This window comes from Amblyomma maculatum, chromosome 2 (genome assembly GCF_055883805.1).
Source record: "Amblyomma maculatum isolate TAMU_Amacu chromosome 2, ASM5588380v1, whole genome shotgun sequence".
NCBI lineage: Eukaryota > Metazoa > Arthropoda > Arachnida > Ixodida > Ixodidae > Amblyomma > Amblyomma maculatum.
The window spans coordinates 180,783,953-180,856,041 of NC_139345.1; the positions used below are offsets into that span (position 1 = coordinate 180,783,953).

The 72,089-nt window shown below is 49.0% G+C and overlaps 1 long non-coding RNA gene across 1 annotated transcript; it reads right to left on the reverse strand.

Annotated features, from left to right (window-relative positions):
• Positions 1-5,358: 5,358 nt before the first annotated feature.
• On the reverse strand, positions 5,359-9,160 carry LOC146200541 (uncharacterized). The gene is made up of 3 exons (XR_014704833.1): positions 8,947-9,160; positions 7,056-7,194; positions 5,359-5,449 (listed from the first exon to the last, which is right to left on the reverse strand). It is a non-coding gene; the product is annotated as an uncharacterized LOC146200541 (long non-coding RNA).
• Between the last annotated feature and the right edge of the window lie 62,929 nt (positions 9,161-72,089).

Genomic DNA, 72,089 nt, shown 5'->3' on the forward strand with positions numbered 1-72,089 from the left:
ATAAAATAATATCCGCCGAGCATTGAAGCGTGCAGTAGCCCGAGTCCAGCGAATCTGTGAAACGGATCTATGAAATTTACGTTCGGGGTACCACCCCAATCGGAGTCGCATTGCCGGTTATTCAAATGTAAAATAATATCCGCGGAGCAGTGAAGCGTGCAGTAATATCCCGAGACCAACGGATCTATGAAATTTACGTTCGGGGTACCGCCCCAATTGGAGTGGCATTGCCGGTTATTCAAATATAAAATAATATCCGCCGAGCATTGAAGCGTGCAGTAGCCCGAGTCCAGCGAATCTGTGAAACGGATCTATGAAATTTACGTTCAGGGTACCACCCCAATCGGAGTCGCATTGCCGGTTATTCAAATGTAAAATAATATCCGCAGAGCAGTGAAGCGTGCAGTAGCCCGAGTCCAGCGGTTCTGTGAAATTGACGTTCGGGGTACCGCCCCAATCTAAAGTCTCATTCCTGACAATGTTGGAAAATAAATTCAAAAATAAAGCGGAATGAGAAATAGCCTGCACCAGCTAAGCTATATCAGGCTTAAACCAATCAAAAATAAATGAAAAGGGCCCAGTCGGCCAAAGTGTTTAATTTAGTGGAAAAAGCCAATTGAAAAAATAAAAAGTGGGCACGGTAGCACATCTGTATCCTAAGTGTATCCTAAGGGCTCAGCGAGCACAGAGGTGGGCGTACCTCACAGAGCTGGTTTATTTCAATATAATCAATCGTTTCTTTTCTTTTTCGATAGAAGTGCCCAGGAAGCGACAGACAAAAATTAAAACACACACACACACTCAAAAAAAAAGAACACCAAAATAACATTTTATTGGTTCTTAAATGATGAGTAAAATTATTTCAAAGAATAAAAAGGACAATGAAACCGGATATATGGAATTTTATTTTTGTGTGTGTGTTTAAATGAAGAGTAAAATTATTTAAAAGAATAAAAAGGATAATGAAAGAGGAAATATAGAAATGATGTAAAGGAAAGAAGACAGAACGAATTTAAAGATGAGTAGATAATAGGCGGAGTAGAATGGAAATAGGATGTAAAAATGAAAATTAGGTAGGTAAGAGGAATGTTTGTTTAGGTTGAGTAAAAGAGAAGAGAGAATGAGGCTTTTGGGAAACTAGAAAGAAGTTGGAAAGGCAAAGAAAGTTGGATGAGATGTAGTAATGAAAAGTCATCTGGAAATTGGAAAATGAATAAAAGAGGACGAATTATCACATTGATATGCAGTGGAAGAGGGACATGAAAAATAAAATGCGTATAAAATTATTTGTTTAGGTGAGGTTAGGTGACTGTGTGATTTAAGTGCTGGGACGCTAGCGCCATTTAATCTTTTAATCTTTAAGAGTGATGAAAAGTATGTTACATTGTAATGAATAATATGTAGACTATATAATAAATTATAAATATGTACATATTTACAAATAATTTACAAATATTTACAAGCGCCATTTAATCTTTAAGACTGGTGAGAAGTGTTGTAAATTGTAATGTATAATATGCACACTATGTAATAAATTATAAATATGTACATATTTACAAATAATTTACTGAGCTCCCCTCCTCTACCTCGGATCAGAGAGGGCGGACCAATTTCGGTCCACCTCTATGGCCTGACAGGCCCTCTCGTAGTCCAGATGAGTGACAGGGGTTGTGTCTAGTGTAATTGAGTATACTAATTTCTTCCATAATTTGGTAAATTGTTGCTGACGGTGGAAACAATTTGTAATAGCAAAGCACACGACTTTTTGTTTCCAAGCCAATGTATGTAGTTTAAATTTTGATTATTTCCCAATTTAGGCAATTTATCGACAATAGATTTTGTTAGTGGACACATGGTCAAACAATGCGTTACGTTGCCTTCAGGATGTCCACAAGGGCAAGAACATGTACTACTTAAACCGAATCTTTTGAAGTACGCAGGGAATCTGCCGTGTCCGGTCAGCAACGTGACCAGTGGCTTTGGCTGAGGGAAATGATTGGGAATTTGTAATACACTTGGTATCCAAGAATAAATTTCGGTGCCTTCATTGTTATTTTGCCACCAAACAGCCCAGTTGGCAAGAACCACCCTGCGCATAAGAGCTCGGACTGCAATCTTTGACTGCACCGAGACTCTCACACGCGGCGATCGGCTCGCTCTGGATGCAACTATATCTGCCAATTCGTTGCCCAGTATTCCCTGGTGAGCGGGAACATGAAATAACCGGACTTGCCTACGGGAGGAGACCGCCGCTAATATTTGCTTTATCAAGACAATTCTGGGGTCAGTCGTGGTATAAACAGAGAGCGCAGTGAGGAGCGAAAGCGAATCCGTGTAAAAATACACCGGATGCGACTCGCGTGCGCTCTCCACACTCCTGACCGCCTCCTCGAATGCAATTCTGTGCCGTACGCACCTGATGCACCCTCAACACGGAAGCGGCCGACCGATGATATGCGGCCGCGGGGCGAAAAGGTGACGTACGCTGCGCCGGCAAATGCAGAAGTATACGAACCGTCGTTGTAGACGTGCGACGCAGGCGACGACGCCACAGCCGCCGCGGTCGCCACGTCTAGACGGACGTGTTCGAAAGAACAAACTTCTGCAGGATGCTGAAGACTGTCGTCATACGGCCGCTCTACCTCTGAAGCCCTGAACGAATGTGTGCCGAATGATGTATCCAATTTAAGTGCAAATAATGCAAACTCGGCGTTTAGCCGATCCAGCTCGAACTGGATAGGCGGCGCGCGGAGTAAAATTCGGAGCGCCCTCGTGCTAGTTGTGCAGTAGGCTCCCGTCAACGCCAATAACGGGGCCCTCTGCACAGTTGTTAGCCTAGCACGGAGTCCCGAATGGGGACACTCAGTCCACCAAACGGGAGACGCGTATGTAATTGCGGGCAGTACAACCTGATTGTAAAGTGCTCTGACCTGTTTAGGCGCCGGACTACCGCTTAGCCGCAAAAAGGTGCTAAGGCGGGAGGAAAGCAACTCAGCGCGCTCCTTGAGATGGTCGCCGTGCGCTATAAAGGAGAGAGTGCGGTGAAAGAAAACGCCGAGGACCCTGGCGGAAGGCTTGAATTGCAAGCGCACACCGTCAAGGCGAACGGTCGGAGGTGTGCGACCCATGCCTCCCCCAACAGGAGAGACCAGGACGCACACCGTTTTCTCCGCGCTGATGGTAACTCTCGCCCCTTTCGCCCACGTCGCCACTCGGCTGAGAGCATCCTCCGCCAAGCTTTGCAGCTCCCCCCTCTTGGGGCCAGGCACAAGGACGACGACGTCGTCCGCATAGGCCTGGAGCGATACCCCCTCTGGAATCGGCAGGTCGAGCAATCCACGCACCACAATATTCCATAGGAGCGGTGACAGCGGAGAACTCTGCGGGCTGCCCAAGGTGGGACGCGCTACCGCGTCTCCCGCTTTGCAGCGGTAAACCACCTCGCGGTCTGATAGAAATGACCGCAGCAGCGCGCAGAGATTTCTCGGGCATCCCCAGTCGCGGAGCGAGCCGACAACCAGCGGATGCCAGACGCTGTCAAAGGCGCCTCTGAAATCTATTGATATTAGTAGTGCGTGGAGGCCGGCTGTCCGCAGTTCTCGAATTTTGGTAACCAGGGCATGCAGAGCGTGCACTGCGCCACGCTGTCGTGTGAAGCCGAATTGATTCTCGTGTAGTAGTAGTGGATGAAAATTGACAACATTCCGATGAAACCCCCTGGGCTTCCATTCTTGGTCGTCCCTTGTAAAACATTTCCAGTTACCTCGCTATATGTTACTCGTATAGATTGCTGCTTATTGGCGGGCAGTTGATTTTTCACGCAATGAGCAATAAACTTCACTGCGCTCATTTGACTTAGTTTCTGGTTCAAATATTTTTGTCTCGGATACCTCCTTTTTTATTACACTACCAATAGAAACCAGCAGTAAAAATAAAAACTAAAGGGACACTTAAGCTCCGCCTTTAAGGGTATGATGCGACCAGTGTAGGCTACCACCCAACATATAAAGCCCTGCTTTAACCAAGCTGTATCAACATGTCTGCGTAGCCTAGGTGTAGCAAGCCTGACTCAGCATTGAAGAGCACTGGAATGTTGATTCGTATTTCACCTTCCCACCTCAAATGAACGACCGGAGTTAGCAGCTCCTCCTAACTTTTGGATATCATGTGGTCTCGTTAAGCCACACAAATCATCGAAGAATGTGTGTTCGGGCATGCCACTTGCCAGCGCCATGCTCTTGATGTTTCACTCACAACACAGACAACAAATTTTCATGTAATGGGGCCTTTAACGATATCGTAATTTTAAGCAATTTTAGCTAGAAATCTCGAACTAGTGCTCAAGGGGTTAAAGTGAAATTGAACTATTGTTGGATCAGCTTAAGAAGCCACAGCTCCTTCTCAAAGGAGACCCTCCTGGCAATACCATGGTGGTTAATTGCCTTTGACTTGCCAGAGTGACATTGCAGGTGGCTGTCAGGTGCAAGTGGATTATCTGCACATTAGCTTGAATACCATGATGACTGGCCCAAGTCGCTAAAATGACTGATTAGAGGAGCACGAGCTGCGTCATTCGAGTTGTAGTGCAAAAAGATGGCCTTCCGAGATCGATAACCTAAGAAATTGCTGAATATTAAACAAGCTAATGGATATCTCTTTTCTGATGAAAAGGGCTTTGCTATAGCCCAAGCGAAGTATGCTCAACATGAAGCATAAACAAAAGTAACCTTGCACTTCCGATCACTACAGCCTTCACAAAAACGCTTCCAAATCAATATACACACGAATGAAGTAACAGTCACTAAAATGAAAGGAAGCAGTTGGGATTTTTTTTCATGGTTGTTTTGACGAATTTAAGAAAATCGCACTGTCTGTATTTGGTCGTTTCTATTGAATTGACATTCATTTCAAAATATCATTATGCTACTAATTATGCAGTCTGTGAGCCCAGCCTCATAAACAGCATCCCAGCCACGGCAGCCGCTTTTCAGTGGAGCCGAAACGCAAGGGCTGTGTTGTCGGTGCACGCTAAAGCAGCCCAGGTGGTCGAAATTTCCAGAGCCTTGCACTACAGTATCTCTCATAGCCTGAGTCGCTTTGGACATTAAACCCTAACAGCCAACCAATCATAAAGAGCATTGCTTCTTGCCTATCTCTGAATTCAGTGACTGCTTACTTCATTCCCATGGATAATGAGCTCCTTGTTTCCCTGTCCCTGCACACTTCTCGATGGAAGTACATGACTTGTGGCAGTGCTATCATAAAGCTAGAACCAAGTTCTTGTGTGACCCTTAAAAAAGTTTCATCGAGAAAGGCAGTAAAGAGGACAACCATGCAGACACTAGACTAAAGCAACTAACCTGAGCCTCGATTGGCAGCGCAACTGCTTGTGTTGTACACGCAGCATTATTAACGGATTCCGTCAGCTGATTGACCAGCTCAGCAACATCTGAAAAAAACAAAAAAGGAAAGCTGGAACAAAACATACTATTTCATCACTAGCAGCAGCAGCCCATGTAACATTCACCACAGGAGAAAAGCCTTTTCTTTGCCCTTGACTGCATGACCAACCCTTTTCTGTCACCAAATGCGCCATTCAAAATTTAGCTGCTAGACACTGGCATCACTCACGCACTCAAGGCACCCTATCAGCGGTACATAATCTAGGGGATGCTGATAGCAATTGATGAAGCCAATGCTGACATCCCACTTCTGATCTCTTTGTTCGCTGTGGAAATGCCTGGATTGAATTAACTGCGGAGGACGTTGTAACTACAGTGCAACTGACGGGTGCTGCTATTGCTTAGAATGAATTCTTGGGTGCGAATGATGATGCCGAGATAGCTGTGAGCGCTTTAACAGAAGTTAGTCAGATCACATCCCTGAAACAGTTTGTCGGTAGCAAGGGCCTTGAAGAGGTCAGCATGCAATATACATGTATGGCGGCAGCAATACGCCATACATTTGGACAAAGGCTGACACTCGAGTGTGTAGCTGATACTCGATAGCCTATGCTTCACCTATCTCGTGTCTGTCTTTCGTGTCTACATTTGCTAACATGGTGTAGTGACCGAGTTAAGTTAGGCAGATTGCTGAGCCAGGTGCCGAGCTTGGACAAGCATAAATTTCCTGTTGTGAAAAAAAAAAAATACCACCTAAGTGATCAAAATGGCACAGGAAAATGAAGCGCATGCCATAAGGACTCCAAGGTCCAAGACAGGACGAGGCCACATATGATAATTTCATACAAATTTAGATTTCTTGGTGTCCCTCCTGCGCTCATTCTAGATGCACCTCATCATTTGCAGGAGACTCTGAGGTTAAAATCTGAGGGAATCAAGGGTTCCATTCAGATACGCCGTCCACAGTAATGCAAGAGCACCACAGACCTGCCGCAGCCATCTGGCTACAACTTATACCCCGTGAATGTGTTTGAACCTAATGCAGCTCTCCGGGTTCACTGGCGCGTTGTTGTCACCGGCCACTCCAGAACAGAAAGGAACCCGATCCCGCGCCTGTTTTTCGGCCTCGGCTTGAGCAGCGCAAACCAGCACAGGTGCTCACCTTGAGTGGCATTTGTTTACCATGCATTTTCATGCAGCTATCACCTACGACAACAGGCTCAATCTCAGATTCATGCCGATCCCAAGCAATGACATGTGACACGCAAGTCACTGTAACACAAACAAAGCATGCTTGCAGAGCAGGAGTGGCAGCAGTTCATCTGCTACGTGCACTGCAAGCATGGTGGTTGGTGGCGTCATGCAGCAGCGCCACGGTGTAGCTGAGCACTACTGTACACCACCTATAATGTGTCACAAAGACAACTACAGGAAGAACACCAATCCAAGTGTAGGGGCAACCTTATTGCAGCAACATAATCTTACTGGTGCTTTTACTAGGACGTGCTACAGACCAAGATATCTTATTCATTTAAGAGTTAGCACTTGAATTTGTTATGCTTTACGTAGCATCTGGTGACACAGCAAATAATTTCAGTCTCATGGCAATGGAGATCAGCATTCCAATGGCTTCAGAAAAAAGCGATCACATACCAAGCATCTGACGTGCTTCATCTCTTGCGGCCTTATATTTCTTCATTCTTTTTTTTTGCAGACTCCACTTCATTCTCAAGCTCCAGGACTCTCTTTTTTGCATCTGTTGGCTTAGACTTTTGTCACAGCTGCAGCTTTCCTGCAAAACGACATGTGGCAAGGTCTATTCACTAAATTGTATTTGCACTCAAATGCAGCATACAAAAATTATTCAGTATAACGCATTGTGCAGATATCTAGTTCCACACATGAGATTAGCAAAATAGTGATCAAATGAAGACCACTGACAAGAGAAACATAGCATGGACACTGTTTAGGGTTCAAAGCAACACTTCTTAAGGAGGAACATTAGCCCTTGAGCAAACCTTGGCACATAAAAGGACATGGTAATGTTTAACTGCGAGCTGACACCATCCAGCATCACTATTGCTCAAGTGGGCAGATCAGTAGTGGACAAAACAAAGGATGCATTTCCAGAAAAACAGTTTGAGCTCCCACGCATACCGTAAAACAGCCACTCTGCTTTATGGTAGGTTCATGGTGTTTTATGTCCCAAAGCGACTTAAGCTATAGCGATGAGGGATGCCATAGTGGTGGGCTCACCTGGGGTTTTTTAATGTGCAAATGACATACAGTACACAGTCAACTTGCATTTCACCTCCACTGAAATGCGGCCATGAATGCTGGGATTGTACCCATGTACAGTAGTGAGCTTTATGAAAGGGAGCACGCGATCCCGTGGCAGACAACCTCGTCCTGAACTAGTGGCAAAGCGCAACGGCAGCATTGAAAATGAAGTGGAGAGAGCGGTGCTCTTCCACCTGTTGGCCGTACCCCATGCACTGGGAGCAACTTTTAGATCGGCAGCTAAAAATCATTGCAGCATTATGCTTTGAAGTAGGATGGACAGTTGGGTGAGCTGGTACAATTGCATAGTCGGTGGAACAGCACGAAAAGACGAAACACACTCTCTTCTTGTGTGCTTCGTCTTTTCGTGCTGTTCCACCCACTAAGCATTATGCTGTTGGTAACTGATATCACTGTTTGCCTTGCTACGCTCTGACCTAGCGACCCAGCATAGTCTGGTAACTCAGGCAAAAGCGGCAGCCCAGGCCACTGCGGTCTTGGAATGGCGACTCCATGCACTGCACCCCCCCCCCCCCCCACACACACACACACTTCTTTTGTTTTCCATTTTTTTTAATTTTTGAAATAGTTTTCTCTCTCTGCGCAAAATCTGGAGAAAGGCTGGTAGCGAAGAAAGGAAGCATGTTTGATGCTTCAATAAAAAGAAACAAAGAAATGAACATGAAAATAAATGAATGCGACAAAACGTTGGGCGCTTTTATCTGCTTAAACTTCAGTCGCCTGCAGCTGTGAAAGCGTCCGTTTCGCTGCTACACTACCAGTTGTCTCAGAACGAACACCCTGGGCATCTTTAAAACTTGTTCTAAATCAGCTTCAATAATCAAGGAGCTGCCATTCTCTATGCCGCACCGTACCGAGACAACGGTAAGAACAGAATCTTTTTTTTACGGAGCCCAAATTGGAAGCCTACTCCTGTTATCACGAAACACCTAGTAATGCCATTTGCTGTGTAAACAGGGAGAATCAGGTCCTCGTAACGACAGCAGGCGCGTTTATTCTACTTCTTATTTCCACAAATTCTGTTCATTAGGCTTTTTTTTTTACGTAATTCCCGGAATCAACTGTCTGTCTACCCCGTGCACCATGTGCACTACTGTCACCTGCCGGTTAACACAATGCGGTCGTAATGCGGGCATGTAAACGACTTCGCGACACGACTCGCCGCGAGTAGCAAAGGAAGGTGTTTTCACCGGTGAACATTATTACGAAAACGAAAAGTGACAAGAGACGTTTGACTACTTACCCACTCCGAAGCTGAACGCAAGAGAGTACGACCCCTCCTTCCATTGGACATGTAGCACTCCTTGGTTCAGAATAATCTTCCAGTATATTGGATTATCGACCAGTTTCGCCTGCAGTTCTTTTGATTGTAGGTTTCTTACGGGGTATGCGTACCACTTCTGAGCAGTCGTCCATTTTACCAAGACGTGGTCGGCCATTTGCACTACTCACGCTGTGAAAACACGACGAACACAGCGAACGCGAACAATCAACTTCCTACAGTCATGAAATACATAGTGAAGTATGCCGCCGGCTGTTCTCACGAAAACGATAGCGCTAGAGTTTCAAGCGCCATTCCGAACGAATCAAAATTTTAAATTCACTTTTGTAAATTTAACAAACTTTTAAAATAAAAACTATGATTAAAAACAATCTTAAGAGTTTGTTTTTTTACTAATGATATGAGATGCGTAACAAACGCAAATAATTTAAGCAAATTGCTGTCACTAGCAACTGCAGCGCTCTTTTTTTTGAAGCGGAATTCTTGTGGTGCGTGTCAATCTTAATTGGTTTTACTCAACGTGAGAACGTTGGTTTTACTGGCAGTACTTGGCAACCTCGGCTGCGTGGGCTTCTTGTGCACGATGGTACCGACGTCGCCGACGTATTAATTGCTGGTCTTTAAACTGTGATAGGAGGTAAACGAGCTTGACTTTCGTGAATAGCGTGACATCCGGCACTAGGCATATCGTGAAGTGCATTTAACCGCAGGCTTTTGAAGCCGTTATCGGTGGTGCTGCGATAACCGCCTACCCGCCGCCTACCTCTCGCACGCACTGGAAGTGCCACCATGGTAAAAGCGTACTTGCGCGACGTCAACGTCGCGCCGTACCGAGGTGCACTAAATCACGACGAAAGCAGGCCGCGCTTGCTAACAGCTTCGCTGCGAGCCAAGCGTTGCCAGGCTGCAGTGCCGACCCAAATACTGAAGAACCCTGCCAGCCCTACGCCGAGCTTCGTTGCGTACCGTGTCAGAGTGCTGAAGCAGCGGTCACAGATGTAGACGCCGTTTCGCGCATGCATCGCCATCGAAGCAGCGGGCTGCGAAAGCGATGAATTTGAACCACCTGGCATTCTTTAACATGTACGAAAATTCTTGAATGTGTTATATTTTATGTAAAAAAAATTCATAGGGGCAAGACATAGACCAAGTAATGCCACACACACAAAAATAAGCACAAGAATTGCATGAAAAAAAAGTTATCTTTACACTTAAGAACAACGGGAGGAAGGGGTGAATATTCTTGGTCCTTGTGTGGTGACTAAGAAACAACTCGTGCTAAAAATAAGATCTAGCGCATGAAAAAAAAAAGCATGGATTCAAAATAAAATGAAAAAAATAAATAAAAATGTTTACTTGCACAGCAAAGAAACGACTGCGATTGTGTATATTTTGATAAATGTATGATTGGTTTATTCTAAAAAGTTCAGAAGTTAAAAAAGTGCAAGGGATACTCATGAAAGAAAAAAACGAGAAGTAGAGCTGAAAAGAATGAGCTTCGTATGTTTTCACTTAAGAACAAAAAAAGAAGGTTATGATGCATAAAGAGTAAAGGGAACTTACTTCCTCTTTACTTGAGGACAAACGAAGGAAGGTCATTATTGGTATTGGCAAAAAGAGCCAGTTTAAAAATGAGCTTCCTTCTGTCAAAAGAAAGGAAAGTCTCAACAAGGTGAGTTCAAAGGAAACTTTTAGTCAAAAGAAAGGAAAAGTCTATAGGAAGGCTGTTCAGGAAGCAAAAAGGAAAAACAAAGGAAGTAAAAAGGCAAATTCCATTTTCATAAGGGATGGACACCAATTTTGACGGTTATATATTTATGTTCAGATAATGTGCTGGTATCCGACACCTCCCACTCAAGCCCCGCCCGCACCAATGACGGCGAAGCGAGGGTGATGTCGATCCAGCTATCTGTATATGGTGTCGAATAAGTTGCATTGGACGCCGGATCGTTTAAAATAAGGAGTCCGGAAGACATCGCGGAGCGAAGGAACTCACCTCCCCTCGCATCACAAGTCTCCGGTCCCCACGCGGTGTGCTTGGCATTAAAATCGCCAGCTACAACCGCGGGTGTGCCTTCTGTTAAAATAAGCGAATTTGTGATGTCGTCCAGCGTGGGTGACATAGGGAAATGGGGCGGCGCGTAGGCCGCCACCAGAAGAAAGGATCGTGTGGTAGACGCGCAAAGAACGGAGATTACGCGCTGCGATAATTTTACTGGAAAAGAATCAAAATTTTTAGTTCGCGCAAATATTGCGCAGCGCGGCTGCGATGGCGCACGGAATACCACCCAATCGGGAGGGACTCCTGGAATCGCATCCGCTCTGGTGTACGGGTCGCACACCAGAGCGAAATCGAAATTCCCGGAACTCATGTGTTCCACCAAAACAGGTGTGGCCGCTCTGCAGTGGTCCAAATTGCTTGTATAAATTTAAATGACGTATTAAATGTCACTGCAATTTAAAATTTGTGAAAGGAGAAGAGAGAAAGAAAAAAAAATGCAATGAATGTAACCAATTTTTTGGACCACTGACTGGAGAAAAACCTTGCGGACCACATCTGGGAAAAAAAAAAAAAAATTTGGTGGGACATGGAACGCCGTCCGGGAAAATAAAAAAAATACCAATTGGCGAATGACCAAAAAAAAAAAAAAAACCAATGTGGAATAGAAGTGGCCTTCGGATTTGAAGAGCCTTATTTTTGGAGAATAAATAAGTGAATTCCGGACGGCGTTCTTCGGGAAACGATTGCGAAAAATCCGCCGCAACCGCCGCGAACAGAATACATGGCTTGGAAAGCGCCGCCTTAGAAAGGAGAGAAATGTTCTGAAATTGCCAATTATAAAGCGAGCTTGCAATTTGTTTGAAGAAAGAAGAAAAGGAGGTGAAAAAGCGCACCTAGAGCGGTCGTCGAAAGATTTTTGAAAAAAGAAGTAGTTGGGAAGAAAATGAGTAAATAAGTAAAGAAGGAACATGGGATTTCTAGGAAGATCCGCAGGGTGGGCGTGATGAAATATTAATGTTAAAATAAAAGAGAACGATTTAGAAAATATGTGTCAAATTTGTTAAAAGCTAAAAGAAACATGGCTCTCCTTTGCCGTGGCAGCGCATGGCCTGTAGATGGGAAATGCACGTCGAGGGAAGCAGAGAACCATGTCGCGGAAATGTGAATAGTAGAGCGAGTTTTGAATTTTTTAGAAGAAAGTAAAAGATGTGATAGAGCAGTCGTATTTGTGTATTGCGGAAAAATCTGAATGGTAGAATTGTTAGAATTGTTTCACTCGCTCGTCTAATAAAGTAGTTTGAAAGAAGAAGAATGAGAGTGGGCCACTTGGGGCCGTTTACAATTTTAGATAGAAGAAAAAAGAAGCACGGCTCTCTGCTCCCTCGACCGCGGCGGCCCTTTGTCATCACGTGCCATAGTCGGTTCTTTGGCGCAATCGCGCCAACCTTGTGGCCAGCACCGGGCACTCGCTCGAGCCGGCGCTGTGCGGCGGACCTTCGCGACCAGCGCGGCGGCACAAAGCCCACGCAACCGAGGCGCCGCCCTCAGCGATGGCGCAGTCTGTCGCCGCATGCGGCCCCGCGCAACGCGTACAGGTTGCCCTGCTCGCATCCGTTGCCGCGCGGCAGTTACGACGCGAGTGCCCGTAGGCGGCGCAAAACGTGCACATGGGCACGTGCAGGTCTTCCGCCACCCGTGCAGAGGACCATCCGATGTTTAATTTACCTTTGCCTATAATCTTTTTGTAGGCGCTAGCGTCTACAGTTAGCACGTGTGTTTTCGTACCGTTTCGAGCCTTAAAAGTGTATTTTCTGGAAATTTCTCGTTCGTTCAAGTTTCATTCTCTGTTTTTGGAAACGATGTTTGATATGAGGTCGTCATCGGCCACGTCGGGGTCCACACCCCAGACCCTAATATGTGGCCGACGGCGCTCAGCTATTCTTATCGTAATTAGCGTACGAGTAGTTTCATTTCTTTCCACCGCCGTTTTTAGGTTGTTTATGGATGTTCTATCGGTGGCGAGGAGCGTCGCACCCGCACTCGTAGGCCTGAGGGTGACGGGCCCTATTCCCTCTTCCTCTGGTGTGATATTACTTTTTAAAGTCTGAATTACTTGTGCCGCAGTTATTGTTGGCGAGGTCGGTGTAAGGAAAGCGACATGATTTTGAACCTGCCTGTCGAGTTCCCGAGGGCGCTGGTCGGTCGCAGATGGACGCGCGACCGACAACGACTCCGGGAGCCGTCCGGGCGACGCCCTCAGGATGTCCGCAAAGGATGGCGGCGCAGCCTCCCGAAGGCGCTCCTCCGCCTTGGAGAGGCGGTCGCGGAGATCCGACGACTGCCTCCTCTCAGCCGCCCACATCTCGCGGAGCACCTCGGCGCGACCGCCGGCATCGGACGCCAGCGCCTGGTACTGGGCGCAGCGCGCCACGACGCCGCCGAACAGTCGTGTGATGGACTAGCGGAGACTTGCTCTCAGGCGCGTTGACGAGGCGCGTTAGCTCGTCCTGGAGCTTTGCGACTTCTTCAAAAGCGGGCATCGCCGTAAAACCGAGCTCGAGCCGCTCGGTGAGCGGCGGCTCGTCCGCCGATGTTTGTTTGTCGAGCGCCTCGGCCTGAGGAGGCGGATCATTCGAGGCGGCAGTCCTAGCGGGCGACCGCTCAGCGACGGCGTCCGACGCGACATCGGGCCGCTCACCTGATTCGCGGGACTCGGCGCCGGCCCGCGGCGAAGCGGGCGGCTGCCGCTCCGCGACCGCGGCGATGACCGCATCGACGCCGTCCGAGAACGCCGAGCCAGGACTCCGGGCAGGCGTAGCGGGCCCCCGCGACGGAGGAGAATTCGAAGGCGACACGGAATGCGTCGCCCTCGTCTCCTCCGATGATTGCGAGGCGGACGTCGTGGGTTTCTTCGCCGGCATCACCTTGGCGAGGGTGAAATATGACCAGAGGCTGCGCACGGCTGAGCCCGAAAAGGCCTAGCGGCAGCCGGCGCACCACAAGTAAAAATGTCTCTGGATGCGGCGAAAATTCCGCCAGCGGACCGTGAGGGCCGCTGGCGGAATTTTGCCGCTTCAACAAGTTGCCGCTTCAACAGTAAAGTGCACCAGTCAGGCGCACTAACAGCGCGACCGACCGGCGATGAAGTCTTGTCAGTCAAGTGCCGGCGATGGCCAGCGCAGTCTAAGTCCGGCGTTGTCAAAAAGCGGCCCAAAAAACCGCCGGGCGACCGTGCAGAGCGCCGGCGGGAACCGCCGCCGGGACTGTGAGCGCAGCCAAAAAACCAGGCAGGTAGCTGCGTCTGCAAGAAGATGGGAAGAAGATTAGGCCTCGCAGCCTGGAAATAGGCTGCGGGCAAGCGCCGATCGAACGGCAGCACGAGCTCGGTTCGCGTGGCTCGGGAGCACAGACCAAGCACGTCTGCACTCTTTCAAAGCTGCGAAAGAGGGGTACCGCCCCAATCGGAGTCGCATTGCAGGTTTTACAAATGTCAAATAGTATGCGCCGAGCATTGAAGCATGCAGTAGCCCGAGTCCAACGGATCTATGAAATTTACTTTCGGGGTACCGCCCCAATCTGAGTCGCATTGCAGGTTTTACAAATGTCAAATAATATCCACCGAGGACTGAAGCGTGCAGTGGCCCGAGTCCAACGGATCTATGAAATTTACGTTCGGGGTACCGCACCAATCGGAGTCGCATTGCCGGTTTTACAAATGTCAAATAATATCCACCGGGCACTGAAGCATGCAGTGGCCCGAGTCCAACGGACCTATGAAATTTACTTTCGGGGTACCACCCCAATCGGAGTCGCATTGCAGGTTTTACGAATGTGAATTAATATCCACCGAGGGTTGAAGCATGCAATGGCCCGAGTCCAACGAATCTAGGAAATTTAAGTTCGGGTTACCACCCCATCGGAGTCGCATTGCAGGTTTTACAAATGTCACATAACCACCGAGGACTGAAGCGTGCAGTGGCCCGAGTCCAACGGATTTATGAAATTTAGTTTCGAGGCACCGCCCCAATCGGAGTCGCATTGCCGGTTTTACAAATGTCAAATAATAACCACCGAGGACTGAAGTGTGCAGTGGCCCGAGTCCAACGGATGTATGAAATTTAGGTTCGGGGTACCGCCCCAATCCAAAGTATCATTCCTGACAATGTTGGAAAATAAATTTAAAAATAAAGAGGAATGAGAAAAAGCCTGCACCAGCTAAGCTATATTGGGGTACCGGCCCAATCGTAGTCGCATTGCCGGTTTTACAAATGTCGAATAATATTCACCGAGCACTGAAGCATGCAGTTGCCCGAGTCCAACGGATCTATGAAATTTACTTTCGGGGTACCGCCCCAATCCAAGGTCTCATTCCTGACAATGTTGGAAAATAAAGTCAAAAATAAAGCGGAATGAGAAAAAGCCTGCACCAGCTAAGCTATATCAGGCTTAAACCAATCAAAAATAAATGAATAGGGCCCAGTCGGCCAAAGTGTTTAATTTGGTGGAAAAAGCCAATAGGAAAAATAAAAGTGGCACGGTAACACATGTGCATCCTAAGGGCTCAACGAGCACAGAGGGTGGGCTATCCTCGCAGAGCTGTTTTATTTCATTTTTCGTTGGATAATAAACAATAAATGTGCCCAGGGACACATATATACATATTAACGTATTAACATAGCACTAACAAGAAAGCACAGACACACACAAAAAAAAAACACCACAACCAATTTATTTATACAAAAAGGTTAGGAAAATAAATAAGCAAAAGACAAGGAAATGGTTTGCACGATAGATCAGGTGGATCAGGAGATTAGTAGAGGACATGGCCATGATGAGTCTGGAACGAGGAAAAGCAAAAGACAGCAACAGGAAACAAGGAGTAGTGGTGTTCGAAAGGCTTTTAGGAGATTGAATTAAGAATTGAAAGGTGTGTGAAAGTGATGGTAAAAAGAATGATGACAGACTATATACAGAAGTTATGTACAGTATATACATACTATATACACTATATACAGAAATTATGTACAGTATATACACAGAATGGTCGCAAATTCGATGCGTTGGTTTAGGGCGAGCACAGGATTGTGCCCACCTCATTGGGCCTGAGTGGCCCTAACCGACGTCTCAAATTTTGCGACAACTAATTTTGAGGTCTAATCTGCACTTAAATTTGGTCGTTTGTAATTTGGCAAAGAATTGCTTATAAAATTAACTATCCTAATCAACCACGCATAGTTCTTTTTATTGTCTAACCAATTACGCCAAATAAAGGCGTCGTAAGATTGCGGAGCTGGCGGGTTTAAATTGTGACGATGGTGAACATGAGGTGAGGTAATGTGTAACAGTGCCTTCTGATGCGCCGCAGGGGCAGTTTGATGATGGTGAAAGGCCGGAACGATGCAAATAATGAGGGAATCGGCCATGGCCGGTGACAAGATGGATGATTGACTTCACAGGAGGGAACGAGATGGGTATTTTTGTTGCATCGGGAACAAAATCAAAGGTTCCCGCGCCTTCGTTGTTATTTCGCCACCATGTGGCCCATCTCGCGACAACAACCCGACGGAAATCAGCACGGACCACAAATTTAGATGCTACTAATGCCAATCTGGTCCGGCTCGACATATGGGCTCGAGACGCGACTATGTCTGCGAGCTCGTTGCCCAAGACACCTGCGTGTGCAGGTACGTGAAATAATTTAATCGGCCTTCGTATGATTATGGATTTAAGCAATTGCTTGATATCAAAGATTTTGAAATCAACTGTTTTAGTTGTGGCTAGGGCAGAAAGAGTCGACAAAGAGTCTGTGTAGATGTACACAGGCGTCGACCCTTGCAATCCCTGTATATAGCGGAGACATTCCTCAAACGCTATCTGCTCTACGGCGTATGCACCAGTTGCTCCTTCTACTCTGAAGCGGCCGACTGATGTTATGCGGCCTGCTGGTGACATGACGACGTAGGCCGCCCCGGCAGAGACGGAGGTATATGCACCGTCCGTGTAAACATGGTAGACCGGTGACAGCGCCATTGCCTCCGCGCCATCCCTGTCCAGACGGACGTGCGCAAATGAAACTACCTCCGCCGGGTGTATGAGCGTATCGTCAAACGGTTTCGCCACTTCCGATGTGCGGTATGTTTTCTGACCAAAAGTGACATCCAATCGCTTCGTGACTATATACAGAAGTTATGTACAGTATATACATACTATATACACTATATACTGAAATTATGTACAGTATATACACAGAATGGTCGCAAATTCGATGCGTTGGTTTAGGGCAAGCACAGCGCGAACTCAGCGTTGAACCGTTCAAGGTCCAGCTCGAGTGGCGGCGCATGCAGCAAAATTTGTAATGCCCTTGTGCTCGTGGTGGAATACGCTCCCGTCAGCGCTAGCAACGGGGCGCGCTGCACTGAAAGCAGCCGAGCACGCAGTCCCGAATGGGCTGTCTCCGTCCACCAAACGGGTGAGGCATATGCGAGAGACGGAAGGACGACCTGATTGTATAAGGCTCTGCGCTGCGACGGTGCCGGTGTGCCGCTGAGCCGCATGAAGGTGCTGAGGCGCGCGGCAAGCATCTCGGCTTTCTCCTTAAGCAGGTCGCCATGGGGTATGAAAGATAGAGTGCGGTCGAAAACTACATCGAGGATTCTGACGGAGGGCCTGAACTGAAGGCGAACTCCGCCGAGCCGCACGGGGGGTAGAGTGCGCCCCATTCCACTCCTTGGGGGCGAAATAAGGACGCACACCGTTTTCTCCCTTGAGATGGTAACTCTAGCTTTCTCCGCCCATGTCGCCACTCTACCGAGAGCATTCTCCGCCAGATCCGTCAGCTCCTTCCTGCCGGATGCAGGCACAAGGATGACAACGTCATCCGCATAAGCCTGCACCGACACACCCTCTGGCATCGTGAGCTCGAGCAATCCACTCACCACTATATTCCACAGGAGAGGTGACAGCGGAGAACCCTGTGGGCTGCCTAAGGTGGGACGCGCTACCGCGTCTCCCGCTTGGGAGCAGAAAACCACCTCTCGCTCAGATAGAAATGACCGGAGCAGTGCACAGAGATTTCTCGGGCAACCCCAGTTACCGAGCGAACTCAGAACCAGAGGATGCCAGACGCTGTTAAACGCTCCCCGGAAATCAATGGATATGAGCAGTGCGTGGAGGCCGTTGTTCCGCATTTCTCGTAATTTGGAAACTAACGCGTGTAAAGCCTGGACGGCTCCGCGTTGTCTTGCCGAATTGGGTCGATTGGAGTAATTTTCGTCGCGATAGGCGTATAATAAACGCTCTAACACTTTGCCGAAAGTTGAATTCATGACTATTGGCCTCTATGAAGTGGGCATCTCCGGAGGCCGACCTGGCTTGGGCAAAAATATGATGCGCCCCTTCCGCCAGGCCACTGGGAAGTGACCCAGAGGTAAAAATTAGGATGACGCCCCTAGAGTTCGCGTACTATGCGAGGCGTCATTCCGTCTAGACCCGACGCCGTCCCCAACTTGACGCGGGACACCGCCATGTCCACCTCGTCAGCGGTGAACGGCACATCGTCGGGCCCTCCTAGAGATGGGGACGCCGCAAGTTGACGCATCGCCCTGTGGGCATCCGTATCCATTTCGTTCGTGTCGGACGCGACCTGACTATCTAAAAGCGTCTGTGCTGTTTCCAGCACAGAGGACGTCATTGTTCCATCCGGCCGCTCCACTGATGTTAACAAAACGGGTGCAGAAAGCTTTTGGAACGAAATTTTGTACGGACGCCCGAAGACACCTGATCTGATTGTCTTGCCAATTCTCTTAAATATGAGTCGCGGGCTTCCGAAACATTAGAACGATATGTAGCCAATGCGGTGTAGTAAATATCACCGTAGTATTTTCTAATTAAAATTTCAGTAGCTCTTTGGTAGCGCCTACGCATGGCGCGCACCCTGGAGCGCTCGATAGTCAGCTCGGTCGTCCACCATTGGTTCGAATTATTGAATTGAAGTCGAGAAGTCGGACGGGTTCTTGTTTGATTTCGTTTCCTAAAGTGATCGAATAGGTGTTGAAATTTTTGAAGAATTAAATCCAATGCTGCCGGTGAAGTCAAGTGAGCTTTAGCAACGGCATCCATGTAACCTGAAGAGGAGAGTGAATTTAGTAAACGTGTAGTGCCCCTGTATGTAAGTCTGCGGACGTTTGTTTGCGTAGGTGGCCCAAACCGTATTTCTATGTGTTTGTGTTCAGAAAATGTTATGTTATCTGTCACTGTCCATGTGTAACCTGCCCTAGCGAGTGATGGTGTACCTAATGAGATATCTATCCAACTGTTTGTGTAACTTGTTGTGTAGGTTGGAGGGGATGACGGATCATTGAGGATGACGAGGCCGGAACCCATAGCGAAGCCGAGGAATATCCCTCCCCGCGCATCGCAGAGTTCAGGTCCCCAAGCAGTGTGTTTGGCATTTAAATCACCAACAAGCACTGCTGGTGTGTCCTCCATGTGTATGAGTGTTTGGCGTATATCGTCGAGTGTAGGTGTCATGGGGTAGTGTGGTGGTGCGTATGCTGAAATAAGTGTGAACGATGCCGTTGCTAATGAGCAAGAAATGGAAGTGACGCGTGATGAATTGAACAATGGAAAAATGTCAAATCGAGTGGTGCAAATGATTATCGCAGTGCGAGGATTGCACGGCGCCTTGAAAACTGTCCAATTGTGCTTAATATTCGGTATTTCGTTCTCTCTGGTATAAGGATCTGAAATTAAAGCGAAATCAAAATTTGCTTCTTTAATTCTATCTACTAATGCTGTAGTGGCATTTTTGCAGTGTTCCAAGTTGGCCTGGATGACTGAGAAAGCTAATTGAGATGTCATTTTAAAAAGTTAGAAGCCGATTGAAAATTTGGAATAAAATGGGGAATAGATCTGCAAGAATGCCAATGTAGTACGAGAGGGAACGAAACATCGATAGTGGCGACGCGTAGGAAAAAAAAAAAGAAAAAAAAATACCTACGCTGCACGTCTTAATTGCCTTGTTATTTGTTAGTGCTTCTGATTTGACAGTATTTTCAAAGCGCCGTCCGCGTGCGTGGTTGATCAGGGCTGTGGGCGAGAGGGACGACCGAGCAATGGGAGAAACAATAGGGAGAGCTAGTTGTTGCAATATAGAAAATTGTTGGAAATTAATAAAGCATAACAATTTTAACAGAAAGGATGCGTTACTGTGAATTAAGGTATGTAAGCTCTTTAAGCGGGTTATTGAAAGAAGTAGAGCAGAAGTATTCTGTCGTGATGACGTACAGTGTACGTCAGTTAAAAAACCGGTATGCTCGGTCTCCCTCTCGCCCAGTCCCAGACCACTGCAGCTACGGCGGGCCATAATCGGTTCGGTGGCGTATCCGAACCACTCTTTCTAGTAGTACCGGGCAACTCCTGTCCCCGGCTCTGTGCGGCGGACCCTGCCGTCCTGCACGCCTGCAAACTGCGCACGCGACCGGCGCGTCAGCCGCCGTCTGCGTACAGGAAGCCGCAGTGTGGTCACCCGCACAGCGCGTGTATACGGCGCGAGTAGCGTCCGATGCCGCCCGGCAGTTTCGTCTTGAATGGCCATACTGTGCACAGTATGTGCACGTCGGGACGTGCAGGTCCTCGGCCACCTGCGCCGAGGACCAGCCGATGTTCTAACGCCCCTTTGCCATGATTTTTCTGAAATCGCCGGGCGACACCGAGACCACGTGAGTTTTGGTCCCGTCGCGCGCCTTAAATGTGTACCGCCGAGTCGCAGAGGTCTGGTCTAGTTCTAAGTCGGGGTTTTTGCTAGCTATATTTACTATGAGTGAGTCGTCAGCTACGTCTGGGTCGACGCCCCATATTCGAATATGAGGTCGTCGCCTCTCCGCTATCCGGACGCTAAACGCGTTTGAGGTTACGGCGTTTGCTCTAACCGCCGCCTGAAGGTTTTCAATGCTTGTTCTTTCCTGTGCCACAATGGTTACTCCGTTTGAATTTGTCCGAATTTGTACAGGGCCGATGCCCGCGTCTTCTGGGTTTATGTTAGCCTTTAAAGCTTGGATAACTTGCGCGGGTGTGAATGCGTCGGGGTTGGTGGGTTTAAGAAAGGCCAAGTGGCCCTGCACTTGCCGAACCGCAGGCGGAGGTGGTTGATTGAGTTCCGCTGGGAGCCCGGAGGAGGAGGCGACGACCTATGCGAACGTCGCTGGTTGCTGATGAGCCGGCGGAGACGTAAGGCTCGTTTGTAGCCGGACCTCCGCAGACGTAGCCCTGGCTCGCGCATCGACCGCGTCTTTTCTTTCGGTGCTCCACATTTCGCGGAGCAGTTCCGCGCGAGCCCTCGCGTCCGACGCCAGGGAGTGGTACTCCGCGGAGCGGAGGATGATGACGTTTATCATCTGGGCGAGGGCCTGGCGAGCGTTGACGCCGATCTTGTTCTCGGGCGCCGCCAGGAACGCAGTGATCTTCTCTTGTTGTTTAGTTACGTCCGCAAATTGCGGCATCGCCGCAAAGTTAAGGTCGACTCGAGCCCGGTCCCGCTCCGGGCCAGCACACGGCGGGACATCCGCATCGGGCGTGCGTACGGGCTCAGGCATCGCAGGAACGGACCCCGTCGCCGGAGGGGTCGTCGCAAGATCAGTCACCGGCCCTGCGACTGGTTGATCGGGTTGTCGCCCCATAGGGGCGGCAGAAACCGCAGAAGTGGTCCCCTCAGTTGATGGGGACCTCGAACGGGCCAGATCCGAGTCCGGCACAGCCGCCACAGTCGCGTCGCCCCCATCCGAGAACGGAGACCGCGGCGTGTGGCCGCCACCGGGAGCGGGCGCAGAGCGGCCAGAGCCGGAGTCGGGAGACAGCGGGTGTGCCTCGGCAGCGCCGGTGCCAGAGGCAGTCACCCGGCGGGCATCCGGCGAGCTCGATGTTGACGCCGCCGGTTGTTGAGGCTGCCCGGTGGGCGACGCCGACCTCGAGGACCTCGTGGTTGGCATGGGAGCGGTCGCGGGGGACCGCCTACCCGGCCACCACAAGGGCAGGACTGGACCGAGCCCTAAGCCTCGCTAGGGCAAGCGAGGCTATGTTCCTAGCCCGCAAAAAGCGGGCGGGGGGAACCGTGCCGATCCGCGCAGGTCGCGGACGAGGTCCGAGAACCCGCGTAGCGCGATGGAAGTAGCGGTCCTACCCTGTGGCCGAAGCGCTGGCAGGCGGTCGCAGGATGTTGGCAGCCGAAGCAGGGCCGCCGCCGGAACCAAGTCGCAGATGTTCGGAGCCGCAAAATGCGGCTGAAAATACCGCCCGCGGGTCCGCAGGCCCGCAAGCGGAAGTCGCGGCGCCGTCCGCGACCACTGCCGAAGGCCCGGGCAGCTCCGCAGGCAGGCAAAAGGCAGGCGCGCCTGGAAAAAAGATAGGCCTCGGAGCTCGGAGCGAGGCTGCGGGGCAGATCGAACAGGGGCGCGAGCCTGGTTTGCGCGAGCAGCGGGAGCTCCGCGAAAACACGTCTGTTCGCTTCGAGCTGCTCGAAGCGAACAAGCTGCGCTTTTTCCAAGTGCAGCTACATTCCTCGTGTTCTTGTTCGTGTATATTCAGGTAGATTGGCACTGATAATTGAAACTATGCGCATCAGTAATGCACAACATCTCTTGCTGTCGAGCCAACGTCTCCAATTGGCCGTTGGTTGGTCATTTGGCATAATATCTGGTAGTTGTGAAACTACGTTTGATGTAATTGGGCACGATGTTAGATAGTGGGAGACGTCCCCTTCCGCATAACCGCATGGGCAGGCTGCCGAGGCAGCGAGTCCAAATCGGTTAAAATATGCCGGGAATCGACCGTGTCCCGTTAACAGTGTAACTAAAGGTTTTGCCGGAGGGAAATTTTGGGGTATGTTAAACACATTAGGGATCCAATTGTAAATTAAAGTATGGTCATTGTTTTCCCGCCACCAGGCCTGCCATTTCGCTTTCACTGATCTTTTGAAATTTGTGCGTACTGAATTTTTGGATATAGCAGAATGCCGAATTCGAATTGATTTATAGGCGTTTGACGCAATTATATCCGCTATTTCATTCCCTTCGATGCCCGAGTGGGCTGGGACATGAAATAGTTTTATTATGCGAACAGTGGCGACCGTTTTCAAAAGTTGCTTAATAGTATTAATTTGTGGGTCTAATGTAGCATAATTTGAAAGGGCTTTGAGGAGTGAAAGAGAATCCGTGTAGATGTGGACAGGTGTCCGTCCAAGATGATTCTTCACAAACCTCAATGCCTCTTCAAATGCTATTTTTTCGGCGCAATACGCGCTGTTGGCCAATTCGACCCTAAACCGGCCTACTGACAAAATTCGGCCGGTTTGTGTGAATGATACGAACGCAGCACCTGCAGCCGAGCCGTGGAAGTATATGAACCATCCGTGAAGACATGGAGCGCCGGCAGCAACGCCTCCGCCGCCGCCGCAACCATGTCCAAACGGACATGTTCAAAAGAAACTACTTCCGACGGATGTTGAAGGGCCTCATCAAAAGGGGAAACTATCTCCGAGGCAAGATACGAATTTTGGCCGAATGTCGTATCCAATCGTAATACGAATAGTCTAAACTCCGCGTTTAACCTATCAAGGTCAAACTGTAACGGAGCCACATGCATTAAAATTTGTAGAGCCCTCGTGCTTGTTGTGGAGTAAGCTCCAGCCAACGCCATTAGCGGAGCTCGCTGCACGGTTATAAGTCTTGCACGGAGTCCCGAGTGGGGACACTCAGTCCACCACACAGGTGAGGCATAAGTTAGAGTTGGCAGAATGACTTGATTGTATAGCCTTCTGAGCTGTTCCGGTGCCAACGTGCCACTCATGCGCACAAGGGTTCCAAGACGCGCAGCAAGCATCTCGGCACGCTCCTTGAGATATTCGCCATGAGGTATGAACGACATTGTGCGGTCTATGAAGACTCCCAGTACGCGGACAGACTGTCTGAACTTCAGACAGACGCCGTCCAGGCGAACGGTTGGTGGCGTGCGCCCCATGCCCCCTCTCGGAGGAGAAAACAGGACGCACTCCGTCTTCTGAGCGCAGATGGTTACCCTGGCGTTCGCCGCCCATGTCGTCACTCGTCCGAGTGCATCTTCTGCCAAGGTCTGTAGAACCTTTCTGCCCGAGCCAGGCACAAGAACGACAACGTCGTCTGCATAAGCCTGGAGCGACACGCCCTCTGGCATCGGCTGCTCTAGCAAGCCACGCACCACTATATTCCAGAGGAGCGGTGACAGTGGAGAACCCTGTGGGCTGCCCAAGGTGGGACGCGCAACCGCGTCTCCCGCCCTGGAGCGGTACACCACCTCACGGTCTGTTAGAAATGACCGCAGCAGTGAATGAACAGAGGTTTCTCGGGCATCCCCATTGTCCGAGCGACGCAAGGACTAGGGGATGCGAAACACTGTCGAAAGCTCCCCGGAAATCTATAGATATTAGCAGTGCGTGAAGTCCTTCTGCTCTTATTTCTCTAATTTTGGTTATTAGAGAGTGTAGAGCGTGAACTGCTCCTCTCTGTTTGATGAAGCCGAATTGATTGACATGAAGAAGGTTTTGTCTTGCCAAGAAGTGATATAGTCGCCCATACAAGAGACGCTCCAACACTTTGCAGAATGTCGAGGTCATCACTATGGGTCGATACGAAGATGTATTATCTGACGGTCTGCCTGGTTTGGGGAGAAAAATGATTCTTCCCTTTCTCCATACTATCGGGAAATGTCCCAAACGCAAGGCGGAAGAAAATATGAAAATAAGAAAATTTGGTTTCAGTTTCCATAATTCCTGAACTAATCTAGGGGTGATTTTATCCAGTCCCGAAGCTGTTCCCAATTTCACCCTGGAGACGGCGAGGTGGACCTCACCATAAGTGAAGGGAACATCCTCGGGACCTCCCAATGTGGGGTTCATCGCCCGAGCTCGAATTTCCGAATGCAACGGAGTGTCAATTTGACTATCGTCCGAAGCTACTTGGTTATCTAATAGAAGTTGGGCCGTTTCTAATGTTGATGTAGTTAATGTGCCATCCTCCCTCTTTAATGGAGGAAGAATGACAGGCGCCTGTAATTTGGAAAATGCAAATTTGAATGTGTGTCCAAAAATATTAGATTTTAGGGAATCTTTAGCAATATTTCTCATTTCGGAGTTTCGAGCTTCTGCGATGTTATTTCTGTATATTCTTAAGGCTTGGTAATAGTCTTTTCCGATTTGTTGCCGCAATAAATGATCTTTTGTTCTTTGGTATCGACTGCGGAGAGCCTTAACCTTAGATTTTTCAATTGCCAAATCGTCCGTCCACCAATTGTTAGAATTTGCGGCTTTCGAATTTGGACGGAAGGGTCGGGATGATAAATTCTTTCGCCTTAAACGTTCAAAAATGTTATAAAATTTCTCTATAACCAATTCCAATGCCTCCGGCGAAGCCAGGTGCGCACCAACTATCGCATCAAAGAATCTTAATTTTGATATTTTGTTTAGTATTCTTGTTATTCCTAGTCGAGTTAATCTGGGCTCTATGTTTCGTGTCGGGTTTCCTAATGTGACTATTATATGTTTGTGTTCTGAGAGTGTAATGGTGTCGGAGAAGTGCCATGATGGTTCCAAGGACATCAACTGTGATGAAACCATGGTCACGTCGATCCAACTGTCTGTGTAGGCGTTTGTGTATGTTGGAGGAGATGCAGGATCATTTAATATTATCAGACCTAATGACATTGCAAACTGCAATAATTCCCCGCCGCGTGTGTCCGACTGGTGTGGTCCCCACACGGAATGTTTAGCATTGAAATCCCCCCCAATTATGACCTGCATGTCCTCCGTGAGTGTTATTGCATGTGTTATGTCATTTAATGTGGGTGACATTGGAACATGTGGCGGTGCGTAGGCGCTTACCAATAAAAATAATGCGGTAGTTGATGTACATGCAACAGCTACCACCCTTGTAGTTATTAGGACGGGGAACATATCAAATCTTGTGGTAGTTGAGATGATGGCACACCGTGGCTTCGATGTATGTGTGAAGACTATCCAGTTTGGAGGAAATCCTGTGATTTTATCGCCAATTATGTAGGGGTCTGATACTAGTGCGAAGTCATAGTTTGCATTCGTAATACTTTCTACTAATACCGGGGTCGCATTCTTACAGTGGTCTAAATTTACCTGTATAAATGAAAAGGAGATGTTAGTTATCATTCAAATTATTGATTTCAAAAAGGTTTTGATAATTTGTGAAAAAAAAAGGAGACCCCTTGGATTAAAAAATTCTAACATTCCTCCAAAATGCATAGTCAGGCCATATATAGTGGTAAAAAAGAAAAAGAAAAGAAAAGAAGAGAAGAGACAAAAGTAACAGAAAGGAGAACGAAGAAAATATGAGAAACGTAAATAGATCGTAGAAAAGAAAGAAAAAAGAATTACCACTATATTTGGTTGGTCTGTGTTTTCATAGCTAACGTGATTGTGTAGCATCATTTGACATGGCTGACAGAAGCTCCCAGTAGGCAATTTTAATTCTTCCATGACGCACTCTTTTCGAACTGTTCCATGGAGTGATCCGTAAATAAGAGGCCGTCAAATGTGACGCGCCTAAACCTAATTGAAATATAAAAGAAATGTGAAAATATGTGCCTGTGGGGACACTCTCAGCCATGCCAAAGATGTGTAGGCTTCCACTATTAGTAGCCTTTAACGGCCACGCTGTGCCTTCAGATCTGTGTCTGTGAAACAAACAGAGATACAACTTTACAGTAACGGAAAGGCGCTGCGGGGAATCTGGGGGGAGCCAGTCCTGAAGGATATGTGTTATAACAGTAGAAGAAGAAAATCCAAGAGCACCAATGTGCATTATGTTATTAAAAATTGCTGTAAGAATCGTGATGTAATTTTGAATTGTCAAAAAGAACAATAAGGAAAGAGTGGTGCTTTTAAGGTATAATTTGGTAGAAGAAAATTGAGTGGGGAAAGTTTTGGATGAGCTTGCACAGAGAAGTGCAGAGAACTCATCTATTAGAAAAGAAAAAGAATAGGAAATGGCTCCCCCGTCAGTCCCCCGTTTAAAGCCCAGATTATGTTTGTCCATAATCTGTCCTGGATTTAAGGCGCGCAAGTCTTGCGGCCAGGATGGGACAATCTGGGGAACCGGCTCTGTGCGGTTGCCCCTCCCTTCCGGCCCTGCGGCACACCGCGCACGCCACGGCGGACTCACTCTCGCGTACAGTGCAGTCCGTAACAGTGTGCGCTCCAGTACACCTTGTGCACACCGCGTGTGCCGCGTCCGCACTCAGGCGGCAGTTGCGCCGCGAGTGGCCGTAACTTGCACAGAATGTGCACATTGGTACGTGCAGGTCTTCCGCAACAATCGCCGATGACCAACCAACTGTTAGCCTGCCTTTCGCCATAACTCGTGAAAATGCGTCTGCCGCCATAGATAATATATGCGTTTTAGTTCCGTCGCGAGCTTTGAATGTGTATCTTCGCGTCGTTGTCTGTGGATCTAATTGTACGTCAGGATTCTTAGCAATGATATTTTCTACCACGTTGGCGTCTGGCACATCTGGGTCTGCGCCCCATATTCTAATATGGGGACGGCGGCGATCCACAACGCGGACCTGTATCACGTTTCGTGTGACCTCGTTGTCCTGAACTGCCTGGCGCAGATTAGTTACCGTATCTCTATCCTTAGCTAGTACTGTGACACCGCTAGGTGTAGGACGCAGTGTCACCGGTCCTATGCCGGCTTCCTCAGGGTTTATGTTTGCCTTTAATGTTTGTATGAGTTGTGCCGGCGTCGCGGAGTCTGGCGCGGAGGATGTTAAAAAAGCGACATGGTTGACTTGCCGCTGCTGAGGAGGTTGGTCCGGCGTCCGCTGTTGGGCTGTGACCGGGGCGCCGCCGTTGGCCCCGGGACCTTGTAGGATTCCGGCAAAGGTGGGTTGAAGGCCCGGAGGCGGTGCAGCCTTGAGGCGAGCCTCCGCCGATTCAGCCCGAGCCCTGGCCGAAGCTGAGTCGCGTTTTTCGGCATACATCATCGACCGCAGGATGTCCGCGCGGCCTCGGGCATCAGAGGCCAGCGCCTGATAGTGTGCGCAGCAGTCGATCATCTTGCCGAAAAGGTTCATGAGGAAAATACGCGCCTGAACACCAATTTTGTGGTCAGGCGCGTTTAGGAAGTTCACCAAGGTCTCATGGTGTTTTGTGACCTCGGCAAACGGCATCATTTCCGCGAAGCCGAGGTTGAGAGTCTCGTGCGGGACGGAACCCGCCGCAGGAATGTTGGTTGGATCCTGGGACTGGACACCGGAACCGGGGACCTCGAGGTCGCAGGCGACCGCAGCCGAAGTTCCGGAGTGCAAATCCTGCGCGGCCTGAAGCGACGCAGCCTCGCCATGCTCCCTGATCGGTGACCTGGTTGATGGTGTTTTGTAGGCGCTGGAAGTTTCCGCGATCAAAGTGTCGTCCGGGAAATCGCGCCGCGGCGTCTCCGCACGCGAAGCCGGTCCCGAGGACGAGCCCGCAGGAGGTGAGGCGGATGCATCCATGCCCGCGGCCGCGGGGGACCGCTTACCCGGCCACCACAGGGTGCGGCTGGGGTTAGGCCTCGCTAGTGGTAGGCGAGGCTCACGGAATCAAAGTCCTCGGACCTCGGGAAGCGTCCGAAAAACGGGGAGCGACCCGCTAAGGTCGCCCCCGACGAGCGATCGCGTCCGCGGTTCCAATGAAGAAGCGCCCACCTGGTCAAACAGGACCCGCTGGCAGGCCGCTGCCGGGCCGGCGCGACCGTGGCGGTGATGTCGGTGCGCCGCCGGCAAAGTCTGTAGGTCAAAAAAGCGGCCAAAAACCGCTAGCGGACAGTGCAGTCCGCCCGCGGAGGCCGCCGGAACTCCCGCAGATGAAATCAGGAGGCTCCGAGGCCGCCCAGAAGCCCTGGAAGGCCCGGGTAAAGCTCTCTGAAAGAGAAGGAAGATCGAATAGGAGCGCCAGCACCGGGAGCGCCGAAAAAACACGTCTGTTCGCTTCGAGCTGCTCGAAGCGAACAGACGTGTTTTCCAACGTGTTTTCATAGTCCAACGGATCTATGAAATTTACTTTCGGGGTACCGCCCCAATCGGAGTCGCATTGCCGGTTTTACAAATATCAAATAATATTCACCGACCACTGAAGCATGCAGTGGCCCGAGTCGAACGGATCTATGAAATTTACTTTCGGGGTACCGCCCCAATCCAAAGTCTCATTCCTGACAATGTTGGAAAATAAATGCAAAAATAAAGCGGAATGAGAAAATGCCTGCACCTGCGGAGCATTAACAGGCTTAAGCCAATTAAAACAAAATGAATAGGGCCCAGTCTGCCAAAATTTTAATTTAGTGGAAAAAGCCAATTGAAAAAATAAAATTGGGCACGGTAACGTATCTGTATCCTAAGGGCTCAGCGAGCACAGAGGGTGGGCAACCCTCGCAGAGCTGTTTTATTTCAAATTTATATATCTTAAATCCAATAAAAGTGCCCTATAGGCAAGGAATCACACACACACATGGGGGGAGGTAAATTAATCAATAAATGAAATAATAAAATGAGGGAGATAGTAAAGAATTTATTTTAGACAAATTGATAATTAAAAAAAAATTTAAATTAATAAATGAAGATCATCCTTAGGCCAGGCCAGAATCTGGGTTCCTGCGAAGATAAAGAACAGAAAAGGAAAGACAAAGACAAAGAAGCAGGGAAGCAGGGCAAAAGCGGAGGAAAGGAGGAATTTACTATAATTGAGTATTTAGCTATAGTAATTATACAAATATTTACAAGAGGGCTTAAGAAGAAATATAATACTGTACATATGTACAAAATTTGAAGTGTACAGATATTTAAAAAGAAACATATTAATTAACTGAAATAATGAAGCGGATATTTACAGAAGGCTGGGAAAGGTTCATATAACTGTACATATGTACAAGGAAGGAACTGTACAGATATTTACAAAGAAACTTGTGGACAAAAAAAAATCGCTGCATATTTCAGTGCTTGAGAGGGCTGACATATGGAATGCCTACCTCCCTTGGTCGGAATGGCCCTCCCAAGGAAAAGAAAGTATGCAGGATTATGTATTTGAAGTGTTATGTGTACGTCTGTAGTCAGGGAGTTGTGTACTTATTATGGAGACCACACGCAAGAGCAGCGCACAATGTCTTTTGTTATCTAGCCAACCGCGCCAGTGTGCAGTTGGCTGGTCAGTAACTCTGTTAGATGGCAATTTTGAAATGATTTGTGATGTTAACGGGCAATCAGTTAAGTAATGGAATACGTCTCCATCCGGATGTCCGCAAGGACATTCCGATGAATGTGTCAGTCCGAATCTGTGGAAATAAGCCGGGAAACGGCCATGTCCTGTTATCAGTGTTGTTAATGGTTTCGCCGGAGGAAAATTTTGGGGAATATTATAAATATTAGGTATCCAATTATAAATTGTGGTACCCTCATTGTGCTCCCGCCACCAGGTTTGCCACATTGCTTTAACCGTTGCTTTAAATTTGGTGCGCACAAAAAATTTAGATTTTGCAGAATACCGAATTCGTGAGGAATTATAGGCACCACATGCAACGGTGTCCGCAATTTCGTTGCCTAATATGCCGGAATGTGCCGGTACGTGAAATAATTTAAATAATCGGTCAGAGGCGATATCCCGTAATAATCGTTTGATTTCGTGAATTTTGGAGTCTGATGTAAAGTAATTCGAGAGAGCATTCAGTATTGACAGGGAATCAGTGTATATGTGTACCGGGATGTGTCCTCTGTTGTTTTTAATATAAAGTAATGCTTCCTCGAACGCAACCTTTTCGGCGCAATATGCGCTGTTTGCCAATTCTACCCTAAACCGGCCTACTGACAAAATTCGGCCGGTTTGATTCAGAGCTACAAAAGCGGCACCTGCAGCCGTGGAAGTATACGAACCGTCCGTGTGGACATGCAGCGCCGGCAAGGACGCCGCTATCGCCGCCGACTGCATGTCTAAACGAACATGTTCGAAGGAATAGACTTCCGCCGTGTAGTGTGCAAAGGCAGACGCCGTCCGCGACACTGGACAGTCGGCGGCAGCGTGTGCACCGGCACACTTCGTGCATGTTGCATGCGCGGTGTCGGCCGCGAACCTACAATTTCGTTTCGAGTGTCCGTATGTGGCGCAGTGCGTGCACATGGGTATGTGCACGTCCTCAGCCACCGACGCCGACGACCACCCAATTATTAATCTACCTTTGTCCATTATTCTTTTAAAAACTTCGGGTTCTAGGCTCAAAACATGCGTTTTAGAGCCGTCGCGCGCTTTGAATGTATATTTCCGCGTTATTGTTTATGGGTTAATTTTAAGGTCCGGATTTTTAGCTGCGATGTTTGTGATTAGCGAATCGTCAGAGACATCTGTATCTACACCCCACACGCGGATGTGGGGGCGGCGTTTTTCTATCACTCTGACGGCCATAGAGTTTCGTGTGACTTCGTTTCGTTCGATAGCTGTTTTAAGGTTTTCGATATTGTCCCGTTCCTTCGCAAGAACAGTGACTCCGTTATTTGTTTGTTTTAAGATAACGGGTCCGATTCCGGCGTCTTCAGGTACTATGTTTGATTTTAATGCCTGAATGAGCTGTGACGGTGTTGTATGATTTGGTGAAGACGCGGTTAGAAACGCGACGTGGTTAGGTTGGGTGGTCGCGATTTGTTCGGTAGGCCGATGGGATGGTTGAGTTGAAGTAGTCGTAGGTTGGTCGTTTGCGTTAGTTCGTAGTACCTGCGCAAACGTGGGGACAGTAGTTGCGCGGTGATGACTTTAATTTTTTCTTCTGCTATGGTTAATTTTTTCCGCAGGTGCAGAGATTCATTCTTTTCTGTTGTCCACATATCTCTTAATACTTCGGCACGGCCGCGGGCGTCCGTCGCCAGTGCCTGGTACTGGGAGCAACGAGCCAATATAGCGTCGCAGATGCTAGTGATTGTGGCGCGCACCGCGATGGAGACCTTGCTCTCTGGAGCGTTGAGTACATTGTTTAGTTGGTCTTGTAATTTTGTGATGTCGACAAAATCAGGCATGTCTGCAAACCTTAAATTTAATCTGAACTCCGATGGTTGTTGTTCGGATTCCGCAGACGCGGTAGATAAATTTGTTACGTCATGCGGCGCGGAGACACTGCCACCCATCGGCGAGCGTTCGGGGATGTTGGCGGGTGGTGTTTGCATCGCCGGGTTCGAAGTTTTAGATTTTCGGGACGTCGGTGTCGACGTCCTCGTGTCCGCTGATTCTTTTTGGGGGACCCCTGCCACGGGAGCCTCGCCGCTCTCCGAGAAGGAAGAGTGCGGCGAGTGAAACGGCTCACCTGATGGCGGGGTCCCTGTCGGAGGCTGTAGGTCGGCCGATGTTGTGGCGACCGCCGTCGGTTGAGATATTTGGTCCGAGCCGGTGTCGGACGCGGTGGGACGGGTCGCAGGCATGGTAGCGGCCGCCGGGGACCGCTTACCCGGCCACCACCTGGACGTCAGTGCGTCCGCAAGGCCTAAGCCTCGCTATGGGTAGCGAGGCCAGGCTGGTCCAAAGTGTCGAAAAAGGCAGCAAAAAGCCGCCAGAGCAGCCGTAACGGCCGCGAACGAGTGCCGCAACCTCCCGCGGAACCGCGGAAGGTAAGTGGGAAGGCTGCCCGAGGCAGCCCACAGGCTGCAGTCAGTTCCAGAGGCGGCAGGCAGCCGCCGGCAGCAGGCAGGAGTCGGCCTGGAACAAAGTTCCAGGCCGCAAAAAAGCGGCTAAAAACCGCCCGTGGACCTCGAAGACCGCAGGCGGAAGTCGCGGCACCGTCCGCGACGTCAGCGAGAGGACAGGAGCGCCCGGGAAGAGGCACCGATAGGTCCAGGCAGCAGCGGCTGTTTGAAAAAAAATTCGAACGTTAGCGCGTGGCTCGGGAGCGCTAAGCGAATGGACCAATCGGAGTCGCATTGCCGGTTTTACAAAGGTCAAATAATATTCACCGAGCACTGAAGCATGCAGTGGCCGGAGTCCAACGGATCTATGAAATTTACTTTCGGGGTACCGCCCCAATCGGAGTCGCATTGCCGGTTTTACAAATGTCAAATAATATTCACCGAGCACTGAAGCATGGAGTGGCCCGAGTCCAACGGATCTATGAAATTTACTTTCGGGGTACCGCCCCAATCCAAAGTCTCATTCCTGACAATGTTGGAAAATAAATTCAAAAATAAAGCGGAATGAGAAAAAGCCTGCACCAGCTAAGCTATATCAGGCTTAAACCAATCAAAAATAAATGAATAGGGCCCAATCGGCCAAAGGGTTAATTTGGTGGAAAAAGCCAACTGTAAAAAAAAATAATAAAAGTGGGCACGGTAACGCGTCTGTGTCCGAAGGGTTCAACGAGCACAGAGGGTGGGCTAGCCTCGCAGAGCTATTTTATTTTCTGGGGGATAATAATCATTGAAGGTGCCAAATTTGAATCTTTGTTACATATACTAGAAACATGGGTGATAAAAGTATACAAAAACAACCCCGTCCCCCTACCCCAAGAAAGAACAGCTGATTTTATTTCCAAGTAAATTTTGCGTTGTTGGAAGGACGATTTTCTGCAACTTTTCGAAAGAGGAGGTCCGGAGCGATCTGTAAATAGAAATTGAAGAGAGAACACAAGAGAAGAGGAACACAGAAGGAAGAGAAAAGAAGGGTAACATAAAATAGTAGTTGCATAAATGTACAGAGAGGTGTTATAGTATGTACATAATATAATTTGTACATTCAGTATGTACAGGTCTATATACAAAATATATTTAAAGAATGGGTGTATGTACATTATATACATATATATATACACTATATACAGTATTTACAAATGTACATTTTATACAGATATATACACTATATACAATATTTACAAAATTTAAATCGCAAGTTCACTGATTCTTGTCAGGGCGAGCAGTAATCTGCTCACCTCATTTGGCCTGATTGGCCCTGAAAGAAAGACTGAATTTTGCGATGTAACAAGAAACGAGATAAAAGAAATGGAGGAATAAAATAAAATTAAGAAATACGAATCTAATAATTGACTGAATTTTGGCGTTTGAAATCTGGTAAGATGGAGCTAATAAATTTAACAAGCCGAATCAACCACGCACAGTTTCTTTTAGAATCTAGCCAATTACGCCAAACTCTTGCGTCATGGTAAGGAGGAGCCGGCGGGTTTAGGTTTTGACGATGTGTTGATGTTAGTGAACATGACGTGAGATAATGAATGACGTCGCCCTCTGGGGCACCGCAAGGGCACCGCGACGATGGTGAAAGGCCGAACCGATGAAGGTAATGAGGGAATCGGCCATGCCCAGTAGTGAGATGAATAATTGGCTTCACAGGAGGAAACGAGGTGGGCAAATTATACGTGTCCGGAATGAAATTAAATATTCCGGTTCCCTCGTTATTTTCCTTCCACCATGTTGCCCATCTCGCTGCAACGACCCGGCGGAATTCGGCACGGATCACAGTTTTCGAAGCTAATGCCAATCTGGTCCGGCTCGACCTGTGAGCTCGCGATGCAACAATGTCCGCGAGCTCGTTGCCTAGCACGCCTGCATGTGCAGGAACGTGATATAGTCTGATCGGCCTCCGTGTGATAATAGATTTAAGCAATCGTTTGATTTCATAAATTTTGGTATTTAATGTTTTTGGTGCGGCTAGAGCTGCAAGAATCGACAAAGAATCTGTGTAAATATACACAGGTACCGATCCCTGCAGACCCTGTATATAGCGGAGGCATTCCTCAAACGCTATTTGTTCCACGCCGTATGCACCAGTTGCTCCTTCCACCCTGAAGCGGCCTACAGATGTTATTCGGCCTGCTGGTGACATAACGACGTACGCCGCTCCGGCCGAGACAGAGGTAAATGCGCCATCCGTATAGACATGGTAAACGGGCGACGACGCCGACGCCCGCGCCTCCTCCACGTCCAAACGGACGTACGCAAACGAAACTACCTCTGCCGGGTGTTCGAGAGAGTCGTCGAAAGGTCTCGCCACTTCCGATGCGCGGTATGTATTTAGTCCAAATGTGACGTCAGATCGCTGCGTAAATGGCGCGAACTCCGCGTTGAATCTGTCTAGTTCCAAAGCGAGTGGCGGCGCGTGCAGCAGAATTTGAAGCACCCTGGTGCTCGTTGTAGAATAAGCTCCCGTGAGTGCCAATAAAGGAGCACGCTGCACTGAGAGCAGCCGAGCACGCAGTCCCGAATGGGGCGATTCCGTCCACCAAACGGGTGACGCATACGCGAGTGAAGGAAGAACGACCTGGCGGTAAAGCGCTCTTCGTTGATCCGGTGCCGGTGTACCGCTGAGCCGCATGAAAGTGTTGAGGCGCGCGGCAAGCATCTCGGCCTTCTCCTTGAGCATGTCGCCATGAGGTATGAAGGAGAGAGTTCGATCGAAGACCACACCGAGGATTCTTACGGACGTCTTGAATTGTAATCTTACGCCGTCCAGCCTTACGGTGGGAAGTGTGCGCCCCATTCCACCCCTGGGGGGAGCAATAAGGACGCACACTGTCTTCTCTCGTGAGATGGTGACTCTCGCCTCCTCCGCCCATGTCGCAACTCTGGCGAGAGCATTCTCCGCCATTTGCGTCAACAGCTTTCTTTCGGATGCAGGCACAAGGATGGCGACGTCATCCGCATACGCCTGCACCGATACACCCTCTGGCATGGGCAACTCGAGCAAACCGCGCACGACTATATTCCACAGAAGTGGCGACAGTGGGGAACCCTGTGGGCTGCCCAAGGTGGGACGCGCGACCGCGTCTCCCGCCCTTGAGCGGAATACCACCTCTCGGTCCGATAAAAAAGACCGAAGCAGTGCACAGAGGTTCCTCGGACATCCCCAGTCACCGAGCGAAGCCAGGACCAAGGGGTGCCACACACTGTCAAATGCGCCACGGAAATCTATGGATATAAGAAGTGCGTATTGGCCGCTATTCCTTATATCTCGTATTTTGGAGACGAGCGCGTGTAGAGCCTGTACGGCTCCGCGCTGTCTGGTAAATCCGAATTGGTTAGAATGTAGTAATTTGCATCGCGATAGAAAGTGGTACAAGCGCCCGTACAACAGACGCTCTAACACCTTGCCGAAAGTTGAATTCATTACTATTGGCCGATAAGAAGTGGTCATCTCCGGAGGGCGACCTGGCTTAGGCAAGAAAATTATGCGTCCCTTTCGCCAAGCCACTGGGAAATGGCCAAGCTTGAGGGACGCGTTAAATATAAATAGATATTCGGGTGACGCTCCCAGAGTTCGCGTACCACACGCGGCGTTATCCCGTCCAGACCCGACGCCGTTCCCGGCACGACGCGGGACACCGCCATGCCCACTTCGTCGTGCGTGAATGGGGCGTCGTCCGGTCCTCCGAGGGACGGGGATGCCGCAGCGATACGTATCCGTCTGTGAGCGTCGCTATCGTTTTCGCTTCAATCCCATGCGACCTGACCGTCCAACAACGTCTGTGCTGTTTCCAGCACAGACGATGTCATGGTGCAGTTAGGCCGCTCCACCGTATATTTTTTGAAAGCTAATTTATACGGGCGCCCGAATATGCCCGATTGTAAGGATTGTTTGGCCAATTCGCGGAGGAACGAATTTCGGGCGTCCGATACTTTTGAACGAAAGTTTGCCAATGCGGTGTAATAAATGTCACCGTAAAATTTTCGCATTTCCAGATCTCGTGTTCTTTGGTAGCGCCTTCTCATGGCGCGCACCCTGGAGCGCTCGACGGTCAGATCGCTGGTCCACCACTGTTTCGAATTGTCCATTGAATGTCGAGAATCCTGACGGGTGGTCGATAAATTTCGTTTTCTAAAGTGATCGAATAAAGATTGAAATTTTTGAAGAATTAAGTCTAATGCTGCCGATGAAGCCAAATTTGCCCCCTACAACGGCATCCATGAATCGTGTGGCAGAGAGTGAATGTATTAATCTTGTTGTGTCTCTGTATGTTAAGCGGCGCTCTTTTACGTGCGGTGAATTGCCGAATCGGATTTCAATGTGTTTATGTTCCGAAAATGTTCTGGTATCTGTTACTGTCCATGTGTAACCTGCCCTAACCAATGTAGGTGTAGCTAGTGAAATATCTATCCAGCTGTCTGTGTATGGTGTTGTGTAAGTTGGAGGGGAAGACGGATCGTTTAGTACTATTAGTCCGGAACTCATTGCGAAGCTTAGGAATTCTCCGCCCCTCGCATCGCAGAGTTCCGGACCCCATGCGGTGTGCTTAGCGTTGAAATCGCCAGCGACCACCGCAGGTGTCCCCTCCGTTGTGATGAGTGATTGGCGTATGTCGTTCAGGGTAAGTGTCATTGGAGTGTGTGGTGGAGCGTATGCTGATATGAGTGTAAATGGTGCCGTTGTTGACGAGCAAGTGATCGATGTTGCACGAGAAGAGATGAACGATGGAAAGATGTCGAAACGATTTGTGGCAACGACGATGGCTGTTCTGGGAGCAGACGGCGCCTTGAAGACTAAGTAATTTTCCGGAATGCCCGGAATGTCGTTTCCCCTCGTGTAGGGATCCGAGAGAAGTGCGAAATCGAAATTAGCCTCTCGGATTCTGTCTAATAAGATTGGAATTCAGTTTTTGCAGTGATCTAAATTTGCTTGGATAATAGAGAAAGAAATTTGGGAAGTCATGTTAAACGTTTGAGGCCGAATAGGAATTTGGGAAACTTGTTACAAATTTGCAATTTGAGAACAATCCGATCAATTGTTAAAAGGTAGGGACACGAGGGGAAACGACATTTTCCGATACCTAAATCGTGTATCTGTGTTGTGATGGATAAAGAATAAAGGTAAGAATTAAAATTAACGGGGAGGAAAAAGTAACGAATGAAAGATGAATGAGATGTAGAACACAGATACTCGTTTAGGGGCTAATACCTGGCCCCTCATACTGTGATATTTGTTTGCGGTTATTGTATATCCGATTGAAAAATTTAGAGAAAAATAAAGGATTCTAAGATAGTTATGGAAAGGAAAAATAATTAATCGAATATAGAATGTGGCCAGGAATGTGCTTTTGAAAGAGTGAAAAAATCTGATTACTCCAACAAGGCACCGTCTGTGTGCGTGATTAAGGAGTCTAACTCCGGACGCACCACTGAATGCGTACCTCCTGACAGAGGAGCAGAGGAGGGTACCGCCCCAATCGGAGTCGCTTTGCCGGTTTTGCAAAGGTCAAATAATATTCACCGAGCACTGAAGCATGCAATGGCCCGAGTCCAAAGGATCTATGAAATTTACTTTCGGGGTACCGCCCCAATCGGAGTCGCATTGCAGGTTTTACAAATGTCAAATAATATTCACCGAGCACTGAAGCATGCAGGGGCCCGAGTCCAACGGATCTAAGAAATTCACTTTCGGGGTACCGCCCCAATCGGAGTCGCATTGCCGGTTTTACAAAGGTCAAATAATATTCACCGAGCACTGAAGCATGCAGGGGCCCGAGTCCAACGGATCTAAGAAATTTACTTTCGGCGTACCGCCCCAATCGGAGTCGCATTGCCGGTTTTGCAAAGGTCAAATAATATTCACCGAGCACTGAAGCATGCAATGGCCCGAGTCCAAAGGATCTATGAAATTTACTTTCGGGGTACCGCCCCAATCCAAAGTCTCATTCCTGACAATGTTGGAAAGTAAATTCAAAAATAAAGCGGAATGAGAAAAAGCCTGCACCAGCTGAGCTATATCAGGCTTAAACCAATCAAAAATAAATGAAAAGGGCCCACTCGGCCAAAGTATTTATTTTAGTGGAAAAAGCCAATTGAAAAAATAAAAGGTGGGCACGGTAACACATCTGCATCCTAAGGGCTCAACGAGCACAGATGGTGGGCAAGCCTCGCAGAGCTGGTTTATTTTTCAAATACGTGGAAGACAGTAGATGTGCCCAATTGGTTGCCTTCTTATATACTCATCTTGGGAGGAAGTGAAGGAATAAATCACACGGAGACAAGTAAAAAAAAAAAATTAAAAGAGAAGGAAGGAAAGGTAAGAAAAAATGATAAATAAATATATAGATAAGTGGAATTACAAGAAATAAAGAAAAATAAGAAATTTTAAAGGAAAAAGAAGAGAGAGAAAGAAAAAAAAAAAACCGAAACAAGGTGTGCCTTTATTTGCGTTGAAATTAGTAGTAGTACATAGGTATAAGGAAAATGTGCAGATATAGCTGTATCAATATATAATAACAGAAATAGTGTATGCTATGATATTTACAATTATACAATTCAAAAGTTTTGGCGCTTATTTACAGGTTTATATACTTTTGTACAATTTAGCTATATACAGAGATTAAGAGAAATGTTATGTACAGAAAGGTTATACAATTCAAAAGTTTTGGCGCCTATTTACAAGTTTATATACATTTGTACAATTTAGCTATATACAAAGATTAAGAGAAAGGTTATGTACAGAAAGAGAAGGAAAATAGAGGAAAGAGGAGAATCGAATAGATCAGAAATGTAGAAAGGAAAAGGACTGTTTTATAATACTTAAAGGTAATCTACATTTCCATTCCGGAAGGGGCTGACAAGAATGCCCGCCTCAATTGGCCTGAATGGCCCCTCCCGGAAGAAGAAAATGCAGATTCATTAATTCTTTCTCGTGCGCTTGTAGTCTTGTAATGTTGCACTTATGGTTGCAACAACTCTTTGTAGAAGGGCGCAGCATTTTTTATTGTCCAGCCAGCTTCTCCAGTGTAGTGTCGGTTGGTCGTCAGCATTGTTGTGTGGTAAATGAGATGTTATGTCAGATGTGAGTGGACAATGTGTGATGTAATGATGTACACTACCGTCAGGATGACCACATGGACATTGGGGCGAACTGGTTAATCCGAATCTGTAAAAGTAGGCCGGGAATCGGCCGTGCCCTGTCAACAGCGTCACCAGAGGCTTCGCCGGAGGAAATGTTTTAGGAATATTAAAAACATTCGGTATCCAATCATAAATTAAAGAGCCGCAATTGTTCTCCCGCCACCAGGTTTGCCATTGCGCTTTTACAGAATGTTTAAAGGCGCTGCGTACAGAAATTTTGGATATACCGGAAAATCGAATTCTTGTAGATTTGTACGCCTTAGACGCAATGGTGTCCGCTATTTCATTTCCTAAAATTCCCTTGTGGGCAGGAACATGAAATAGGTTTACGGGGCGGTCAGAGGCAATAGTTCTTAAAAGGTTTTTAATTGCATTGATTTTTGGGTCCGATGTTAGGTAGTTCGAAAGGGCATTGAGTACTGAGAGAGAATCTGTATAAATATATACAGGTGACGTTGCTCTCTGATCTTTCAAATACAGCAATGCCTCTTCGAGTGCTATTTTTTCGGCGCAATACGCGCTATTAGCCAATTCGACCCGAAACCGGCCTACTGCTAATATTCGGCCGGTTTTCGTAAGAGCCACGAATGCAGCACCTGCAGCCGTGGAGGTATATGAGCCGTCCGTGAAGACATGAAGCGCCGGCCGCAACGCCATCGCCGCCGCCGCAGCCATGTCCAAACGAACGTGCTCAAACGAAATGACCTCCGCCGGATGCTGAAGAGCCTCGTCAAAAGGTGATGCCATATCAGAAGCGAGGAATGTTTTTTGTCCGAATTTGGTATCTGATCTTAATACGAATAATCTAAACTCTGCGTTTAACCTGTCTAGGTCAAACTGCAGAGGTGGGGCATGCATTAAAATTTGGAGCGCCCGTGTGCTCGTTGTGGAGTAGGCTCCCGCCAACGCCATTAGCGGGGCCCGCTGCACAGATATTAATCTAGCACGAAGTCCTGAGTGGGGACACTCAGTCCACCACACAGGGGACGCATAAGTGAGAGTGGGCAGAATGACTTGTTTATACAATGCTCTGAGCTGCTCAGACGGGAGAGTGCCGCTCATGCGCAGGAGAGTCGCAAGACGCGCGGCAAGCATCTCGGATCGCTCCTTGAGATATTCGCCATGAGCTATGAACGACAAGGTGCGATCAATGAAGACGCCGAGCACCCGGATAGCTGGTCTGAACTTAAGACAGACGCCATCCAGGCGAACGGTTGGAGGAGTGCGCCCCATTCCCCCCCTAGGGGGCGAGATCAGGACGCACTCCGTCTTCTGTGCGCAGATAGTAACTCTTGCCGTTTTCGCCCATGTCGTCACTCGTCCGAGCGCATCCTCCGCCAGAGTCTGTAAAACTCTCCTGCTAGGCCCAGGCACAATGACGACGACGTCGTCTGCGTAGGCCTGAAGCGTCACTCCTTCCGGCATCGGCTGCTCTAGCAGTCCACGCACCACTATGTTCCAGAGGAGCGGTGACAGAGGAGAACCCTGTGGGCTGCCTAAGGTGGGACGCGCAACCGCGTCGCCCGCTTTAGAGCGGTACACCACCTCGCGGTCGGATAGGAATGACCTGAGCAGTGCACAGAGGTTTCTCGGGCATCCCCATTGTCGAAGCGATGCAAGGACTAGGGGATGCCAGACACTGTCGAAAGCTCCCCTGAAATCAATAGATATGAGCAGGGCGTGGAGTCCTTCTGCCCTTAACTCTCTAACTTTGGAAATTAGGTTGTGAAGAGCATTGACTGCTCCTCTTTGCTTTGTAAAGCCGAATTGATTTGTGTGCAAAAGATTTCTTCTCGCCATGAAATGATATAACCTCCCATACATGAGGCGCTCCAACACTTTGCCCAGTGTTGAATTCATCACTATGGGTCTGTAGGATGATGTTGCCTCTGACGGCCTGCCTGGTTTTGGGAGAAAAATTATTCGGCCTTTTCTCCAAATTAGAGGGAAATGTCCCAAACGCAAGGCGGAAGAAAATACGAATAATAAAAATTCTGGTTTTAATTTCCATAATTCCTGGACAAATCGTGGCGTTACGCCGTCTAGCCCCGATGCTGTTCCCTGTTTCACCCTAGAGACTGCTAAGTGAACTTCTCCATAAGTGAAGGGAACATCATCGGGTCCTCCAAAATTTGGATCAGCCGCAAGTGCTCGAACCTCCGAATGAGATGGGGTATCAATGTTAAAATTATCCGAAGGTACCTGATTGTTTAATAATAATTGTGCGGTTTCCAATGTGGACGTAGTTAATGATCCGTCCTCCCTTTGAATGGGGGGAAGGATGACAGGGGCCTGTAATTTGGAAAATGCAATTTTGAACGTATGGCCGAATATATTGGATTTTAATGAATCCTTGGCAATGTTTTTCATTTCGGAGGTTCGAGCATGTGCGACGTTGATTCTATATATTCTTAAAGCCTGATAATAATCCTTGCCGAATTGTTGTCGCAATAGGTAATCTTTTGTTCTTTGGTATCTGCGGCGCAACGCCCTGACTTTTGACTTTTCTAATGCCAATTCTTGTGTCCACCAATTATTGAAATTTTTAGTTAAATTTGGTTTGTTTGATTGCGAAGATAAGTTCTTCCGTCTTAGGCGTTCAAAAATTTCGTAAAATTTAGTGACGACTAATTCCAGGGACTCCGGCGAAGCCAAATAAGCCCCAACTACCGCATCAAAGAAGTGCAATTTAGATATTGATTTTAGTAATCTTGTTAAACCCAACTGTGTTAACCGAGGTTCTGTGTTACGACGTGTGTTTCCCAATGTGACTGTTATGTGTTTGTGCTCTGAAAATGTGATTGTGTCTGACACCTGCCATGACGTCCCCAAAAGCATCAACGCCGGAGATGCCATGGTGACGTCAATCCAGCTGTCTGTGTAATCGTTTGTGTATGTTGGAGGAGATGCCGGGTTGTTCATGAAGACTAAGCCAGAGGCCATGGCGAATTGTAATAATTCGCCTCCGCGCGCGTCGGATTGGCCTGGGCCCCATAATACGTGTTTTGCATTGAAGTCTCCTGCGACTATCATCGGCATCTCCTCCGTTAGTGTCATTGCGTGTGTGATGTCATGTAATGTTGAAGACATTGGGAAGTGAGGTGGAGCGTATGCACTTACAAGAAGTAATGATGCGGTAGTTGTTGTACACACTAGCGCTACAACTCTAGGTGTAATGAGTATGGGGAACATGTTAAATGTTGTGTGCATAGCAATGATGGCGCATCGCGGCTTGGATGGTGCTGCAAATATAATCCAATTGGGAGGGACGCCTGTAATTTTGTCTGCGACGGTATAAGGGTCTGAAATTAGTGCATAATCGTAATTACCATTTTTCATGCTGTCTATTAATACAGGGGTCGCATTTTTACTATGGTCTAAATTAGCCTGAATGAATGAGATTGAAAGATTAACTGTCATTTCTGTTTAACGAAACCGGAATGAAAAATGAAATTTTGAACATCTGTAGCGACCCCTTGCATATAAATTGAAAGAAACATGCGTCCCACCCAAAAAAAAAAAAAAAAGGGGAAAATTGGCCTGTACAGTGGCGATGGTATAGATGGGAATATTTAAAGTAATATGAAATGAATGAGGGAAGGAAGAATGGCAGGTCATAAAGAATAAAATAGATGAAAAAAACCATCATATATGTGCATGCCGAGGTTGTGTCTGACTGGGTCGGATGGTCGGCTGGAAGTTTCAGTTCCCCTTCAGTATTTGCTGTACCCTCCCAGGTGAGTGCACTAAAAATAAATGTGGCCGTCAAATTGGACGCGGCAAAACCTGTAGAGAAAAAATTAAAAGAAAAGAAATAAACCCTTCCAGCCGAACCGCCCAGTGACTCGCACCAGTAGCTTAATCTAAAAGGCAACCACGAGCGCCACGATGCGCCACCAGAGCCGTACCCATACTCATTTCTTAATAAACTGCGGAGAAGGAGTGTGAGGAAAGAACCTAAGTGGGGGAAACCTGGGAGCCGTCGTTGGAAAAATTTTTGATATGAGCGCGAGAGGAAGGACATAACAGCACTGTGCTTTGTTAGAAAATAAGAAGCTATTAAGAAGTTTACGGTAGGATATAGAAAAGATAATTTGGAAAGAGTAGTCAGAGACAAGATAGTGCTGTTATTGTGAGACATTTTATAAAAAACAGTACTGGAGATGCTGTCCGACGAGTGCGTGCAGTTGCCTGCAAAGCACCCGTCTCTGAGGCTAGGAAATGAGAATTGAGCGGCTCCTCGGTCCCCCCTTAATTTAGGTAAGCGGTTAAGTTTATCCATAATCTGTTCTTGACCGCAGACGCGCGAGACGTGCAGCTAGGATAGGGCAGTCATGGGAACCTGCCCTATGCGGTTGTCCCTCGCGCCCCGCCCTGCGACACACCGCACAGGCCGTTGCCGAGTTGTCTGTTGCGGTGCAGTCATTGACTGTGTGCGGACCTGCACACCGCGTGCAGACAGCGTGCGTTGCGTCTGCACTGACTCGGCAGTTGCGTCTGGAGTGGCCGTATGTTGCGCAAAAGGTGCACATTGGTATGTGCAAGTCTTCTGCTACTGGCGCTGACGACCAACCGATCGTAAGTCTACCTTTGGCGATAACTCTGTTAAAGGCGTCTGGCGCCATGGATAAAACATGTGTTTTCGTACCGTCTCGGGATCGGAACGTATACCTTCGAGTGGTCGTCTGTGGATCGAGGTTTATGCCGGGATTTTTCGCGTTTATGTTCGCAATGATGTTGTCATCGGCGACATCAGGGTCGACACCCCAGACTCTGACATGAGGTCTGCGCCGGTCAATTACACGGATGGATAAAGCATTTCTCGTAACCTCGTTCGACTCTACGGCCACTCGAAGATTATCGACCGTCTGACGGTCGCGCGCCAAAACTGTTACGCCTGCGGCTGTTTGTCTTAGTGTCACCGGCCCGATTCCAGCATCCTCTGGGTTAATGTTGGATTTTAAAGTTTGAATTAATTGAGCTGGTGTCGCAGAGTCCGGCGCCGCGGATGTTAGGTACGCTACGTGGTTAACTTGCCGCACAGGTGGAGCTTGCGTCGTCATGGGTTGTTGCGTCGGAGGCCGGGTATCGGTTGTGGTTGTGCCGGTGCGCAGGGCGTCCGCAAAAGTGGGCTGTGCCGCGGTGGTCGACATGGCCCTGAGTCGGGCCTCCGCAGCCTCCGCGCGAGATCTGGCTTCGGCGGAGTCCTTTTTCTCAGAGTACCACATCGCTCTGAGAATCTCCGCACGGCCTCGGGCGTCGGATGCCAGCGCCTGGTATGTGGAGCAAGAATCGAGCATTTTAGAAAAAAGGTTTGTTATGAATACTCTTGCCTGTACTCCGATTTTGTGCTCCGGCGCATTTAGGTAGCCGACCAGAGTCTCGTGAAGGTTGGTTACTGTTGTAAATGGCGGCATTGCATCAAATCCCAGGTTGAGGGTGGTTTGCGGGAGCGAGCCCGCCGCAGAAGGTGGCACCGACTCCGGATCGCCGAGGCGCCCGCCGTCAGAGACGCGGTCGGCAAGACCGCGGTCCTGTGGCGACGAAGTCGGTTGTCGCAAGTTCGTTGGTGAAACCGCGGTGTCGTTGTCAGGCGCCGCACTGGGGCTCGAATCCAAAGCCCCTTGCGGCACTTGGGCCATGACCGCGTCGCCGTAGTCGGAAAACGGTGACCTGGACGGCGGCGTTTGAGCCACCGAAGTGCCCGGCTGCGATGTTTCGTCGGGCGAAATTGCGTGCGGCGATGCCGCACCCGATGTAGCTCCCGCAGGCGATCTCGTGGGGGACGGGTTGACGTTGTCCATTTCCGCGGTCGCAGGGGACCGCTTTCCCGGCCACCACCGTTGCAGGGTGCGGCCGGAGTTAGGCCTCGCCGCAGGTCAGCGGGGCCAGCCTGAGGCTAAGTCCGAAGGCCGGAAAAATGCGGCCGCAGAATCGGGAGTGACCCGCGGAGGTCACGCCCGAGAACCGGGTGCGCCCGCAGATCTCAAGGCGCAGAACTCACGCGGCTTAGGTGTTGAGGGTGGTCAGTTCGCCCGGAAGCCACTCCAGGTGCCGGCGCAGATGTTGGACGCAGTGTCGGGCTGTGATGTCAAAGTCCCAAACCGCAAAAAGCGGCCAAAAACCGCTAGCGGACCTAGCGGTCCGCCCGCGGAGGCCGCCGGCACACGTTGAGGTAGAATCCACCGGCCCTGGGGCGGCCCAAGAGTCGTAAAAGGGCGACCGGTAGGCTTAGCAGGCGAACAGATTTCCTGCAAAGGAAGAAGAAGCAGGGCCAGGCACGGGGAGCGCTGCGCGAGTCCCGGGAGCTCGGAAAAACACGTCCTACTCTTTCGGAAGCTTCCGAAAGAGTAGGACGTGTTTTTCCGAGCTCCCGGGACTCGCGCAGCGCTCCCCGTGCCTGGCCCTGCTTCTTCTTCCTTTGCAGGAAATCTGTTCGCCTGCTAAGCCTACCGGTCGCCCTTTTACGACTCTTGGGCCGCCCCAGGGCCGGTGGATTCTACCTCAACGTGTGCCGGCGGCCTCCGCGGGCGGACCGCTAGGTCCGCTAGCGGTTTTTGGCCGCTTTTTGCGGTTTGGGACTTTGACATCACAGCCCGACACTGCGTCCAACATCTGCGCCGGCACCTGGAGTGGCTTCCGGGCGAACTGACCACCCTCAACACCTAAGCCGCGTGAGTTCTGCGCCTTGAGATCTGCGGGCGCACCCGGTTCTCGGGCGTGACCTCCGCGGGTCACTCCCGATTCTGCGGCCGCATTTTTCCGGCCTTCGGACTTAGCCTCAGGCTGGCCCCGCTGACCTGCGGCGAGGCCTAACTCCGGCCGCACCCTGCAACGGTGGTGGCCGGGAAAGCGGTCCCCTGCGACCGCGGAAATGGACAACGTCAACCCGTCCCCCACGAGATCGCCTGCGGGAGCTACATCGGGTGCGGCATCGCCGCACGCAATTTCGCCCGACGAAACATCGCAGCCGGGCACTTCGGTGGCTCAAACGCCGCCGTCCAGGTCACCGTTTTCCGACTACGGCGACGCGGTCATGGCCCAAGTGCCGCAAGGGGCTTTGGATTCGAGCCCCAGTGCGGCGCCTGACAACGACACCGCGGTTTCACCAACGAACTTGCGACAACCGACTTCGTCGCCACAGGACCGCGGTCTTGCCGACCGCGTCTCTGACGGCGGGCGCCTCGGCGATCCGGAGTCGGTGCCACCTTCTGCGGCGGGCTCGCTCCCGCAAACCACCCTCAACCTGGGATTTGATGCAATGCCGCCATTTACAACAGTAACCAACCTTCACGAGACTCTGGTCGGCTACCTAAATGCGCCGGAGCACAAAATCGGAGTACAGGCAAGAGTATTCATAACAAACCTTTTTTCTAAAATGCTCGATTCTTGCTCCACATACCAGGCGCTGGCATCCGACGCCCGAGGCCGTGCGGAGATTCTCAGAGCGATGTGGTACTCTGAGAAAAAGGACTCCGCCGAAGCCAGATCTCGCGCGGAGGCTGCGGAGGCCCGACTCAGGGCCATGTCGACCACCGCGGCACAGCCCACTTTTGCGGACGCCCTGCGCACCGGCACAACCACAACCGATACCCGGCCTCCGACGCAACAACCCATGACGACGCAAGCTCCACCTGTGCGGCAAGTTAACCACGTAGCGTACCTAACATCCGCGGCGCCGGACTCTGCGACACCAGCTCAATTAATTCAAACTTTAAAATCCAACATTAACCCAGAGGATGCTGGAATCGGGCCGGTGACACTAAGACAAACAGCCGCAGGCGTAACAGTTTTGGCGCGCGACCGTCAGACGGTCGATAATCTTCGAGTGGCCGTAGAGTCGAACGAGGTTACGAGAAATGCTTTATCCATCCGTGTAATTGACCGGCGCAGACCTCATGTCAGAGTCTGGGGTGTCGACCCTGATGTCGCCGATGACAACATCATTGCGAACATAAACGCGAAAAATCCCGGCATAAACCTCGATCCACAGACGACCACTCGAAGGTATACGTTCCGATCCCGAGACGGTACGAAAACACATGTTTTATCCATGGCGCCAGACGCCTTTAACAGAGTTATCGCCAAAGGTAGACTTACGATCGGTTGGTCGTCAGCGCCAGTAGCAGAAGACTTGCACATACCAATGTGCACCTTTTGCGCAACATACGGCCACTCCAGACGCAACTGCCGAGTCAGTGCAGACGCAACGCACGCTGTCTGCACGCGGTGTGCAGGTCCGCACACAGTCAATGACTGCACCGCAACAGACAACTCGGCAACGGCCTGTGCGGTGTGTCGCAGGGCGGGGCGCGAGGGACAACCGCATAGGGCAGGTTCCCATGACTGCCCTATCCTAGCTGCACGTCTCGCGCGTCTGCGGTCAAGAACAGATTATGGATAAACTTAACCGCTTACCTAAATTAAGGGGGGACCGAGGAGCCGCTCAATTCTCATTTCCTAGCCTCAGAGACGGGTGCTTTGCAGGCAACTGCACGCACTCGTCGGACAGCATCTCCAGTACTGTTTTTTATAAAATGTCTCACAATAACAGCACTATCTTGTCTCTGACTACTCTTTCCAAATTATCTTTTCTATATCCTACCGTAAACTTCTTAATAGCTTCTTATTTTCTAACAAAGCACAGTGCTGTTATGTCCTTCCTCTCGCGCTCATATCAAAAATTTTTCCAACGACGGCTCCCAGGTTTCCCCCACTTAGGTTCTTTCCTCACACTCCTTCTCCGCAGTTTATTAAGAAATGAGTATGGGTACGGCTCTGGTGGCGCATCGTGGCGCTCGTGGTTGCCTTTTAGATTAAGCTACTGGTGCGAGTCACTGGGCGGTTCGGCTGGAAGGGTTTATTTCTTTTCTTTTAATTTTTTCTCTACAGGTTTTGCCGCGTCCAATTTGACGGCCACATTTATTTTTAGTGCACTCACCTGGGAGGGTACAGCAAATACTGAAGGGGAACTGAAACTTCCAGCCGACCATCCGACCCAGTCAGACACAACCTCGGCATGCACATATATGATGGTTTTTTTCATCTATTTTATTCTTTATGACCTGCCATTCTTCCTTCCCTCATTCATTTCATATTACTTTAAATATTCCCATCTATACCATCGCCACTGTACAGGCCAATTTTCCCCTTTTTTTTTTTTTTTTGGGTGGGACGCATGTTTCTTTCAATTTATATGCAAGGGGTCGCTACAGATGTTCAAAATTTCATTTTTCATTCCGGTTTCGTTAAACAGAAATGACAGTTAATCTTTCAATCTCATTCATTCAGGCTAATTTAGACCATAGTAAAAATGCGACCCCTGTATTAATAGACAGCATGAAAAATGGTAATTACGATTATGCACTAATTTCAGACCCTTATACCGTCGCAGACAAAATTACAGGCGTCCCTCCCAATTGGATTATATTTGCAGCACCATCCAAGCCGCGATGCGCCATCATTGCTATGCACACAACATTTAACATGTTCCCCATACTCATTACACCTAGAGTTGTAGCGCTAGTGTGTACAACAACTACCGCATCATTACTTCTTGTAAGTGCATACGCTCCACCTCACTTCCCAATGTCTTCAACATTACATGACATCACACACGCAATGACACTAACGGAGGAGATGCCGATGATAGTCGCAGGAGACTTCAATGCAAAACACGTATTATGGGGCCCAGGCCAATCCGACGCGCGCGGAGGCGAATTATTACAATTCGCCATGGCCTCTGGCTTAGTCTTCATGAACAACCCGGCATCTCCTCCAACATACACAAACGATTACACAGACAGCTGGATTGACGTCACCATGGCATCTCCGGCGTTGATGCTTTTGGGGACGTCATGGCAGGTGTCAGACACAATCACATTTTCAGAGCACAAACACATAACAGTCACATTGGGAAACACACGTCGTAACACAGAACCTCGGTTAACACAGTTGGGTTTAACAAGATTACTAAAATCAATATCTAAATTGCACTTCTTTGATGCGGTAGTTGGGGCTTATTTGGCTTCGCCGGAGTCCCTGGAATTAGTCGTCACTAAATTTTACGAAATTTTTGAACGCCTAAGACGGAAGAACTTATCTTCGCAATCAAACAAACCAAATTTAACTAAAAATTTCAATAATTGGTGGACACAAGAATTGGCATTAGAAAAGTCAAAAGTCAGGGCGTTGCGCCGCAGATACCAAAGAACAAAAGATTACCTATTGCGACAACAATTCGGCAAGGATTATTATCAGGCTTTAAGAATATATAGAATCAACGTCGCACATGCTCGAACCTCCGAAATGAAAAACATTGCCAAGGATTCATTAAAATCCAATATATTCGGCCATACGTTCAAAATTGCATTTTCCAAATTACAGGCCCCTGTCATCCTTCCCCCCATTCAAAGGGAGGACGGATCATTAACTACGTCCACATTGGAAACCGCACAATTATTATTAAACAATCAGGTACCTTCGGATAATTTTAACATTGATACCCCATCTCATTCGGAGGTTCGAGCACTTGCGGCTGATCCAAATTTTGGAGGACCCGATGATGTTCCCTTCACTTATGGAGAAGTTCACTTAGCAGTCTCTAGGGTGAAACAGGGAACAGCATCGGGGCTAGACGGCGTAACGCCACGATTTGTCCAGGAATTATGGAAATTAAAACCAGAATTTTTATTATTCGTATTTTCTTCCGCCTTGCGTTTGGGACATTTCCCTCTAATTTGGAGAAAAGGCCGAATAATTTTTCTCCCAAAACCAGGCAGGCCGTCAGAGGCAACATCATCCTACAGACCCATAGTGATGAATTCAACACTGGGCAAAGTGTTGGAGCGCCTCATGTATGGGAGGTTATATCATTTCATGGCGAGAAGAAATCTTTTGCACACAAATCAATTCGGCTTTACAAAGCAAAGAGGAGCAGTCAATGCTCTTCACAACCTAATTTCCAAAGTTAGAGAGTTAAGGGCAGAAGGACTCCACGCCCTGCTCATATCTATTGATTTCAGGGGAGCTTTCGACAGTGTCTGGCATCCCCTAGTCCTTGCATCGCTTCGACAATGGGGATGCCCGAGAAACCTCTGTGCACTGCTCAGGTCATTCCTATCCGACCGCGAGGTGGTGTACCGCTCTAAAGCGGGCGACGCGGTTGCGCGTCCCACCTTAGGCAGCCCACAGGGTTCTCCTCTGTCACCGCTCCTCTGGAACATAGTGGTGCGTGGACTGCTAGAGCAGCCGATGCCGGAAGGAGTGACGCTTCAGGCCTACGCAGACGACGTCGTCGTCATTGTGCCTGGGCCTAGCAGGAGAGTTTTACAGACTCTGGCGGAGGATGCGCTCGGACGAGTGACGACATGGGCGAAAACGGCAAGAGTTACTATCTGCGCACAGAAGACGGAGTGCGTCCTGATCTCGCCCCCTAGGGGGGGAATGGGGCGCACTCCCCCAACCGTTCGCCTGGATGGCGTCTGTCTTAAGTTCAGACCAGCTATCCGGGTGCTCGGCGTCTTCATTGATCGCACCTTGTCGTTCATAGCTCATGGCGAATATCTCAAGGAGCGATCCGAGATGCTTGCCGCGCGTCTTGCGACTCTCCTGCGCATGAGCGGCACTCTCCCGTCTGAGCAGCTCAGAGCATTGTACAAACAAGTCATTCTGCCCACTCTCACTTATGCGTCCCCTGTGTGGTGGACTGAGTGTCCCCACTCAGGACTTCGTGCTAGATTAATATCTGTGCAGCGGGCCCCGCTAATGGCGTTGGCGGGAGCCTACTCCACAACGAGCACACGGGCGCTCCAAATTTTAATGCATGCCCCACCTCTGCAGTTTGACCTAGACAGGTTAAACGCAGAGTTTAGATTATTCGTATTAAGATCAGATACCAAATTCGGACAAAAAACATTCCTCGCTTCTGATATGGCATCACCTTTTGACGAGGCTCTTCAGCATCCGGCGGAGGTCATTTCGTTTGAGCACGTTCGTTTGGACATGGCTGCGGCGGCGGCGATGGCGTTGCGGCCGGCGCTTCATGTCTTCACGGACGGCTCATATACCTCCACGGCTGCAGGTGCTGCATTCGTGGCTCTTACGAAAACCGGCCGAATATTAGCAGTAGGCCGGTTTCGGGTTGAATTGGCTAATAGCGCGTATTGCGCCGAAAAAATAGCACTCGAAGAGGCATTGCTGTATTTGAAAGATCAGAGAGCAACGTCACCTGTATATATTTATACAGATTCTCTCTCAGTACTCAATGCCCTTTCGAACTACCTAACATCGGACCCAAAAATCAATGCAATTAAAAACCTTTTAAGAACTATTGCCTCTGACCGCCCCGTAAACCTATTTCATGTTCCTGCCCACAAGGGAATTTTAGGAAATGAAATAGCGGACACCATTGCGTCTAAGGCGTACAAATCTACAAGAATTCGATTTTCCGGTATATCCAAAATTTCTGTACGCAGCGCCTTTAAACATTCTGTAAAAGCGCAATGGCAAACCTGGTGGCGGGAGAACAATTGCGGCTCTTTAATTTATGATTGGATACCGAATGTTTTTAATATTCCTAAAACATTTCCTCCGGCGAAGCCTCTGGTGACGCTGTTGACAGGGCACGGCCGATTCCCGGCCTACTTTTACAGATTCGGATTAACTAGTTCGCCCCAATGTCCATGTGGTCATCCTGACGGTAGTGTACATCATTACATCACACATTGTCCACTCACATCTGACATAACATCTCATTTACCACACAACAATGCTGACGACCAACCGACACTACACTGGAGAAGCTGGCTGGACAATAAAAAATGCTGCGCCCTTCTACAAAGAGTTGTTGCAACCATAAGTGCAACATTACAAGACTACAAGCGCACGAGAAAGAATTAATGAATCTGCATTTTCTTCTTCCGGGAGGGGCCATTCAGGCCAATTGAGGCGGGCATTCTTGTCAGCCCCTTCCGGAATGGAAATGTAGATTACCTTTAAGTATTACAAAACAGTCCTTTTCCTTTCTACATTTCTGATCTATTCGATTCTCCTCTTTCCTCTATTTTCCTTCTCTTTCTGTACATAACCTTTCTCTTAATCTCTGTATATAGCTAAATTGTACAAAATGTATATAAACTTGTAAATAGGCGCCAAAACTTTTGAATTGTATAACCTTTATGTACATAACATTTCTCTTAATCTCTGTATATAGCTAAATTGTACAAAATGTATATAAACTTGTAAATAAGCGCCAAAACTTTTGAATTGTATAATTGTAAAATATCATAGCATGCACTATTTCTGTTATTATATATTGATACAGCTATATCTGCACATTTTCCTTATATCTATGTACTACTACTAATTTCAACGCAAATAAAGGCACACCTTGTTTCGGTTTTTTTTTTTTTTTTTTTTTTCTTTTTCTTTCTCTCTCTTCTTTTTCCTTTAAAATTTCTTATTTTTCTTTATTTCTTGTTAATTTCACTTATCTATCTATTTATTTATCATTTTTTCTTACCTTTCCTTCCTTCTCTTTTATTTTTTTTTTTTTACTTGTCTCCGTGTGATTTATTCCTTCACTTCCTCCCAAGATGAGTATATAAGAAGGCAACCAATTGGGCACATCTACTGTCTTCCACGTATTTGAAAAATAAACCAGCTCTGCGAGGCTTGCCCACCATCTGTGCTCGTTGAGCCCTTAGGATGCAGATGTGTTACCGTGCCCACCTTTTATTTTTTCAATTGGCTTTTTCCACTAAAATAAATACTTTGGCCGACTGGGCCCTTTTCATTTATTTTTGATTGGTTTAAGCCTGATATAGCTCAGCTGGTGCAGGCTTTTTCTCATTCCGCTTTATTTTTGAATTTACTTTCCAACATTGTCAGGAATGAGACTTTGGATTGGGGCGACTCCGCCCCAATCGGAGTCGCATTGCAGGTTTTACAAATGTCAAATAATATTCACCGAGCACTGAAGCATGCAGGGGCCCGAGTCCAACGGATCTAAGAAATTCACTTTCGGGGTACCGCCCCAATCGGAGTCGCATTGCCGGTTTTACAAAGGTCGAATAATATTCACCGAGCACTGAAGCATGCAGGGGCCCGAGTCCAACGGATCTAAGAAATTCACTTTCGGGGTACCGCCCCAATCGGAGTCGCATTGCCGGTTTTACAAAGGTCAAATAATATTCACCGAGCACTGAAGCATGCAGGGGCCCGAGTCCAACGGATCTAAGAAATTTACTTTCGGCGTACCGCCCCAATCGGAGTCGCATTGCCGGTTTTACAAAGGTCAAATAATATTCACCGAGCACTGAAGCATGCAATGGCCAGAGTCACACGGATCTATGAAATTTACTTTCGGGGTACCGCCCCAATCGGAGTCGCATTGCCGGTTTTACAAAGGTCAAATAATATTCACCGAGCACTGAAGCATGCAGGGGCCCGAGTCCAACGGATCTAAGAAATTAACTTTCGGCGTACCGCCCCAATCGGAGTCGCATTGCCGGTTTTACAAAGGTCAAATAATATTCACCGAGCACTGAAGCATGCAGGGGCCCGAGTCCAACGGATCTAAGAAATTTACTTTCGGGGTACCGCCCCAATCGGAGTCGCATTGCAGGTTTTACAAATGTCAAATAATATTCACCGAGCACTGAAGCATGCAGGGGCCCGAGTCCAACGGATCTAAGAAATTTACTTTCGGCGTACCGCCCCAATCGGAGTCGCATTGCCGGTTTTGCAAAGGTCAAATAATATTCACCGAGCACTGAAGCATGCAATGGCCCGAGTCCAAAGGATCTATGAAATTTACTTTCGGGGTACCGCCCCAATCGGAGTCGCATTGCAGGTTTTACAAATGTCAAATAATATTCACCGAGCACTGAAGCATGCAGGGGCCCGAGTCCAACGGATCTAAGAAATTCACTTTCGGGGTACCGCCCCAATCGGAGTCGCATTGCCGGTTTTACAAAGGTCAAATAATATTCACCGAGCACTGAAGCATGCAGGGGCCCGAGTCCAACGGATCTAAGAAATTTACTTTCGGCGTACCGCCCCAATCGGAGTCGCATTGCCGGTTTTACAAAGGTCAAATAATATTCACCGAGCACTGAAGCATGCAATGGCCAGAGTCCAACGGATCTATGAAATTTACTTTCGGGGTACCGCCCCAATCCAAAGTCTCATTCCTGACAATGTTGGACAATAAATTCAAAAATAAAGCGGAATGAGAAATAGCCTGCACCAGCTAAGCTATAACAGGCTTAAACCAATCAAAATTAAATGAAAAGGGCCCAGTCGGCCAAAGTGTTTGTTTTAGTGGAACCAATTGAAAAAATAAAAAGTGGGCACGGTAGCACATCTGTATCCTAAGGGCTGAGCGAGCACAGAGGTGGGCGTACCTCACAGAGCTGGTTTATTTGAATGTAATCAAGTTTTTTTTTTTCAATAGAAGTGCCCAGGTAGGGATAGACAAATATTAAAGTACACACACACACACACTAAAAAAAAACACCAAAATAACATTTTATTGGTTCTGAAATGATGAGTAAAATTATTTAGAAGAATAAAAAGGACAATGAAAGAGGATGTATGGAAATTTTTTTGTGTGTGTGTTTGAATGATGAGTAAAATTATTTAAAACAATAGAAAGGATAATGAAATAGGAAATATAGAAATGATGTAGAGGAAAGAAGACAGAACGAATTTAGAGATGAGTGTAACTAATAGACGGAGTGAAATGGAAATTGGATGTGAAATTGAAAATTAGGTAGGAAAAGGAATGTTTGTTTAGGTTGAGTAAAAGAGTAGAGAGAATGAGGCTTTTGGGAATTTAGAAAGAAGTTGGAAAGGGAAAGAAAGTTGGAAGAGATGTAGGAATGAAAAGTCATCTGGAATTTGGAAAATTGGAAAATGAGTAAAAGAGGACGAATTATCACATTGATGTGCAGTGGAAGAGGGATATGAAAAATGAAATTGTATAACATTATTTGTTTAGATGTTGTTAGGTGACTGTGTGTGTGGTTTAAGTGCTGAGACGCTAGCGCCATTTAATATTTAAGAGTGATGAAAAGTACGTTACAATATTATGTATAATATGTAAACTATATAATAAATTATAAATATGTACATATTTACAAATAGTTTACAAATATTTACAAGCGCCATTTGATTTTTAAGAGTGGTGAGAAATGTTATAAATTGTAATGTATAATATGTAGACTATATAATAAATTGTAAATATGTACATATTTACAAATAATTTACCGAGCTCCCCTCCACTACCTCGGATCAGAGAGGGCGGACCAGTTTTGGTCCACCTCTTTGGCCTGATAGGCCCTCTCGTAATCCAGATGAGTGACAGGGGATGTTTCTTTTGTCTTGTGTAAACTAATCTCTAATCTCTTCCATAATTTGGTAAAATATTGCTTATGACAGAAACAATTTGTAAGAGCAAAGCACATGATTTTTTATTTCCAAGCCAATGTATATAATTTAAATTTTGATTATTTCCGAATTTAGGCAATTTACCTACAATTGATTTTGTAAGTGGACACACAGTCAAATAATGAATTACATTGCCTTCTGGATGTCCACAAGGGCAAGAACTTGAGCTACTTATACCGAATCTTTTAAAATAAGCAGGGAATCTGCCGTGTCCGGTCAGCAACGTGACCAGTGGCTTCGGCGGAGGGAAGTGATTGGGAATTTGTAGTACACTTGGTATCCAGGAATAAATTTCGGTGCCTTCATTGTTATTTTGCCACCAAACAGCCCAGTAGGCAAGAACCACCCTGCGCATAAGAGCTCGGATTGCAATCCTTGACTGCACCGAGACTCTCACACGCGGCGATCGGCTGGCTCTGGATGCAACTATATCAGCCAATTCGTTGCCCAGTATTCCCTGGTGAGCGGGAACATGAAACAACCGAACTTGCCTACGGGAGGAGACTGCCGCTAAAATTTGCTTTATCAAGGCAATTCTGGGGTCAGTCGTGGTATAAACAGAGAGCGCAGTGAGGAGAGAAAGCGAATCCGTGTAAAAATACACCGGATGCGACTCCCGTGCACTCTCCACACTCCTGACCGCCTCCTCGAATGCAATTAATTCTGTGCCGTACGCACCTGATGCGCCCTCAACACGAAAGCGGCCGACCGATGTTATGCGGCCGTGGGGCGAAAAGGTGACGTACGCCGCGCCGGCAAATGCAGAAGTATACGAACCGTCGGTGTAGACGTGCGACGCAGGCGACGACGCCACAGCCGCCGCGGTCGCCACGTCTAGACGGACGTGTTCGAAAGAACAAACTTCTGCAGGATGCTGAAGACTGTCGTCATACGGCCGCTCCACCTCTGAAGCCCTGAAAGAATGTGAGCCGAATGATGTATCCAATTTTAGTGCAAATAATGCAAACTCGGCGTTTAGCCGATCCAGCTCGAACTGGATAGGCGGCGCGCGGAGTAAAATTCGGAGCGCCCTCGTGCTAGTTGTGCAGTAGGCTCCCGTCAACGCCAATAACGGGGCCCTCTGCACAGTTGTTAGTCTAGCACGGAGTCCCGAATGGGGACGCGCAGTCCACCAAACGGGAGAGGCATAAGTAATTACGGGCAGCACGACCTGGTTGTAAAGTGCCCTGACCTGCTTAGGTGCCGGAGTACCGCTTAGCCGCAAAAAGGTGCTAAGACGGGAGGAAAGCAACTCAGCGCGCTCCTTGAGATGGTCGCCGTGGGCTATAAAGGAGAGAGTGCGGTCAAAGAAAACGCCGAGGACCTTGACGGAAGGCTTGAATTGCAAGCGCACACCGTCAAGGCGAACGGTCGGAGGTGTGCGACCCATACCTCCCCGAACAGGAGAGACAAGGACGCACACCGTTTTCTCCGCGCTGATGGTAACTCTCGCCCGTTTCGCCCACGTCGCCACTCGGCTGAGACCATCCTCCGCCAAGCTTTGCAGCTCCCCCCTCCTGGGGCCAGGCACAAGGACGACGACGTCGTCCGCATAGGCCTGGAGCGATACCCCCTCTGGCATCGGCAGGTCAAGCAATCCACGCACCACAATATTCCATAGGAGCGGTGACAGCGGAGAACCCTGCGGGCTGCCCAAGGTGGGACGCGCTACCGCGTCTCCCGCCTTGCAGCGGTAAACCACCTCGCGGTCTGATAGAAATGACCGCAGCAGCGCGCAGAGATTTCTCGGGCATCCCCAGTCGCGGAGCGAACCGACAACCAGCGGATGCCAGCCACTGTCAAAGGCGCCTCTGAAATCTATTGATATTAGTAGTGCGTGGAGGCCGGCTGTCCGCAGTTCTCGAATTTTGGTAACCAGGGCATGCAGAGCGTGCACTGCGCCACGCTGTCTTGTGAAACCGAATTGATTCTCGTGTAGTAATTTTTGTTTTGCGAGAAAGTGGTATATGCGGCCGTACAGCAGTCGCTCCAACACTTTGCCTAGCGTTGAGTTCATAACAATTGGCCTATATGACGCGGCTACCTCCGGCGGGCGACCCGGTTTGGGCAAAAAGATTATGCGGCCCATGCGCCAGACCATCGGAAAATGGCCTAGTTTCAGTGCCGCAGAGAAAATAAATATAAAGAATTTTGGATGATCGTGCCACAGTGCGCGGACGACCCTGGGAGTTAAACCGTCGAGGCCTGACGCCGTGCCATTCTTGACTCGACCGACCGCCATGTCGATCTCGCTAAAAGTGAATGGCACGTCGTCTGGACCCCCTATATTAATGTCCGCCGCAAGGGCGCGGACTTCGGCGTGGCTCGGTAGGTCGTCCGCCTCACTGTCGCACGCTACCTGAGAATTTAGAAGCAACTGGGCTGTTTCTAATGTTGATTTGGTCATCGAATTATCCGGATATTTTATCGGTGGCAAAATTATTGGTCCTCGCGTTCGGTTGAATGCAATTTTGAAAGTTTTTCCATAGATGGACGTTTTTATTGCAGCTCTGGCCATTTCTCTAATATGAGAATCACGCGCCGAAGAAACCTCGGCGCGGAACGAGGCCAGAGCTGTATAATATTGGATGCCGAATTCTTTGCGCAGGAGATAATCCTTTGTTTGTTGGTATCGCCTGCGCATTGCGCGGACTTTTTTGCGTTTGATTGCCAATTCGTCTGTCCACCATGGTGTGGGATCAAATCGTGGTGCGTTTGCATCCCGACGTGAGGACGAGTACTTTTTTCTTAGTGCATCGTAAATTTCGTAATATTTGAAGAGTATTACTTCAAGTCCGTCCGCCGAACCCAATTGCGCGCCTACAACAGAATCAAAGAAAGTACAGGTAGATAAATGAGCCAATAATCTACCTGTATCCCTATATGTCAGTGGCTTTTATTTGCGACCACCCTGGGCACCAATTTTGACGGTTATATATTTATGTTCAGATAATGTGCTGGTATCCGACACCTCCCATTCAAGCCCCGCCCGCACCAATGACGGGGAAGCGAGGGTGATGTCGATCCAGCTATCTGTATATGGTGTCGAATAAGTTTGATTGGAGGCCGGATCGTTTAAAATAAGGAGTCCGGAAGACATCGCGAAGCGAAGGAACTCACCTCCCTTCGCATCACAAGTCTCCGGTCCCCACGCGGTGGGCTTGGCATTAAAATCGCCAGCTACAACCGCGGGTGTACCTGCTGTTAGAATAAGCGAAGTTGTAATGTCGTCCAGGGTGGGTGACATAGGGAAATGGGGCGGCGCGTAGGCCGCCACCAGAAGAAAAGATTGTGTGGTAGACGCGCAAAGAACGGAGATTACGCGCTGCGATAATTTTACTGGAAAATAATCAAAACTTTTAGTTCGCGCAAATATTGCGCAGCGCGGCTGCGATGGTGCACGGAATACCACACAATCGGGAGGGACTCCCGTAATCGCATCCGCTCTGGTGCACGGATCGCACACCAGAGCGAAATCGAAATTCCAGGAACTCATTTGTTCCACCAAAACAGGTGTGGCCGCTCTGCAGTGGTCCAAATTTGCTTGTATAAATTTAAATGACGTATTAAATGTCATTGCTATTTAAAATTTGCGAAAGGAAATGAGAGAAAGAAAAAAAATGCAATGAATATATCCAATTTTTTGGACCACTGACTCGAAAGAATCCTTGCGGACCACACCTGGGAAAAAAAACTCTTTGGTGGAACATGGAACGCCGTCCGGGGAAAAAAAAAATACCAATTGGCGAATAACAAAAAAAATACAATTTAAAATAGAAGTGGCCTTCGGAATTGAAGAGCCTTATTTTTGGAGAATAAATAAGTGAACTCCGGACGGCGTTCTTTTGGAAACGATTCCGAAAATGTCCGCCGCAGCCGCCGCGAACAGAATACATGGCTTGGAAAGCGCCGCCTTAGAAAGGAGAGCCATGCTCTGAAATTGCCAATTGTAAAGCGAGCTTGCAATTTGTTTGAAGAAAAAAGAAAAGGAAGTGAAAAGGCGCACCTAGAGCCGTCGTCGAAAGACTTTTGAAAAAAGAAGTAGTTGGAAAGAAAATGAGTAAATAATAAGTAAGGAAGAGACATGGGATTTGTAAAAAGATCCACCGGGTGCGCGTGATGAAATGCTAATGTTGAAAAAAAAAGAGAAAAGATTTATAAAATATTTGTGAAATTTGTTAAGAGCTAAGAGAAACATGGCTCTCCTTTGCCGTGGCAGCGCAGGGCCTGTAGATGGCAAACGCACGTCGAGAGAAGCGGAGAACCGTGTCGCGGGAATGTTAATAGTAGAGCAAGTTTTATATTTTTTAGAAGAAAGTAAAAGATGTGATAAAGAAGTCTTATTTGTGTATTGCGGAAAAATCTGAATGGTAGAATTATTAGAATTGTTTGTTTTACTCGCTCGTCGAATAAAGTATTTTGAAAGAAGAAGAAGAATGAGAGTGGGCCACTTGGGGCCGTTTATAATTTTAGATAGAAGAGAAAGAAGCACGGTTCTCCGCTCCCCCGACCGCGGTGACCCTTTGTCGTCACGTGCCATAATCTGTTCTTTGGCGCAATCGCGCCAACCTTGCGGCCAATACAGGGCACTCGCTCGAGCCGGCGCTGTGCGGCGGACCCTCGCGACCAGCGCGGCGGCACAGTCGGTCGCCGCGTGCGACCCCGCGCAGCGCGTACAGGTTGCCCTGCTGGCATCAGTGGCCGCGCGGCAGTTACGACGCGAGTGCCCGTATGCGGCGCAAAACGTGCACATAGGCACGTGTAGGTCCTCCGCCAACCGTGCAGAGGACCATCCGATGCTTAATTTACCTTTGGTCATAATCTTTTTGTAGGCACTAGAGTCTACACTTAGTACGTGTGTTTTTGTGCCGTTGCGAGCCTTAAATGTATATTTTCTAGAAATGTCTTGTTCATTGAGATTTAATTCTCTGTTTTTGGAGACGATGTTCGATATGAGGTCGTCATCGGCCACGTCGGGGTCCACACCCCAGACCCTAATATGTGGCCGACGGCGCTCGGCTATTCTTATCGCAATTAAGGTACGAGTGGTTTCATTTCTTTCTACCGCCGTTTTTAGATTGTTTATCGTTGTTCTGTCGGCGGCGAGGACCGTCACTCCCGCGCTCGTAGGCCTGAGGGTGACGGGCCCTATTCCCTATTCCTCTGGTGTTATGTCTCTTTTTAAAGTCGGAATCACCTGCGCCGCAGTTATTGTTGGCGAGGTGGGTGTAAGGAAAGCGACGTGATTGGGAACCTGCCTGTCGATTTCCTGAGGACGCTGGTCGGCCGGAGATGGACGCGCGACCGACGACGACTCCGGGAGCCGTCCGGGCGACGCCCTCAGGATGTCCGCGAAGGATGGCGGTGCAGGCGACCCGGACGCCGCAGCCGACCGAAGGCGCTCCTCCACCCTTGAGAGGCGGTCGCGGAGATCCGACGACTGTCTCCTTTCAGCCGCCCACATCTCGCGGAGCACCTCGGCGCGGCCGCGGGCATCGGACGCCAGCGCCTGGTACTGGGCGCAGCGCGCCACGACACCGCCGAAGAGTCGCGTGATTGACGAGCGGAGAGCAAGCGCCAGCTTGCTCTCAGGCGCGTTGACGAGGCGCGTTAGCTCGTCCTGGATCTTTGCGACGTCCTCGAAAGCGGGCATCGCCGCAAAACCGAGCTCGAGCCGCTCGGCAAGCGGCGGCTCGTCCGCCGATGTTTGGTTGTTGATCGCCTCGGCCTGAGGAGGCGGCTCGTTCGAGGCGGCAGTCCCGGCGGGCGACCGCTCGGCGACGGCGTCCGACGCGACATCGGGCCGCTCACCTGATTCGCGGGACTCGGCGCCGGCCCGCGGCGAAGCGGGCGGCTGCCGCTCCGCGACCGCGGCGATGACCGCATCGCCGCCGTCAGAGAACGCCGAGCCAGGACTCCGGGCTGGCGTAGTGGGCCCCCGCGACGGAGTAGAATTGGAAGGCGACACAGAATGCGTCGCCCTCGCCTCCTCCGATGACTGAGAGGCTGACGTCGATGGTTTGTTCGCCGGCATCACCTTGGCGAGGAAGAAATATGACCAGAGGCTGCGCACTGCTGAGCCCGAAAAGGCCTAGCGGCAGCCGGCGCAGCACAAGAGAAAATGTCACTTGATGCGGCGAAAAAATCCGCCAGCGGACCGCAAGGGCCGCGGGCGAAGGTCGCCGCTTCAACAGGAAAGTGCGCCAGTCAGTCGCACTAACAGCGCGACCGACCGGCGATGGAGTGTCGTCAGTTAAGTGCCGGCGGTAGCGAGCACAGTCCCAGTCCCGCGTTGTCAAAAAGCGGCTCAAAAACCGCCGGGCGACCTTGCGGACTGTGATCGCAGCCGAAAAACCAGGCAGGTAGCTGCGTCTGCAAAGAGATGGGAAAAAGAATTAGGCCTCGCAGCCAGGAAATAGGCTGCGGGCAAGCGCCGTTCGAAGCCGAGCGCGAGCCTAGCTCGAGCAGCAGGAGCAGCGGCCAGGCACGTCCGCACTCTACCGCCCCAATCGGAGTCGCATTGCTGGTTTTACAAATGTCAAATAATATTCACCGAGCACTGAAGCATGCAGTGGCCCGAGTCCAACGGATCTAAGAAATTTACTTTCGGGGTACCGCCCCAATCGGAGTCGCATTACCGGTTTTACAAAGGTCAAATAATATTCACCGAGCACTGAAGCATGCAGTGGCCCGAGTCCAACGGATCTAAGAAATTTACTTTCGGGGTACCGCCCCAATCGGAGTCGCATTGCCGGTTTTACAAATGTCAAATAATATTCACCGAGCACTGAAGCATGCAGTGGCCCGAGTCCAACGGATCTAAGAAATTTACTTTCGGGGTACCGCCCCAATCCAAAGTCTCATTCCTGACAATGTTGGAAAATAAATTAAAAAATAAAGCGGAATGAGAAAAAGCCTGCACCAGCTAAGCTATATCAGGCTTAAACCAATCAAAAATAAATGAATAGGGTCCAATCGGCCAAAGGGTTAATTTGGTGGAAAAAGCCAATTGTAAAAATGAAAGTGGGCACGGTAACGCGTCTGTGTCCGAAGGGTTCAACGAGCACAGAGGGTGGGCTAACCTCGCAGAGCTATTTTATTTTCTGGGGGATAATAATCAATAAAGGTGCCAAATTTGAATATTAGTTACATATACTAGAAACGTGGGTGATAAAAGTATACAAAGACAACCCCGTCCCTCTACCCCAAGAAAGAACAGCTAAATTTTATTTTCCAAATAAATTTTTTCGTTGTTGGAAGGATGATTTCTGCAACTTTTCGAAAGAGGAGGTCCGGAGCGATCTGTAAATAGAAATTGAAGAGAGAACACAACAGATGAGGAACACAGAAGGAAGAGAGAAGAAGGATAACATAAAATAGTAATTGTATAAATGTACAGAGAGGTGTTATAATATGTACATTAATATGATTTGTACATTCGGTATGTACAGGTGTATATACAAAATATATATAAAGAATGGGTGTATGTACATTATATACATATATATACACTATATACAGTATTTACAAATGTACATTTTATACAGATATATACACTATATACAATATTTACAGAATTTAAATCGCAAGTTCACTGATTCTTGTCAGGGCGAGCAGTAAACTGCTCACCTCATTTGGCCTGAATGGCCCTGAAAGAAAGACTGAATTTTGCGATGTAACAAGAAACGAGGTAAAAGAAATGGAGGAATGAAATAAAATTAAGAAATACGAATCTAATAATTGACTGAATTTTGGCGTTTGAAATCTGGTAAGATGGAGCTGATAAATTTAACAAGCCGAATCAACCACGCACAATTTCTTTTGGAATCTAGCCAATTACGCCAAACTCTTGCGTCATGGTAAGGAGGAGCCGGCGGGTTTAGGTTTTGACGATGTGTTGATGTTAGTGAACATGACGTGAGATAATGAATGACGTCGCCCTCTGGGGCACCGCAAGGGCACCGCGACGATGGTGAAAGGCCGAACCGATGAAGGTAATGAGGGAATCGGCCATGACCAGTAGTGAGATGAATAATTGGCTTCACAGGAGGAAACGAGGTGGGCAAATTATATGTGTCCGGAATGAAATTAAATATTCCGGTTCCTTCGTTATTTTCCTTCCACCATGTTGCCCATCTCGCTGCAACGACCCGGCGGAATTCGGCACGGACCACAGTTTTCGAAGCTAATGCCAATCTGGTCCGGCTCGACCTGTGAGCTCGCGATGCAACAATGTCCGCGAGCTCGTTGCCTAGCACGCCTGCATGTGCAGGAACGTGATATAGTCTGATCGGCCTCCGTGTGATAATAGATTTAAGCAATCGTTTGAGTTCGTAAATTTTGGTATTTAATGTTTTTGGTGCGGCTAGAGCTGCAAGAATCGACAAAGAATCTGTGTAAATATACACAGGTGTCGATCCCTGCAGACCCTGTATATAGCGGAGGCATTCCTCAAACGCTATTTGTTCCACGCCGTATGCACCAGTTGCTCCTTCCACCCTGAAGCGGCCTACAGATGTTATTCGGCCTGCTGGTGACATAACGACGTACGCCGCTCCGGCCGAGACAGAGGTAAATGCGCCATCCGGATAGACATGGTAAACGGGCGACGACGCCGACGCCCGCGCCGCCTCCACGTCCAAACGGACGTACGCAAACGAAACTACCTCTGCCGGGTGTTCGAGAGAGTCGTCGAAAGGTCTCGCCACTTCCGATGCGCGGTATGTATTTAGGCCAAATGTGACGTCAGATCACTGCGTAAATAGCGCGAACTCCGCGTTGAATCTGTCTAGATCCAAAGCGAGTGGCGGCGCGTGCAGCAGAATTTGAAGCGCCCTGGTGCTCGTTGTAGAATAAGCTCCCGTGAGTGCCAATAAAGGAGCACGCTGCACTGAGAGCAGCCGAGAACGCAGTCCCGAATGGGGTGATTCCGTCCACCAAACGGGTGACGCATACGCGAGTGAAGGAAGAACGACCTGGCGGTAAAGGGCTCTTAGTTGATCCGGTGCCGGTGTACCGCTGAGCCGCATGAAAGTGTTGAGGCGCGCGGCAAGCATCTCGGCCTTCTCCTTGAGCATGTCGCCATGAGGTATGAAGGAGAGAGTTCTATCGAAGACCACACCGAGGATTCTTACGGACGGCTTGAAATGTAATCTTACGCCGTCCAGCCTTACGGTGGGAAGTGTGCGCCCCATTCCACCCCTGGGGGGAGCAATAAGGACGCACACTGTCTTCTCTCGTGAGATGGTGACTCTCGCCTCCCCCGCCCATGTCGCAACTCTGTCGAGAGCATTCTCCGCCAATTGCGTCAACAGCTTTCTTTCGGATGCAGGCACAAGGATGACGACGTCATCCGCATACGCCTGCACCGATACACCCTCTGGCATGGGCAACTCGAGCAAACCGCGCACGACTATATTCCACAGAAGTGGCGACAGTGGGGAACCCTGTGGACTGCCCAAGGTGGGACGCGCGACCGCGTCTCCCGCCTTTGAGCGGAATACCACCTCTTGGTCCGATAAAAAAGACCGAAGCAGTGCACAGAGGTTCCTCGGACATCCCCAGTCACCGAGCGAAGCCAGGACCAAGGGGTGCCACACACTGTCAAATGCGCCACGGAAATCTATGGATATAAGAAGTGCGTATTGGCCGCTATTCCTTATATCTCGTATTTTGGAGACGAGCGCGTGTAGAGCCTGTACGGCTCCGCGCTGTCTGGTAAATCCGAATTGGTTAGAATGTAGTAATTTGCATCGCGATAGAAAGTGGTACAAGCGCCCGTACAACAGACGCTCTAACACCTTGCCGAAAGTTGAATTCATTACTATTGGCCGGTAAGAAGTGGTCATCTCCGGAGGGCGACCTGGCTTAGGCAAGAAAATTATGCGTCCCTTTCGCCAAGCCACTGGGAAATGGCCAGGCTTGAGGGACGCGTTAAATATAAATAGATAGAAATTCGGGTGACGCTCCCAGAGTTCGCGTACCACACGCGGCGTTATCCCGTCCAGACCCGACGCCGTTCCCGGCACGACGCGGGACACCGCCATGCCCACTTCGTCGTGCATGAATGGGGCGTCGCCCGGTCCTCCGAGGGACGGGGATGCCGCAGCGATACGTATCCGTCTGTGAGCGTCGCTATCGTTTTCGCTTGAATCCGATGCGAACTGACCGTCCAACAACGTCTGTGCTGTTTCCAGCACAGACGATGTCATGGTGCCGTCAGGCCGCTCCACCGAAGGAAGAATAATGGGTGCTGTATATTTTTTGAAAGCTAATTTATACGGGCGCCCGAATATGCCCGATTGTAAGGATTGTCTGGCCAATTCGCGGAGGAACGAATTTCGGGCGTCCGATACTTTTGAACGAAAGTTTGCCAATGCGGTGTAATAAATGTCACCGTAAAATTTTCGCATTTCCAGATCTCGTGTTCTTTGGTAGCGCCTTCTCATGGCGCGCACCCTGGAGCGCTCGACGGTCAGATCGCTGGTCCACCACTGTTTCGAATTGTCCATTGAATGTCGAGAATCCTGACGGGTGGTCGATAAATTTCGTTTTCTAAAGTGATCGAATAAAGATTGAAATTTTTGAAGAATTAAGTCTAATGCTGCCGATGAAGCCAAATTTGCCCCTACAACGGCATCCATGAATCGTGTGGCAGAGAGTGAATGTATTAATCTTGTTGTGTCTCTGTATGTTAAGCGGCGCTCTTTTACGTGCGGTGAATTGCCGAATCGGATTTCAATGTGTTTATGTTCCGAAAATGTTCTGGTATCTGTTACTGTCCATGTGTAACCTGCCCTAACCAATGTAGGTGTAGCTAGTGAAATATCTATCCAGCTGTCTGTGTATGGTGTTGTGTAAGTTGGAGGGGAAGACGGATCGTTTAGTACTATTAGTCCGGAACTCATTGCGAAGCTTAGGAATTCTCCGCCCCTCGCATCGCAGAGTTCCGGACCCCATGCGGTGTGCTTAGCGTTGAAATCGCCAGCGACCACCGCAGGTGTCCCCTCCGTTGTGATGAGTGATTGGCGTATGTCGTTCAGGGTAGGTGTCATTGGAGTGTGTGGTGGAGCGTATGCTGATATGAGTGTAAATGGTGCCGTTGTTGACGAGCAAGTGATCGATGTTACATGAGAAGAGATGAACGATGGAAAGATGTCGAAACGATTTGTGGCAACGACGATGGCTGTTCTGGGAGCAGACGGCGCCTTGAAGACTAAGTAATTTTCCGGAATGCCCGGAATGTCGTTTCCCCTCGTGTAGGGATCCGAGAGAAGTGCGAAATCGAAATTAGCCTCTCGGATTCTGTCTAATAAGATTGGAATTGAGTTTTTGCAGTGATCTAAATTTGCTTCGATAATAGCGAAAGAAATTTGGGAAGTCATGTTAAACGTTTGAGGCCGAATAGGAATTTGGGAAACTTGTTACAAATTTGCAATTTGAGAACAATCCGATCAATTGTTAAAAGGTAGGGACACGAGGGGAAACGACATTTTCCGATACCTAAATCGTGTATCTGTGTTGTGATGGATAAAGAATAAAGGTAAGAATTAAAATTAACGGGGAGGAAAAAGTAACGAATGAAAGATGAATGATATGAGATGTAGAACACAGATACTCGTTTAGGGGCTAATACCTGGCCACTCATACTGTGATATTTGTTTGCGGTTGTTGTATATCCGATTGAAAAATTTAGAGAAAAATAAAGGATTTTAAGATAGGTATGGAAAGGAAAAATAATTAATCGAATATAGAATGTGGCCAGGAATGTGCTTTTCAAAGAGTTAAAAATCTTCTGATTACTCCAACAAGGCACCGTCTGTGTGCGTGATTAAGGAGCCTAACTCCGGACGCACCACTGAATGCGTACCTCCTGACAGAGGAGCAGGGGAGCCGCGCAAAAGTAGAATCTAATGAGCAGCGAGCTGAGAGTTGTTTTATAGAAGAAAGCAGGAAGGACGGAAATTGAGCGCTCAATACTTTAATAATAAGAAAAGGTAAGGCTGAAGAAAAATAAATTTGAATTAATGAACTAGCGTATTTTGAGATATAGAAAAGGCAAGAATGAGAGAAAGGAATGTGAGCGCTCAATTGTGAGTAGGCGTTTAGAAGACGAAGAGGAATAGTTAAATAAGGATTAAAATTAAGGAAGCCCGCTGCTGAAAAATTACGTAGAAGAAGAAGAAGGAACGTGATTAAAGAGGGAAATCCGCGCCACAAAGGAAAGGCGCGGAGACAGGTAGAAAGAAAAAGAAGATGCGCGACCCCCCGCTCCCCCGGCCACGAAGGCACTTTTTTAAGTTGCGACATAATCTGTCCTTTGGCGCATGCGCGCCCGTCTAGCTGCCAGTATTGGGCACTCTCTGGAGCCGGCCCTGTGCGGCGCACCTTCGCGTCCAGCGCGGCGGCACACCGCGCACGCGACCGATGCTCCGCCGTCTGCTGCGGTGCAGTCAGTAACCGCGTGGGGCCCCGCGCACCTTGTGCAAGTCGGGGCGCCCGCATCCGCAGCATAGCGGCAATTTCTTCGAGAGTGCCCATACATAGCACAGTGCGTACACATGGGCACGTGTAGGTCCTCCGCCACCTGTGCAGAGGACCAGCCCACGGTCATTCTTCCCTTTGCTATGACCCTCGCGAATGCGTCCGGAGCCAGAGCTATTACGTGTGTTTTGGTTCCATCTCTCGCTTTGAAAGTATATCTCCTCGTGGTTGATTCGGCATTGAGCTGTAAATCTGGGTTTTTTGAGATAATGTTCTGTACCAGTGCGTCGTCACTGACGTCAGGGTCGACCCCCCAAATCCTGATGTGTGGCCGCCTACCGCGCGAGGACTGTTACTCCGTTTGGTGTTGGTTTTAACGTAACTGGGCCAATGCCCTCGTCCTCGGGTACTATGTTGCTTTTTAATGCCTTAATGACTTCGGTCGCGGGTGTATTAGGAGTAGTCGCAGAAATAAATGCGACGTGGTTGTTTACTTGCCGATCGATGTTTTGGCCGCAGTGAATGTCTGACGCTGGAATCGCAGTAGGTGTCTGTGATTGGTGGTCCCCTCGGGTCGACCGCAAGACGTCCGCGAAGGACTGCGGCGTAGCGGACACCGTCGCCGCACGAAGCCGCTCCTCCGCCACCAATGCGCGAGCGCGGGCCTCGGAGGACTCCCTCCTCTCCGCGGCCCACATCTCGCGCAGGACCTCGGCGCGACCCCTCGCGTCCGACGCCAACGCCTTGTATTCGGCGCAGCAGGCAACCACTGCGCCGAACAGCTGGGCGATCGACGATCGGAGTGCGAGGGCCAGCTTATTTTCTGGCGCGTTGATAATCCGCGTCAGTTGATCCTGCAACTTTGCCACGCCGTCAAAGGACGGCATGGCCACGAACCCGAGGTTGAGACGCTCCGCCACCGGAACCTCCGTCGCTGAACTGTCCTCGAGGACAGCAGACGATGCAGACTGTGTGGCTCCCGCAGCGTCGTCTGCACGCGGCGAGGGAGCGGCCGGCGATGGATCACAGCATGGTCGGTCGCTTGTCCCCGGCGGTCGATCCTCGGAGTCGCCCCGCGGCGACGCTGCAGCACTACCCGGGGGTTCCAAGACGCTCGCCATGAGAGCGTCCCCGCCGTCCGAGAAAGGGGACGCCGATGCTCGGGACGGCGCAGGTCGGGCCGACGAAGTGCTCGACGCACTCGGCGATACCGCGTGCACCGCAGCGACGGTTTCGCCAGATGTTGCGGGCGAAGCGGCCGCGGGCGGTTTCTTCGCCGGCATGAGCGTTGGTTAATACACCGGGAGGCTTACCGGTGTATAGGGTCAATGCAGAGGGGCGGGTAAGCCTAAATAGGCCCACCTTCGCCCCTCGTAGGAGAAGTCCCGGCCGCACAAAAAACGGGCCAAAAAAGGTCAGCGGGCCGCCAAGGCCGGCAGCGAGGACCGCTCCCGCAACCGTGAGCGCAGCGGTCAGGTGCGCTAAAAGCGCACCCGCACGATGGGTCCGAAGGCCTAGGTCCCGATGATCGAGCGCCGGCAAGCACGGCCCGTCGCAGACAAAGTCCTGTCGCAGCTCAAAATCGCCGGACGACCGCAAAGGGCGCCGGCGGGAACCGCAACAAGGTCCAGAAGCAGCAGTACCTGGATAGAAAAGGCTCAGTAGTCAAAAAAGATAGGCTGCGGGCAGGCAGCGATCGAACACAGGCACGAGCTGTTGCGCATGACCCAGGAGCGCTGCCCAGGCACGTCTGTTCGCTTCGAGCTGCTCGAAGCCCCAATCGGAGTCGCATTGCAGGTTTTACAAATGTCAAATAATACTCACCGAGCACTGAAGCATGCAGTGGCCCGAGTCCAACGGATCTATGAAATTTACTTTCGGGGTACCGCCTCAATCGGAGTCGCAATGCCGGTTTTACAAATGTCAAATAATATTCACCGAGCAGTGAAGCATGCAGTGGCCCGAGTCCAACGGATTTATGAAATTTACTTTCGGGGTACCGCCCCAATCGGAGTCGCATTGCCGGTTTTACAAATGTCAAATAATATTCACCGAGCAGTGAAGCATGCAGTGGCCCGAGTCCAACGGATCTATGAAATTTACTTTCGGGGTACCGCCCCAATGGAGTCGCATTGCCGGTTTTACAAATGTCAAATAATATTCACCGAGCACTGAAGCATGCAGTGGCCCCAGTCCAACGGATCTAAGAAATTTACTTTCGGGGTACCGCCCCAATCGGAGTTGCATTGCCGGTTTTACAAATGTCAAATAATATTCACCGAGCAGTGAAGCATGCAGTGGCCCGAGTCCAACGGATCTATGAAATTTACTTTCGGGGCACCGCCACAATCGGAGTCGCATTGCCGGTTTTACAAAGGTCAAATAATATTCACCGAGCACTGAAGCATGCAATGGCCCGAGTCCAACGGATCTAAGAAATTTACTTTCGGCGTACCGCCCCAATCGGAGTCGCATTGCCGGTTTTACAAAGGTCAAATAATATTCACTGAGCACTGAAGCATGGAATGGCCAGAGTCCAACGGATCTATGAAATTTACTTTCGGGGAACCGCCCCAATCGGAGTCGCATTGCAGGTTTTACAAATGTTAATAATATTCACCAAGCACTGAAGCATGCAATGGCCCGAGTCCAACGGATCTATGAAATTTACTTTCGGGGTACCGCCCCAATCGGAGTCGCATTGCAGGTTTTACAAATGTCAAATAATATTCACCGAGCACTGAAGCATGCAGTGGCCCGAGTCCAACGGAGCTATGAAATTTACTTTCGGGGTACCGCCCCAATCGGAGTCGCATTGCAGGTTTTACAAATGTTAATAATATTCACCAAGCACTGAAGCATGCAGTGGCCCGAGTCCAACGGATCTAAGAATTTTACTTTCGGGGTACCGCCCCAATCGGAGTCGCATTGCCGGTTTTACAAATGTCAAATAATATTCACCGAGCACTGAAGCATGCAGTGGCCCGAGTCCAACGGATCTAAGAAATTTACTTTCGGGGTACCGCCCCAATCGGAGTCGCATTGCCGGTTTTACAAAGGTCAAATAATATTCACCGAGCACTGAAGCATGCAGTGCCCCGAGTCCAACGGATCTATGAAATTACTTTCGGGGTACCGCCCCAATCGGAGTCGCATTGCCGGTTTTACAATTGTCAAATATATTCACCGAGCAGTGAAGCATGCAGTGGCCCGAGTCCAACGGATCTATGAAATTTACTTTCGGGGTACCGCCCCAATCGGAGTCGCATTGCCGGTT